Source organism: Primulina tabacum, chromosome 10 (genome assembly GCF_025594145.1).
Source record: "Primulina tabacum isolate GXHZ01 chromosome 10, ASM2559414v2, whole genome shotgun sequence".
In the NCBI taxonomy this organism is placed as follows: Eukaryota; Viridiplantae; Streptophyta; class Magnoliopsida; order Lamiales; family Gesneriaceae; genus Primulina; species Primulina tabacum.
Window position 1 is genome coordinate 12,871,018 of NC_134559.1, and position 72,089 is coordinate 12,943,106.

At 35.9% G+C, this 72,089-nt stretch overlaps 1 protein-coding gene, 1 non-coding gene and 1 pseudogene across 7 annotated transcripts; 2 read left to right on the forward strand and 1 right to left on the reverse strand.

Annotated features, from left to right (window-relative positions):
* Nucleotides 1–9,125: 9,125 nt before the first annotated feature.
* Nucleotides 9,126–30,017, forward strand: LOC142505860 (ubiquitin C-terminal hydrolase 12-like). 6 transcript variants are annotated; one of them, XM_075618984.1, is made up of 32 exons: nt 9,126–9,269; nt 9,666–9,753; nt 9,977–10,124; nt 10,303–10,460; nt 11,005–11,270; nt 11,380–11,598; nt 11,695–11,803; nt 11,878–11,993; nt 12,686–12,784; nt 13,625–13,734; nt 22,953–23,027; nt 23,217–23,295; nt 23,373–23,519; nt 23,611–23,691; nt 23,776–23,895; nt 25,241–25,363; nt 25,801–25,878; nt 25,991–26,079; nt 26,158–26,266; nt 26,400–26,468; nt 26,556–26,666; nt 26,776–26,831; nt 26,944–27,121; nt 27,249–27,350; nt 27,440–27,511; nt 27,811–27,876; nt 28,209–28,274; nt 28,594–28,680; nt 28,836–28,952; nt 29,085–29,159; nt 29,274–29,360; nt 29,616–30,017. In XM_075618984.1, exons 1-32 carry the CDS (start codon nt 9,240–9,242, stop codon nt 29,655–29,657), a joined length of 3,372 nt encoding a protein of 1,123 aa, XP_075475099.1. In that variant the 5' UTR covers nt 9,126–9,239; the 3' UTR covers nt 29,658–30,017. The 6 variants fall into 6 exon arrangements, with proteins under 6 accessions (XP_075475099.1, XP_075475101.1, XP_075475103.1 ...); XM_075618986.1 differs by having other exon boundaries at nt 9,989–10,124; XM_075618988.1 differs by having other exon boundaries at nt 9,998–10,124.
* On the reverse strand, nt 17,417–18,719 carry LOC142505933 (uncharacterized; annotated as a pseudogene).
* Nucleotides 30,018–31,823: 1,806 nt separating the features above from the next.
* On the forward strand, nt 31,824–31,896 carry TRNAR-CCU (transfer RNA arginine (anticodon CCU)). The gene has a single exon. It is a non-coding gene; the product is annotated as a tRNA-Arg (tRNA).
* Nucleotides 31,897–72,089: the final 40,193 nt, after the last annotated feature.

Below are 72,089 nucleotides of genomic sequence, written 5' to 3' on the forward strand. Positions count from 1 at the left end.
TACTAAACTTGATAAAGATGAAGGGAGAATTTCAGTAGAGGTAACTCAGTATCGTGGTTTGATTGGTTCATTGTTATACCTTACTGCCAGTAGACCAGATATCATGTTTGTTGTTTGCATTTGTGCTAGATTTCAATCAAACCCTAAACAATCACATTACATTGCTGGTAAAAGAATTTTAAAATATCTTAAGGGTACTCAAAATGTAGGCCTCTGGTATCCCAAGGACTCGTCGTTTAATCTTATTGGATACTCAGATGCTGATTATGCAGGATGTAAACTGGATAGAAAAAGCACAAGTGGTTTTTGTCAATTTCTTGGTGATAGGTTGATCTCCTGGTTTAGCAAAAAACAGACTTCCATAGTCACGTCTACTGCAGAAGCTGAATATCTTGCTGCTGGAAGCTGTTGTTCTCAAATACTTTGGATACAGCAACAACTCAAAGACTATGGAGTTCAAGCCTCTGAATCACCAATATTTTGTGACAATACTAGTGCAATTGCTATATCACATAATCCAGTACTCCATTCCAGAACTAAGCACATTGATATCAGACATCATTTTATCAGAGATCATGTGCAAAAGAAGAACATTCGTCTGGAATACATTCCTACTGATCAGCAAGCAGCAGACATTTTTACAAAACCTCTGCCTGAGAATAAGTTTTCTTACTTTCGAAATACACTTGGATTGATAGATTTAACTTAATTATTTATCATTATCTGATATTTTGGCTTAACTTTTCCTCTGTGATTATTCATTTTCTAATTTTGCAGAAGGTAAAAGCTGAACGATAGAAATAATCAGTAGACATAAAATTTCATTAAAAAAAATAATAGAAGCGGAGGCGTACATTTCTCACTTCTTTTTTAACGTACTCCCTCCAGAATGCCAACCAAGTGGTCAGTTCTCCGATGGAGGTACGTAGAAACTCCTCTGAAAAAGCAATCTTTTTCAGAGTCTTTTGCTCCTTTAAGAGCATGAGAAGGTAGACGACATCATCAGAGACGATGTCTGCACTATCAGCACTATGGAGACGTCGATAATATTTCTTCATCATTAACAACTCCTTGGTGGAAGATGCTCTCCCACTCTCGAAGGAGGACTTAAGCTCCTGGAATTTAGTCCAGGTAGCAAGTGTCTTCTTCATCACTTTGTCTTCTATTGCTTTCTTTCTTGCAGCGGTCACCTCCCTCATAAACTCATCAGCCAAATCATGACTATTATCTCTTGCCATTTCTCTTAAAGAATGATTATCTGGTTTACCCCATGTTCATATTTATAGATGAAAATCAGGCACCAAAGCTCGAGAAAGTCTTGACTACAGTAGATATATATATGAAACATCCCATATCAAGCTATTATCGGTTCAGTTACCAAGTATTTTAATTTAATAATTGTACTAATTTAGGTAGAACTTTATTCTGATCTTCTGTGATTTTGTGTCAGATGCAGAAAGTATTTTGTCTCATTAACAAAACAAGGCTTTCTTCAGTTTCCAGTAGAAGCTATCATAAGACGACTTACTTCCTTCTGAACTTAATCATTTATTCATTTTATTCTTCTAACATTGAGTTGTTTGCAGAAAGGAATAAAGGAACATCAAGTACTTCAACAGAAATTTCATTAGAAATTTTCCGGTACATTAAACAAAGTGAAAGTTACAGAAATCTCAAGACAATCGAAACGTCTTCTGAAATTCTAGACTAATCAAGCTCATATCTTCAGTAATATCAGCAGCTTGTAGTATTCTTGCAAAGTACTTCAGCAGAAGAAGGGCATTATAGATGATATTAGCATTATCGATCCACCATCACTCTCTTATTGCATTAGCATGCTTCTGGAAGGGATCGATGCTACATATCAATCTCAATGAAAGCAAACAATCTTTTTGATTGTTAATATTACAACTCCAGGAGTATGATCCAAGGATCATTATGTGCAGAACGACTTTTTCCAACATCTTCTTAGAAATCGCAGCAAGCTGTCTTCTGAACATTCTTGCTTTTGCTTCCGGATCAGTTGTTACATCTTCTTTCATTTGATTTTTATGTTTACTTAACCTTGTTTAACCCTTGCAGGTATTTATAGTGATATTCAAAGGAGATAAGGATCCTTGCGACTGTTCAAATTCAACGGTTTAAATTGAAAGATTGCCAAGAGTCGTTTAGTATTTAATATCCATTACTACTGCATTAATTGAGGGGGAACATCTTTATGGCATTTATATTAGAAACTGATTTGTCTTTTCGATAAAACATTATACCTACCAGAAGTTGTTAAAGTGCTGCATTTGTTTCAGCATCTTATCCACTTCCAGTAGATATTATCATAAAATGACAAATTAGCTTATGTTTATTTAGCAACCGCCTCGGACAGCCCGCCAATTTTTCAAAATATTTTAAAATGAGTAGAGTAACTGACACTTTTGTCTCTCTCTCTTCTAACATATCGACACGTGTCCCTATGTTCACTGACGGCTGTATATTTTGCTTTAACCGTTCAAATGGAATTCACAATTTATCTGGGAGAATGGATGAATTACTTGCTAGGGTCCTTCTTGATGATGCCAAAAAGGGGGAAGACGATAGAACTGGAGCAAGTAGCAGCAGACCAACTGGAAGGAATCAAAATCTAGATGAAGCCATCTTCAGGGATATTGGAACAAACTAATTTTTTTTTTATTTTATATTTATGCTTTGTGTGATTTTATCTGGATATAAATTGTTTTGATTATCTAATCCGTTCTTATCTCTATTTTACTAACACAGAACATCTAGGTTTTGGCATCACCACAAAGGGGGAAATTGTTAGAATTAAATTTATTGTGGAGATGCTAAGAAAAAACCAGTAGATATTGGATTAGTTCAAAACCAGTAGAACCAGTAGATGTTGTAAACCAGAAGTACTTATATCGTGCTAAAACCTGCTTAAATAATTTCTTAGCTAAAACCAGAACTAGAAGGATACAAAATTCGAAATATACACTAACAGAATCTTGCGTATCTCAAAGTCTCTAAATATTACCGTTGATCTATTAACGTGATACCAGCATTTATTGCTTCATTAAATGCCATTAAATGCTATACAAGAACATTTAAGACGGTATACCATTTTTGGTATGAACTGCGACTGATTACTTTTGATGTATTCTGCAGGGTCCATTTTAAGCAATAAAGCTGAACCACCAAAAAGAAAAGAACCGTTGAGTTTTTGAACGTTGAATAGAGCCTATATATGGAGATGAAGGATTTCGTGAAGTAGCACGTAGCATTGAACAAAAATCTGAATTGAAAAACATCATTCGAGCATTGTTAGAACTTTCAGTTATCTAAAGAGCTCAAACACTGAAAAAGCAGCACACGCTTTATTGCATACTCTTGATCATTGAGATCATATTGTGCTAGCTATTTTTCGTTATATCTTCTCAAGCTATTCACTTCACTATTTCATTGATAGAAGAATTTGTAACTGGAAAAGAGTCTTTTCCAGAACTTAAGATCATTCAAGAAGTTGAGTTGTAAAGCTAAGAGTTTCAATAGGCGAATGGTAAGTCCTGTTGAAGTGGGTGTGTACAATTGTTGTGCTGTATTCACCAAAGTCTTTTAGTGATACCTTCTGGAAACAGAAGAAGGGGAGACGTAGAAGATTCATCTTCGAACTTCCAGAAACAAACCTTGTGCTATCTACTGCTTTTCGGCTTTATTAATTTTCACCCACTAACCAACAGATCGTTTTCCGCACATTATCTTGTGATATGCTGGTCTTTATACTTGAACAAGAATCGTTAAAATCTCTTAGGATTTTAGCACATCATTCGAAAGAATTTAATAAGTTGGCCATTGAGTTTATTCAACCTCCCTTCTAAACTCAACCCGATCCTCAACAAGATAAATATTCACTGAGTTAAAAAATCTGGTAAAGCGATTATCTTCATTTTTTTTATAAATAATATCAAAATCAAAAGGAGTTAAATGAGTCTGCCATCTTGAAAACATTTGCTTAGAAATATCATGTTTAAAATCTTTGGTAAACATAAATTTTGCGAATTTGCAATCATTTTTTTATAATAAACTTTTGATTATATAAATCGTCTTGAAATTTTAAATTTATCTTACAATAGGCAAAATTTCTTTTGCTACTGTGGAGTAATTTTTCTGGGCATTATTCAATTTTCCAAAATAAAATCTAATAAGATATTCACGTCTTGTTTGAGGATCTTTCTGTTTTAAGATACCACCAAAACCTATATCAGAAGCATCTGTTTCAACAATTTTATCCCATTGGGGATTAACAAGCATAAGACAATGGAGATTTTTAACATTTTCTTTAATATTTTTAACTGCTTCAGTATGTTTTTCAGACTAAGGTAAAAGATTTTTATTTAATATATCATATAAGATTGCTGAATCCTTAGAAAGATTTTTAATATAAGGAGAAATATAATTTAAACTACCTAAAAATCTTTGTAACTGAGTTTTATCAGTTATAATGTCAGGAAATTTTGAATCAAATTCAATACTTCTTTGTATATGAATTATTTTCCCCTTTTCAATCATATGACCAAAAAATCTAATATTAGTTTGAAATAAAATCATTTTAGATTTTGATATGACAAGACCATTTTGAATAACAATATTTTTAAACATATTTAAATGTTTAAAATGTGTTTCAATATCATTTGAAAATATTAAAATGTCATCTATATAAACAATTATAAAATTGCTCTAAGAATAAAAAATATCATTCATAATTTGTTGAAATTTTGAATGGACATTTTTTAAGCCAAATGGCATTACAGTCCATTCATAATGTCATATTGGAACATTAAAAGTAGTTTTATATCTATCAGATTCTTTTATTTGAATCCGCCAAAATCCTGATTTTAAATAAAATTTTGAAAATATAATAGCATTTACAAGTCTATCTAATAAATCTTTTTTATTAGGAATATGATGCCTAATCCATTTTAAAACCTTATTAAGGGATTTGTAATTTATGACTAATCTAGGAATATCTCTTTCCTGATCAGAATGTTTATTAACATAAAAACCAGTACATGACCAAGGTGATTGAGAAGATGTTATCAAACCTTTTTCTAATAAAGAATGAATTTCATTCTTACATAATTCTAAATATTCGGAATTCATTTGACAAGGACGAGCCTTGGTATGAATATTTTTTTCTTCAAAATTTTCTTCATATGGAGGAGAAATAATATGCTTCTTTCTATTCCAAAAAGCATTAGGAAGATCAGTACATATTTCAAATGAAAATTTATTATAAATAAATTTGATTTTTTCCTGTAATTTAGGATTTTGTAATTTATCATCTATAGTTAAAGTTTTCACTTCTTCTTTTAAATAATTAATTTGAAAAGTTTTTCTTTCTATTTTTTCTTGTAATTCATTAAAAATTCTATGAACATGTTTAGTTATAAACTTAAAAGAAATATGATTACCTTGAAAAGTTCCTATAATACTTGTTTCAACATAAGTTAAAGGATAAATTTGATAAATAAAAGGAAGTCCAAGTATAAGTTGGCTAGAAATATCTTTTGCTAATAAAAAACTGGTTTGGATACAAATTTTATCTTTGCAAATATATGCTTTTGGTAATTTATAATTTATTTCTATGGGTTCTCCTCCTGCATGAGAAAGAGAATGAGTTGTTTTATGAAAATATTTTGTAGGGATTAATCCTTCTTGTATAACATTTAAATCTGCACCGCTATCAATCATAGCTATTAAATTTTTCTTTTAAGAATTTTCAATTAATAGAGCAATATTGGTATATCATTTTTGATATATAATCATGCTTAAAACAGATAAATATTTTTTAATGTAAGGCCCGAGAATTTTATCCTATTAATCTGAAATGATTTGGGGATAATTGATATGATTATAGACGGAAAGGATCGGACCGAGAAAGACGAGATAATGCATGAAAATGTGCGAGGAACAGTAGCCCTCGCGCATATGCGCGGCACAGATGCGCGCATATGCGTGACATGGGCAGAGGACCTCGCGCATATGCACGAAGTGAGTCGCGTATATGCGCGAGACTGTACAAGCAAAGTCCCGAGGGCCTCGCGCATATGCGCGGAGATGAGTCGCGCATATGCGCGAGCTGCCGAGAAGCTTATCCACGAGACCTGTAGGTCTCGCGCATATGCGCCGATATTAGTCGCGCATATGCGCGAGACGTGCAGTAGGCACATCGAGCCACTTGGCTTATTGCATGTGCGTGGATGTATATATATATATATATATATATATATATATTTATATATATATTATATACATCTTAATTCTTCAGACAAGAAGAAACGAAAAGGGAGAAACGAAGAAGCTCCGAAAATCCTTACGCCTTTTGGGAGAAATCCGCCCGTCCGATTTTGAATCCGACTTCGGTATTGAGTTCCTATCGACGTAGGCTACAACTGGACATTGAGTATTGACAGGCTTTGAGTTCGAGACTTCGACAGAGTCAGAGTATCAGAAAGAAAGGTACAAATTAATGTTCAGTTGGGATTGCACAACTCGAGTGAAGTTTGACTCGAGTTTTCCTAAATCACATACTTAGTTTATTGCATTGATATTTGTAATTGATGAAATTGATGTTTGTAGTCTATTGATTTATAGCCACTGCATGTATTGACTACTGATACGCTAGTCATCAGCTGATTCGCCTAGTTACTGTATGCATGTATTGACTGCTGATTCGCTAGTCATTGGCTGATTCGCCAAGTTACCAGCTGGTTCGTCTGGCTATCGGCTAATTCGCCTAGTCCCTGACTGATTTGTCTAATTATTGGCTGATTCGCTTAATCCTTGACTGATTCGTCAATTCTGTGGCTGTTTCGCCCAGACACTGGATATAGGAATTATATCGATGTCGTTTAGGGTTGAGTCATTCCTATCGACTGAGATTCGATATAATTCTCAATATTCAAAACCGGGATCCCTAGATTAGGAATGAGTCGAGTCTGAGACGACGCGTTGTTTGAGTCAAGTCTGATACGATTAGTTGATTTACAATGTGATATCATACATGTTTGTTGATTGCTGCATGTGAATGATATTTGTTATATGCTTTTGTATATGTTTTTATATGATTGCATGTTTACATTGTTTATACTGGGATTTATTCTCACCGGAGTTATCCGGCTGTTGTCTTGTTTTGTAAGTGTGCATGACAACAGGTGGGACATGTTCAGGGTCAAGGAGATGAGGAAAGATCGTGATTAGAGTGGAGGCTCGGACTTGGATTAGAGATAGGGTAGACACATGATATTAGCTGTTAAACCTTAGTTGAATAAAAGTACGTGGTACAGGACTTGTACTTTTATACTGAGATGTATATACGTTTTATTTCACTACGTTCCGCATTTTAAAAAAAAATTTTAGACCATGTTTTATAATTGATTAATTAGTCCCAATGATGATTAAGAACATGATTAGCGTCCGGGTCCCCACAATTTAGATCAGTAAAGAGATATCTGGAAGATTATCAAAACTTTCTGAATTATAAACTGAATTGTTATTGTTACTTTCAATAACTGAGAAACGATAATTTAAACTATTATTTTTTTGTTGTAAAATTTTTACTTGTTCTTTAAGATTTTTTTTCTTTAACTAAATCTTGTAAAGTAACTAGATTTTGTTTACTATATTTTTGTTGTAGAATATTTTTTAATTCTTTCATGAACAAGCTTGTTAATGTTTAACAAGAATGTTATTATTACTACTAGTCGAAGCATTGTTTTCCATTTGATCAATAATTGTGGCTTTCAATATTGGATCCTTAATCATTTTAAGGAATTCTAATATTATTATTTGTTAAAAATTTATATTCAAATCTTGAAATTGAGACATTAATTTATAAAATTAATCATTTTTATCATTATTATCATTTATATGATTTATACAAGATTTTTCTTGAGTACAGTTATCACATTCTTCTAAATTTGAAATATCTGATTCATTATCTAAAATTTCTTCTGAATTATAAGATTCTGAAGAATTATAAGATTCACTATTAGAATCTTGATTTGAATCCATAATTATTTTAAATAATGTTTCTTTTATATTTTCATCTATATCTAAATTATTAATTTTAGTTTTAGCCCAACATTGATTAGCATAATGTCCTGATTTTTTACATTTTCTACAAATAATTAATTTATTTTTGTCTTTATACTTTTATGCTTTCCGTGATTCACGACTTTCTTTTCTTTTTTCTATCTTTTTGTCTATCAGACAAATATATTTTATTTCTATAAAGTTTTTCTTCTTTATCTTTAATTTTTTTCTTATCTTTATTAGATAAATTAATTCCAAATTGATCACAAAATTTACCTAATTATTTTTTCTCAAGTAAAATTCTGTTTTTAAAATAAATTACATTATGGTAAATATCACCATCTTTGTATGAAACTATTTGAATTATTGATTATACAAATATATCTCAACAAATCAATAAATAAGTATATATATATATATATATATATATATATAATGGAAATATGATAAAATCAATATATGTCGTTCAAGCCCACTATCATTAAACCTATTCTAAAAAAATGGTATTGACTCGTTAAGAATTCGGTGAAATGATCAACATTAAAGTTGTAAATCATGAAAAAATCTCTCGATAATATAACGATTTGAAGGTGTGATGAAAGAATATTGAGCAATGACGTTACAACACATGAATCTCATTTATTATCTCGATTTATGTGACTACGATGATCGAAAGTTTCTGGACTTGATTTAGACATTTTTTGTAAATATAGTAGTTTTTAAATTTGTGCTTTAATTTAAATAAAAAATATATTTTTTAAAATTTTTTTACCATTATATTAAAATAATTTATATGTCAATATGATAAATCAAATTTATCAATAGGTAACATGACGAACGTTATTTCTCATTTGCAGATTGCATTTATGTGAAAATATATAAATATAATAATAATGATTTTGTACAGCTAAGGAAGGCTAATTACTAAGAAACACCAAGGCTATTTAATAATACGTGTCAGCACCCAGTTAGTTAATTAGTTCTTTCTATTTGTTGAATTCCTATTTTACCCCTAAACTCTTTTTAATTTCCCAATGAATCCTACTCAAAAGCTAGGATTCTTCTCCCTCTCCTATATTCTCCTTCCCCCTCTCTCTCAAATACCATAAATTCTTCTCTGATTCATCGATCGGACGGTAGCAATCTCTCCACCCATGACCATGATGACTCCTCAGCCGTTGGATGTAACTACGCTCTATTCCTCTTCACCACTTTCCCTTAGTTTGCATCAATTGAAACCTTTCACTATTGTGCTTTGTGTATCTGTGTATATACATTGCGAATTTCAGTCTGTGATATGCTGTAGGTTTTCTCTAGTGTTTGTATTTGATGCTGGGAATGATTTGTGTCTTGGTGGGGCGTGCATCTGTGTGTTTGTGCTGATCGGTCTGTGATCGACTAGGGTTTTTGAGTGAGTGCGGGGGAGGTTTAAGTTACTGAATTCGGTTTTATTAAGTGCAGTTTTGAAAGTTTAACGCGCTTGTTGAATTTTGGGGTTTAAGATTGGGTGGGGTTATTGGATCAAGATCAGTTTTTTATTTGAATTTGAATTTTATTTTTTTTGGCTCATGAAATCGTAGCAGCAGGATGATGAAGAGATGCTGGTGCCGCACTCGGATGTAGTAGAAGGTCCTCAGCCTTTGGTTGAAGGACCTCAACCAATGGAAGGTGATCCGGTTTACATTACTGCTTGAGTTTTTGTTTTTTTATTTGTTTTCCTCGGAAGATGGTGTTTTGTAACTACTATAGTTATTCACGTCAATTCATTACATTTGGCATTCAATATTTAGGTTTTTCTGATTTGGCGCAATATAGTTTTGACGGAAATACCCGATTTTATGAAGTTTTTCCGTATCTGTATTGAGTTTCTTCAGTGGTTTCAATTTCCTAGTGGTAACAGCAGACAATGCAGGAACTTTGGAAAACCAGGTGAGTGATGAGCCTCAGGCATCACGCTTCACGTGGGCAATAGAGAACTTTTCCCGATTGAATATAAAGAAGATTTATTCTGACATCTTCGTTGTTGGGGGATATAAATGGTAATTGAGTGTTCTAACAATGTCTTTATTACTTTCATTTAGATCAGTGTTTTGTCTGGAGGAAGTTATCCTGTCAAATGATCTTAATCGGACAACAGTTAGAAAACTAGATTCATTTTTATTATGCCACGTGTTTAATTTGACCTGACTACCTATTGACCTTTATTGATCTTTGCAGGCGGGTACTTATTTTCCCTAAGGGAAATAATGTGGATTATTTGTCGATGTATTTAGATGTCGCTGATTCAGCAAACTTGTCATATGGGTGGAATAGATATGCACAGTTTAGCCTGGCTATAGTTAATCATGTGCATAACAAGTATACAGTGAAAAAAGGTATCTCTTAGAGCTGACCTGTATGATTTCTCTCATGTATGCCCATGTTTATGATTACACGCTCATACAGGTGCCTTTAAATGTGTCTTTGCCTTTTTGTGGGAAGGGTTTGAATGGTTTGTGATTATTAATGATTCGATGAGGCTTATCCTTTAGTGATGTACTCAGATGTTCTGATTGACAATACGTGAGATCCCCTCCTAAGAGGAAAAATAGAAATGGAAAACAAACTGGCTTCCCAAAGATTTCTTTCTGCTGAGTGTCTATTGTTTCATTAGATCATCCCTTTGTTTTTGGCAAAAAATCCAGTTGGATTCACCTATTTGGTTGGACTTCCTCTCATTGTGAAGAATGTAGAGTAATTTTCTCAAGTTGAAAATTGGACTGACAAGTTGGTTGGATTTTCACTTTGTACTATAAACTTGGTAGTTAATTACTGGGAAACAAAATGATTTGTTTCTCCATTTGAATGAACCATCAGTTGCATGACTTGCGATGTATAGCATGATTGTCATTTTGTTAATCCTGTTTGCGAGTTTCACAGATACACAGCACCAGTTCAATCAAAGGGAGAGTGATTGGGGTTTCACATCGTTCATGCCTCTTAGTGAGCTTTATGACCCCAACAAGGGGTACCTTGTGAACGATACTTGTATTGTGGAAGCTGATGTTGCTGTACGTAAGGTTGTCGATTATTGGGCTTATGACTCAAAGAAGGAGACAGGCTATGTTGGACTAAAGAACCAGGGAGCAACTTGTTACATGAACTCTCTTCTCCAAACTTTGTATCATATTCCTTACTTCAGAAAGGTAGCAGTAGGTTTTCATGATATAAGTTGCACCAATTATAAAGTTGATTTAACATGTGCTATGGTAGAAGGGGGAACTAAGAAGCTTCACTTGAAAAATGTTGAATCAGGCTGTATATCATATGCCAACAACTGAGAACGATAACCCAACAGGGAGCATACCATTAGCTTTACAAAGTTTATATTATAAGCTCCAATATAATGACACCAGCGTAGCTACAAAAGGATTGACGAAATCATTTGGTTGGGACACATATGATTCCTTTTTGCAACATGATGTGCAAGAACTTAACAGAGTTTTATGTGAAAAGCTGGAAGACAAGATGAAGGTAAGGTGTCTGACCTGCCTTCTTTTGATGTTCTTGTTTTCTAATGTAGTTCTGCAAAATAATTTGCAACATAGTGACAGCTGTGTTATTGGACAGGGAACTGTTGTCGAAGGGACTATACAACAGCTATTCGAGGGGCACCATATGAATTACATTGAATGCATCAATGTAGATTTTAAATCAACACGAAAAGAATCATTTTACGGTATTTGCTGTTTTACGGACTAGTTAAATTCTCAGTATTGGAAGAATTTATCTTTACAAGTGTTCATGTGGCAGATCTTCAGCTTGATGTGAAAGGCTGTAAGGATGTTTATGCTTCCTTTGACAAGTATGTGGAAGTTGAACGCCTTGAAGGAGACAACAAATACCATGCTGAAGACCATGGCTTGCAGGTAAATTACTCCTTTTTATTGGTAACTGTGTAATTCATGAGTGTTTCAAATGCTTGTATTTTCTGTACTCTGTAGATTAATGTCTAATGATGATTAAAAATGTGCGAAGCTGAAGGATATTATGACATACAGGGTCCGTAGTTGGTATTTAAAGAACTGAAACACTAAACCCTAACTGCAACAGAAAAAGTCAAGCAATAGCTTGTGAGTTACTTTTACACTCTAATAAAATATATCAGACTTTGTTGATTTAATATTTTAGGAGTGGATTCCCAGTGATGCGATGCATACATAGTTTTTGAACTGCTTTTAGGAGTGGATTCCCGGTGATTCAATGCATACTTAGTTTTTGAACTACTTGTAGATGACTGTCGCCTTTTGAAAAACAGTATTGATTATTTGATTAACATGAGTGACACCATAATATTTTTGTTAGATTAAAAGGTTTTTGTTATGCTGTTGAAGCTTTGATTCCTGTTTGGTGGTTTTGCATGTGACTTGGTTAACTATTTTGAGTAGTGGGGAAGGTGATAATTGTTATTTATGAAATTAATGATCTTTTTTCTTATTTTTTTGGTTTTAATACTTATTCTTGTCTTGATTAATAATTTGATTTACATTTTTTTTGTCTCAATGCTGAATGACCTTTTCTTTTGTTGGACATCTTCTGAAAATAATTGCGTGAATCTTAGGATGCCAAGAAGGGTGTCTTGTTCATTGACTTTCCTCCAGTTCTCCAGCTGCAGTTAAAGCGGTTTGAGTATGATTTTATGAGAGATACGATGGTCAAGGTTAGATGAATAGCATGCATTTTATTCTCCTCTCCCGTCGATCTTTTCGCTAGTCAGTAGCTGTCGATTTTTGTTGATGTTAAATTTCCTTTTCTGTTGTTTTTAGTAGTAATATGTACTGGTATCTTTTTTCTGCTCAAATTACTATTCTCTTCTCCTCTTCTTGATATTTGCAGCAATCACTTGATGAATTCAATAGGGTGACAGACAATCTTGAGTCAATTTCTGTTTTGTAGTATTTTTTTACTTGTTAATTTGCTAGCCACTATCATTGAACTTAGAACATCATCAGATTTAACTATTCTTTCAAGTTTAACTTATTCAATTTTTTTTGTTACGGATTTCTTTCTAGGTATGTTTTAGGTTTTCTTTATGTGCTTCTGTTGGAGAGACTTCTGATCTTTTAGTATTTCATTAAATCCACCTGTTCTCCTTCAGCAATAAGTGTAGTGCTTATATCAGGAGGATTAGTCCTGAATCTGTTCTCACTGTATTTTTTTAATAGAAATATAGAATCATTGATTTCCATTCTACCTTCAGTTTTTTTTATTGTGCTGGTCGCTCATGTTAAGTGGAGCTCCTCAAAAGTAATTTATAGTAAGAATATGTTTTTCCAACAATTGTGACATCTGCTGTTGATGATGCTGTCTAAATTCTTATTCTGTCCAATTTCATGTTTCTCCAATTCCAGATCGAAAGTTGATTTAGCCTATTATTTTTATTTTTATACTTTGTTTCGAATTGGATTTCTTCGAGGAAAGGCTGCTTAGAATTCCATACATGAAATCACATTGGTGTCTAACTTTGGTGCATCATTTGAAAAATGCTTCATGGTTGCAGATAAATGACCGATATGAATTTCCGTTGGAACTAGATCTTGATAGAGACAATGGCAAGTATTTATCACCAGAAGCAGATAAGAGTGTACGAAACCTTTACATACTTCACAGGTTATTATAGCTCCTGGACCATGTCTTTCTCTCTCTGTGTGTGTGTGTGTGTGTATATATATTGTAGTTTGGTGGAATAAATTTTTATTATCATTGAATGTTCATGAATCAATATATATAAAAAAAACCTAGATCCTTGTCTCTACCATATCTAAAATATCTATTCTAAATTTAAAGTTTTACTTAAATAAATATTATAATTATCTTATCTAAGATATACAAAATCTTCAACACTCCCACTCAAGCTTGACGGTATATGTTTGTCATGCCAAGCTTGGTCTTTAATTCTTCAAAGTGGGGTCGATGGAGTGCCTTTGTCAAAATGTCTGCCAGCTTCATGTGTGAGGTAACATAGTGGATATCAACTATTTTCTTCTCAATCTTTTTATTTATGAAGTGTCTGTCGATTTCCACGTGCTTTGTTCGATCAGGATGAACTAGATTCTTGGCAATATTTAAGGCCGCTTGGTTGTCGCACATCATCTCTATTGGATGACTATTTCTTATCTTCAATTCAATGAGTAGCGTTTTAAGCATATGCCTTCACAAATCCCATTGGACAAATCTCTGAATTCTGCTTTTGCACTTGCTTCTGGCCACAACTGGTTGTTTCTTATTTCTCCAAGTCACGAGGTTACCCCATACAAATGAACTGTAACCTGAAGTAGAGCGTCTACCAACAGGACAACCTACCCAATCAACATCACTGTAGACACTAACATTTCTGATTGGAGTATTGCTAAAGAGCAACCCTTTTCCAGGTGTTCCCTTCAAGTATCGCAACACTCGGTATACCGCCTCCATGTGTTCTTCAGGTGGTTTAGTCATGTACTAACTGACAAAACTTACGATGTATCCTATGTCAGGTCGAGTATATGATAGGTAGATCAATTTTCCAACCAATCGCTAGTATCTTCCTTTGTCAACAAGTACTCGATCTTGATTCATACCCATTTTCACATTTGGATCCATTGGAGTGTCAATTGTCTTGCACCCCAACATTCCAGTCTCTCTCGGTAGATCTAGAACATACTTTGGTTGCGAGATTGAAGTTTCATGAGATGATCTTGCCACTTTCATCCCCAAAAAATATTTAAGTTTCCTAGATCTTTCATTTCAAATTCCTTGAAAGGATTCCTTTTATTCACTCTTCCCTGTGAGAATGATGTCATCGACGTAGACAATGAGAGCAGTAGTCCTTTCTTCGGTGTGCTTGACGAATAACGTGTGATCTGCTTGACACTGTAAATACCATTCTTTAGTCAAACACATTGGTAAACCGATGAAACCAGGCTTGAGGTGACTGTTTAAGACCATATAGGGACTTTTTTAACTTGCACATTTTGTGTTTCACTGTTTCTGTCACAAAGAGGGAATATCCACGTATACTTTTTCCTCCAGTTCCCCATTGAGGAATGCGTTTTTAACATCCAGTTGGAATAGTGGCCAGTCAAGATTGGCGGCAATTGATAGGAGTACCCTGACAGTGTTGAGTCTTGCTACCGGAGTAAAGGTCTCTTGATAATTTATTCTGTAAGACTGAGTGTATCCCTTAGCAACAAGTCGTGCTTTGTATCGTTTAATGCTTCCATCAGCCTTATACTTAACTGTGAAAATCCATTTGCACCCAACAGTTCGTTTCTCGGGGGGGAGTTGAGTAATCTGCCATATATTGTTCTTTTCTAGTGCTGTAATCTTATCGACGGTGTCAGACTTCCACTTAAGATCCTTGAGTACATTCTCGATTAAACATGGGACCTTAACTTGATCTAAACTGGAGACAAACACACGATATGCAGGAGATGATGATTTAAATGAAAGTATGAAACAAAGTTACATATCGGATGTTGGGTACATGTTCTAGTTCCTTTTCTCAATGCAACATGTCTGTAATCAATGTCACATTCATCAATTATGGGAGAATTACTGTCGGGTTCAGCATTACCTTGGTCTTTTCATTGGGAATTGGTCTCGTAGAGGAGTCTTGGACTGGCTAACTGGGTGTTCTGTCTTGTTGTCTGTCCATTTGGATGATCTTCCTTCTTGATTAAATCTTGAGGGGTGTGTCTGAGGAAGTTGACAGGTTGTGAGGTTCTGGATTGACAGAAATTGGGTCTGCAAATGAATTAGGATCCCAATTAGGATCCCAATTTAGAGATTCATTTCCATTTCCACCATTGATGTTGCTCTCTCCCTGAATGGATAAATCGAGATAGAAAGGTTTGTTTTCGAAGAAAGTGACATCACGAGAATGATAAAACTTTTTGGTGATCGAGCAATAGCATTTGTAGCCTTTCTGGTTGGGGGAATACCAAGGTTATAAAATTCGCTAGGCGTTAGTCGGGCGCCAGCCCAGCGCCTAGCGCCTAGGCCGCCTAGGCGGAGACTAGGCGCCGCTAATCGGATTCTACGATATCAAAGATTCAAAACAATATAAATCATATACTAGAACATTAACACAATAACATCAAATTTAAAATATGTTCAAAATATTCCCAACATAGTCTAATGTGTCATCTCAATATAATAAGAAAGAATTCAGATTTCTTCCAAAATTCACAATAAAATAGTCTAATGTGTCATCACAAATTTACTCCACTTCTTCTTCTCCGAAATTTTCAACAACTTGTTCTTAATCAGACACAAAATCGATATCATCATTTTGATCATCATCTTCTTCTTCAGATTCAAAATCATCCTCGTGAAGTTCTCTAACTCTAGAGCTTCTTCGGGGTTGTAAATTTTCATCTGCCCCAGTTGCTTCATCAACTAATTGCCAAGTGATCCCGAACCTGTTTCAACTTCATTTTCTTCCCCACCATCCACAATCCAACCTTCTGCATTTGAAGCATCTTTTTCAAGAAGGACGTCGACATTCCTTTCTTTCTCTCTTTTTTGCTTGTTAAACAATCTAGCATTAAATTGAACAAATACTAGATTGTTCAACCTATGGACATCCAACCTATTTCTTTTCTTTGTATGAATCTAAAATAAAACAGAGAAAGTAATTAGTACAGTTAGGAATATGCTCATACACTTTAAAATTAATAATTTATTTTAATTAAAGTTTAAACTTACTCCTTCAAATGCACTCCAATTTCTTTCACACCCATATGAACTTGTAGTTAATGAAAGAATTCTCAATGCCACTCTTAGCAAGTTGGGTGTGTGAGCACCGTAGGTACTCCACCATGCACATGGATCAAATGTATCGTCATTTTTTTCACATGCTTTTGCAGCCAATGCTTTCCCAAATAACCTAGTTTTCTCTCTATATTTTGCAAATTCCTTGTTAATAATTGTATCTTGCAGTTCAAACTCATCGGCATGCAAAACTTCCATGCATTCAAAAATCCCTGCCGCGACCTCTCCATAAAGAGCAATAGAACTATCTTTGTAATAGAAGTAGGGATTCAACAAAAAGGCTGTGGTATGCAATGATGTATCAAGTCTATCCTTCATTTTTGACTCAATAATCACTATGATAGGTTAATAATTTGATTCGACATTGTTAAGGACCATCTTGATATCTTCTTTAGCTCGAAGAAGCTCCCCATATATAAATCCCATGGATGGCTTCCTATCTCCATCAACCAATCGGAGAACTCTTACCAAAGGAGCAAATATTTTCAAACACAATGTCACACCATTCCAAAAACTAATGCTCATCACAGTAGAGTAAGCCAATTTCCCTTTGTTTGTCTTTGATCATTTATAGTTCTCCCACATATCACTTGTAAACATGGCCCTTAAACTAGATTTTTTCTCAATCAAACTTTGCAATGTGAGGAAGTTTGATGCAAACCTAGTAATTCCTGGCCGGACTATGTCTCTTTGTTTCGTAAAACTTCTCATCAATGACAAAGTCTTATGGTGAGCATAAATGAAAATTGTAAAAGACTTTGCTTGGTCGATAATCTTTTTAAATCTTGGAAGCTTGCCAATACTTTCAAGCATGAGATTAACAGTATGAGTTGCACATGAACTCCAAAATATCCCTGGCCGCTTTTCTTTCATCAATTTAGCCGCAGCCATATTGTTGGTGGCATTGTCTGTTACAATCTGAACAACATTATGAGCTCCAACTTGTTCAACACACTTGTCAACATACTCAAAAATAAGTCCAGCTGTATGTGCCTCATCTGAAGACTCTTTAGACTCTAAAAATACAGTACCCTCTTTGCAATTAACACAAAATTTAATATGCTTCTTCTTTTTCTATCACTCCATGCATCTGTCATAATCGAGCACCCATTCTTTGCCCATTCTTCTTCGTGATTCTTCAACAGTTGCTTTGTTCTTTCAACTTCAGCGTTCAAAAGTGGCTCTCTAAGTTGATATTGAGTTGGAGGCTTGAACCCTAGTCCAAATTGACCCACTGCCTCCATTAGTTGCTTGAAGCTATCATTATCAAGAGCATGCGATTCCATTTTCATAAGCCCATCTCCCAACATATTGTTGAACTTGTTGAGTTCTCTCTTTGAAAAGAGCCTCATTTATATTTTTTTGGTTTTTTGGCGAAGCACTTTACTCTCACTTGAACTTACATTTTCTGGAGCAATCATCGATGCATATCTATCCATGGGGCCAAGTAGATGAGGCTTTTTAATTCCATCTATCCCTTCAATTTCACCGTCTTCTTCTTCGTCTATAGAAATATTCACCTCCGCTCTACAACTTTTTTCTTCCAATATTTTGTTTTTCTTTTTGTTCCTCCCTTCTAAAATAGCCTGTTTGCACTTATTACGATCTTCTTGAGATGCGATTCGACACCCAGATACATTTCCAGGTATATTTCCTATGTGCACCTTGATTCTATATAATCCACCAGACATCATTTTCCCACACAACTTACATTTAACTTTGTCGAGGTTCTTAGGATCAATCAATATACCAAACTCCCATCCGATGTCATTCGACTTTCTCTTAAAAATCTCAGATTCAGGTTGAGTGATGGATGCAGTCGACGATGGATTGCTTGCCATTTTCAGCAATAGACCTGAAAATCTGATGTGATAACACCACACAAACAAATGATAGTACTAAAAAGCTCAAAGTCACTCCATATATTTTGAAGCATGAAGAAAAATGACACTAAGCAAGCAATGGTATAGTCACTGTAGATTTTTAAGTACATTTAGATACAAACATGAAACAACCATCATAAGATTACTCCCATCCGATGTCACAACCTACTGTTTCTACCATAAACCTCTTGCAAGTTGTACCAATAGCCATCCCAAACACCCACGTTCACAAAATCAAGGGTCAATACAAAAATACACAAACTGAATATCAAGCCTCACTAATTCCAAATTATTCCAATACTTGTTCCAAATGCACGGCCAATACTTATTCCAAATAATTAAATGCACGGCCATTACCTTGAAGGCTTGAACGAGGAGTGCTTCGATGTGTTTCGATTCTTCCGAACAAGAGAGGTTTCTGGAACGAACACCTTGAACGAGGACTGCTTCTGCCTTCTGGAACGAGGCTTGCTTCTGGAACGATGCTGTCTTCTGGAACGAGGAGTGTTTCTGGATCGAGGCTGCCTTCTGGAATGAATAGTGCTTTGGGAAATAACGATAAGAAAGAAACGCAGCAGCCCAGACAGAAAAGCATCATACCTAGTGGGCCAATTTTTTTTTTTTAAATGGACTTCTTACCGGATCATTGAATTTTGAAGCCCAAATTTTTTTTAAAAAAAAAAACAAGCCCACCTAGGCGCCCAGCCTCCGCCTAGGCGCGCCCAGGCCCGCCTAGCACCTAAGCTGGCCGCCTAGCACCTTATCGGTGCGGCCAGCCTCCGCCTAGCGCCTAGGCGGGCGCCTAGGGCGCATTTTAGAACACTGGGGAATACCCTAAAAAAATGCACTTGATAGCTCGCGGGTTGAATTTCCCACGATGTTGGGAATGGATATGGACGAAGACAGAACACCCAAAGTCTTTGAGGGGAATAGAGTTTAGGAGATGTGTTCGAGGAAAGTGCTCCAGAAAGACCTCAATAGGGGTTTTGTAGTTGAGGACACGGGAAGAAATACGATTAATTAGGTAAGTGGCAGTGAATACCTCGTCATCCAAAAATGGGGAGGGACTGTGTGTGTGAACAGAAGAGAACGGGTAACTTTGAGAAGGTGACGATTTTTCCGTTCAGAAACCCCATTTTGTTGAGGTGTGTTGACACATAAACTTTGATGGACAATCCCATGACATGCGAGATAACTTCTCAACACAGAATTAAAGTAGTCACGAGCACGATCAGTGCGGAGGACTTGTATTTGAGCAGAGATCTGAGTTTGAATCATTGAATGAAAATGTTTAAACAGGGAAGTTGTTTCAAACTTGTCTTTCATGAGGAATACCCATGAGACGCGAGTATGATCATCCACAAATAACAGGAATCAAAGAGTACCTGTCACATTTTTTATTTTTGATGGACCTCATATGTTGCTGTGGATGAGTGAGAAGGGTTTGATGGTTTGTATAATTGTGGTTTGAAGGTGCTACGGGTGTGTTTGGCTACTTGACAAACATCACATTGAAGTAAATAAAATTTATTATCGCGAAATAGGAATGAAAACAATTTTGCTAAGTGCCGAGAGTTTGGATAACCTAGTCTATAGTGCCATAAAAGAATATCATTCTCTTTTTTTTTGGAATTAAACTATAACAAGAAATTAGAAAAGGCGGTCTTGGGATATGCAATGGAGCAGTCTTGAAGGTAAGCTCCATTTGGAAGAGAAGCAATCCAACACATAGTTCAGCACTGCAAATCGTCTTCCCCGATGCCATTTCGTGAAAGAGAAAAGAATTAATAGAAAATTTAGTAGTGTAGTGGAGAGCGGCATTAATCTTGCTCATAGATAGTAAATTAACAGTAAGACCAGGGACGAAGAGCACATAGTGTGAGTGAATGTCATGGGAAAGTTGTACAGAACCAACACCCATGATCTTTGAACTGGAACCATTAGTAATCGTACAGAACGAGAGTCCGCACATGCCTTGTAGGAGCTAAAGATTGAAAGACTACCCGATATATGATCAGAGGCGCACGAGTCTACAATCCATGTAGAAGACGAATCCTGGTTCGAGGCAAATGCGATGGGAAAATCACCATGGTTTGCTGCGTTGCCCGTACTCAAAGGGGTTGTGGATTGAGCAGAAATCTTGCTGAACATGCGTTGTAGAGCATCAAATTGCTGTTGGGTGAAAGGCTTTTGCGAGCCTGGAGAAGCAATGTCGACAGTAGCTGAATAAGCACAGCGTTCCCTATTTGGTTTCCAATCCCCCGGTTTGCCATGGATGCGCCAACAAGTGTCCATGAGTTTTCTTATACTTGTCACACCATAGACAACCATTCTGTACATGAGGATTGGTTGTGGATATCGCATGTGGCGAATGGCGCACACCACTGTTGGATACGGAAGGAAACGATGGTCGAGCAGTCGCAAGGGCAGAAGCATTGTTGGGAGGCGGGCGGGAAAAGCCTAACATCAACTTTCGACGACTTTCCTTATGGCGAACCTCGGAGGAGGCAACACGGAGTCCTGGCAGTGGTTTAGTGGCTAAGATACGGCCACGTACTTCATCGAGAGATGCATCAAGGCCGAGAAAAACTTGAATACATATTTGGTCTCCACAATTTCCCTGAATTGTTCTTCGTCCGATGCACGTTTCCAGTCCCGTGATTCGAATAGATCTAGCTGATGCCAGAGTTTGTGAGCGCGGTGAAATAAGTTGTGACCGTGCCCTCACCTTGGCGGATGTCATGGAGGCCGCTTTCCATTATCTGAGTCCATATATGCAACTCTCATGGATTTTATCTCACGGATGTGGGACAACTAACACAATCCGCCCACACCCAAGAATGAACATTTGGAGCGTGAAGCTTACAAATAACCGAACTACGGGCAGAACGGGTGGTCCAACAATGTGCAATCTAATACATAATGGTGGAATCTGAACTCTGATACCATAGAATTGACACGCCAAGACATGAGCATTCCAGGATTTAAATTTTCCATCCGTCGTGGCATGTCGTTTGGAGGAGCAAGAGATGAGATCTTCCTTTCCCTTGCCGCATATAAACATCATTACAAACTGAGACCATTGTAAGTAATTCTGGCCATTGAGTTTGTTACAACTGGCACATGATGTATTGAAGTGGAGAGAGATCGGGCATGGTTGAAAGCGACTGATCCGATGGTGGCTTCTTGGACTCCGACGTCGAGGCCATATGGCCATATTTTGTCATGGGGGCTAGGGTTTGTTCCTAATCTATGATACCATGTAGTTTGGTGGAATAAAATTTTTATTATCATTGAATGTACATGAATCAATATATATAAGGAAAACCTAGATCCTTATCTATGCCATATCTAATATATCTATTTTAAATTTAAAGTAACTTAAATAAATATCCTAATTATCTTTTCTAATATATACAAAATCTTCAACATATATAGATGTGTATATATATATTCCATCTCTATGCTTTATTGTGGATTTTGTTGCTTTTAGCATTAGGGTAAAAATTATCAACTTCAAAAGTTGTCAGAAAGAGCTGCATGAATGAGAAAGCACGTTAACACGACTCATATGTCATCTATCAGAATGAACTACCTGTCAGTTTGGTCTTTGAGGAATCCATTTTTGTTTCTCAATCAAAATCTGCTGTCTCTTTGTATGCTATTGCACAATGCTCAGTCTCCTACTGCCCATGCAAACATAGTGATTTATATTATCCTGAGTCTATTCCTTCTTTATGTTGCCAGACATGTTTTTTTTTTCCAAGAGAAATCAAGAACTTCTTGATTATATCATCATCAACTATGTAAGCCATTTTGGTTTGTGAAAATATTTATGTATGCTTAAAACCATTTTTTTTCCCGCTTCTGATTAATTTATCATTAATCAATGAGTTCTTGGTCAGTTATTTGCTTTATGTTGATGATTAACGTTACTGTCCGAGTTGCAATGATATTCGAGTTATGATCCCGGTGTATATCACGATAGATTGTTTGGAGTGAAAATATCGCTATCCTAGTACAAGGTAGATATGCCATAAGGTTTTCTGCTTGTTGATCTTTGAAGACTAGAAATTTGTATATCCTTTCTTGGTATTGTCTGCAGAAGTTGTAGTTTGTGAATTATTCTCTTTCATGAATCTTTTACTTAACCTTTGTGCCTTTCATTCTTACATATTACCTTCCCAACAGTGTTTTGGTTCATAGTGGTGGTGTTCATGGTGGACATTATTACGCTTTCATCAGGCCGACGCTCTCTGATCAGTGGTATGTGTCAGTACTTCTGGAGAATCTCTCTCCCCCCAATCCCCTTCCTCAGCGACCAATCACCTTTTCAAGTTTCTATACATATGCATACCTTTTTATACTGTATCATGGATTGTGCTTTTGTGGTTTCTTAGAACCTTGACAAACCTTATCTAGGGTTATTTTGTCTTTTTATGATTCCCTTTACAGGTATAAATTTGATGATGAGAGGGTCACTAAAGAAGATGCGAAAAGGGCATTAGAGGAGCAGTATGGTGGCGAAGAAGAGGTGATTTTCTTACCTTTAGATTTTCATCCATGTACTCCTCATTTTGTATGCTTTCTTACTTTCACTTTATCTTGTAGTTGCCACAGACAAATCCTGGCTTCAATAACACTCCATTTAAATTTACCAAGTATTCAAATGCATACATGCTTGTCTATATACGTGTGAGTGACAAGGACAAGATAATTTGCAATGTGGATGAAAAGGACATTGCAGTACATCTTCGGGTAATGTTTGCAGCTGTACTTACAGATCTCTCTAAACATTTTGTTTTACACATAATTTTGACATTAAATATCATGCACATGCTCATTTCAGGTAAGACTGAAAAAGGAACAAGAAGAAAAAGAAGACAAGAGAAGATATAAAGCTCAGGCTCACCTTTATACTATCATCAAGGTTATTGTTTCTCATCCTCATGTAAAACTGATTACCACATTTCTTGAAATTGGTGACTGAAGGAGTATAGGCTAATGTTTGCAGGTTGCTCGAGATGAGGACTTGAGGGAACAGATTGGAAAGGATATATATTTTGATCTTGTTGATCACGATAAAGTTCGTAACTTTCGAATTCAGAAACAGATGCCTTTTAATCTTTTCAAGGTACTCTCTTTTTCCATTTATTTCTTTTGATTAAAGAATTAGTGTGAAATCGGTTCTTCAATAACTAAAATATTATTGTTTGGGGGAGATAAGCCTGTTCAATATGCTGCTAGATTGACTGGCTAGACAAAATCACTTAAATTTTACTTTTGGTGAACCTAGAGGGAAAGGAAAAGTCAGTATAACATCACATGATTGAGGTCATTTATTAGGATTTGTACCTTGACGGTTTCAACTTGGATATGGACCTTGACAGGCTGGGATCGAAAAGGAAGCAAAGGATTTGTAGAGTTCAGTGACTGTATGAAGGTTGGTTTCTGTATAGGGGCCACAAGTGCTGAAATTGTAGTAACACCTCAAAGAGAGTGCTTTGGGATGCAGATATTCTGCTCATGGACCAACGATAAAGCATCATTTTAGGCAAATGTGATGGAGTAAAAATATGATTGAAAATCACATGCCAATATCTTTATGCTGGGGCTCTTCAGCAAACCTTATCTAGAATCACAACTAGTTAAGGCAATTTTAGCCTATCTGGAATCCCAACTAGTCAAGAAGATTAAGTCTGTAATTTCTTGAAGGAAGGATCTAAGCATGAGTGGTAATAAATATGTGGACGACAATATTTATCTTCCCTTTCCAGAAAAAGCTATTAGAATAAAAGCAACTAAATTTCTTGGTTAACATGGATTAACTATATAGTCGTAGCAATTGACATGCTGGGTAAAAGAAAGATCTAGCTGAAAAAATGTGATTTCACATGCATCTACTCTACAGTCCTTACCAAATAGTAATATTGATTATCTTATATGTTTTCAGTGTCCTAGATGTGATAATGGAGCTCTGCCAGATTGTGTTTTTTTTAATGTAATCTGCTATTTCATTGGATCTTTATTTTTTCTTTTGTTATTTTTGATTTCTAGTGATGTTTTCACGAGCATGTCTCACTGAATCGTGACCTGAATTAGAAAATTGTCTTACAAATATAATGTTGCAAATCGCATCTTCTAACACTTAAAACACCAAATTTTGATTGATATACCATTTAGGCAAGTACATTGGGTAGTAGAGACCATTATAGCTCCCGAACGCCTTCACGCATTTTTGTTCTAACTTCTACTGTTGCATCTTCACATAAATAGTTAGTATATGCATCGTATAATGCTTCAAAATTTTGTGACACTGCACAGTGGGTTGTATTTTTAGTTTTTTTCTTCTTTCATCGCATGTATTTTTGATTTACTACTATTGTCCTTGTTTGCTTTATTTATCATAAAAAAAATAAGGCATTCCCTTTTTTCATATTCTTGTTTAATGTTACTTAATTTGTGATTTATGATTGCAGGAGGAAGTTGCCAAAGAACTTGGTGTACCGGTTCAATTTCAGCGCTTTTGGATCTGGGCAAAGAGGCAGAACCATACTTATCGCCCGAACAGGCCTTTGACTCCACAAGAGGAAGCACAAACTGTAAATATTTTTAACTTTTGCCTTTCATTTTCTAGTTATAGACAGCCATAAATATGTAAAATTTATGCAGAAGTAGGCAAATATGTAATTTTCGGTTTCTTGTTCTAATTTATTGAGAGAAACCATTTTTTTGGTAGAATTATGAATATATGTTATAGCATTAAGGTCATGTGTCAGCTTGGAAAGTCCTTTTCAGCTTCTTATATTCTGTTTGTTTTGCTCATTGTTCAACCATCCCTCGTATGCCTCTGGATGTCACCAGTCTTGTTTCACATTTTGATGATTGACTAAGTTGATTTTGTCTTTCCTAATTTTCTTTTGCTTTGATTACCATGACTTCTGTTTCTGGGAGCCATACACGATATCATCTACTTGATTTAACATTTCTTTGTTAATTATTTGAAATTTTAATTAGCTTCTAAAATAATGTTATGCAGGTTGGAGCATTGAGGGAAGTTTCCAACAAAGCCCACAATGCAGAATTGAAGTTGTTTTTGGAAGTAGAATATGGACCAGTATGTTTGAACCACATTTGAGATAATTTTGACTATGGAAAATTTAAAGGTAACACATTGAGGGATTTTTGTTGCTCCTATTCTAACTGTTTCTGTTGCAATGAATGTATAGGATTTACATCCTATTATTCCACCAGAGAAAATAAAGGAAGATATACTGCTGTTTTTTAAACTTTATGATCCCGAGAAAGAAGAGCTTCGGTAATTTTCTTCTAAAGCATACTTTTTCCACTTTTTTAAAGTGCGCTCTATTTTACTTGTGATAATTGTTAATTCCAGATATGTGGGGAGGCTTTTTGTGAAAAGCTCTAGAAAGCCTATTGAGATCCAAACAAAGCTAAATGAACTGGCTGGATTTGCTCCTGATGAAGAGATTGAATTCTTTGAGGTCTGTTTGATCTTCAAGCTACAGTTTGCAGTTTGATGCAAAAAGATCTTGTAGCAAGACTATATGCATAATATCTGCTATCTCGAGCATAGCTAATATTCTTTTTCAATCCTCTTGTTTACCATTTCTTTAGGAAATTAAATATGAGCCATCTGTTATGTGTGAACGCCTTGATAAAAGAGCTTCATTTCGTTTTAGTCAGGTGTGTATTGCATTGTAATGTAAATCTATTGGTAGAATGTCTTTTCATTCGTAGTTTTTTTTATCTTATCTCTGCTCTTTCTGCTAGATTGAAGACGGTGACATTATTTGCTTTCAGAAACGGCCTCAGCCTGAAAGTGAACAGATATTTAGATTTCCTGATGTCCCTTTGTTTTTGGAATATGTGAAGAATCGCCAGGTCAATCTTGTTATTTCAAATAATATCGAAGGCCTTTTTGAGTGACAAGCAAATATTTTAAATATTTTTCCTACCGTTTCAGACTTCGGTATATATTTACTCCTTGCAGGTCGTGCATTTTCGAGCACTGGAAAGACCTAAGGAAGATGAATTTTTCCTTGAGTTGTGAGTGTTTATTGTATTCTGTCGACTGTTAAGGACTGCAACTAGTTAATATGTCCCCGTTGCAAGTTTTTGAGCAAACTTGTTTGTAATAAAGTTGATAATAAATCTATAGGTCAAAGAATCACACTTATGATGATGTTATGGAAAGGGTTGCCCAGCGCCTTGGCTTGGATGATCCATCAAAAATTCGGCTTACGCCTCACAATTGCTATTCCCAGCAACCGAAACCCAATCCTATCAAATATAGAGCTGTTGACCATTTATTAGACATGCTAGTCCACTACAATCAGGTAGCTTTGACAGAGAGGTTTATACCTTTTTTTTTTCTTTTTATTGATGGGTTGTAGAGACCGGTGTAAGAGGTATGGAATGCTGATATTACCGGAGGAATAATTTTATTTTGGTATCTTGTGGTAGATATCTGATATATTGTACTATGAAGTGCTGGACATTCCTCTTCCAGAACTGCAGTGTCTGAAAACGCTGAAAGTTGCCTTCCATCATGCCACAAAGGATGAGGTGACGCTATTCTTGTGCTCCTCTATAAACTACTTTTGTTTACTTGAGTTGTATAAAATTATAATTCCATTTGTACAATTCCATTGCAGGCTCTAATTCTCAATATTAGGTTGCCAAAACAAAGCACTGTAGGAGTTGTTCTTAATGAGATTAAAACGAAGGTTAGCTCAGTCCTATTCTGTGAGCTAGTTGTGTTTTAACTGTCAAGTTTAAAAATATCAACAGCTTATTTCAGTGGTAGTTGTCTGGTCGAAAATTGTTGGTAAAAACGTAACTTAACCTGTGTTTTTAACTGATTCCTTCCCCATAATCCCGTAACTCCAGTCCTGCGAAGGGTTATCTTTGTTCTATTAACCTTTTAGGCAAGTTTTACACATTGGCAGTTTCTTCTATGATAAATAATTGAGATATTAGCATCATAAAATTTTCAATGTCTAATATCTTTGGCATAAATTGATAGGTAGAATTGTCTCATCCAAGTGCTGAACTTAGGCTTCTTGAAGTTTTCTATCACAAGATTTACAAGGTAACATTCTAGACATTGTTTTGTTCTTGAGAATTTGATAAAAGTTTTGGCGGTCATATAATCTTCTCTCTTCCTAGAAATCATCAAGTGCAGAGACTCCTCTGATTCGCATATTTTCCTTTATATCACGTGTCTATTTTTTTCAGATGTCAACAATAATATTTCTAACCAATCGGATCTTTGTTTGGCTTCGGAAATAGTACCAGCCCTCGACTTCGAGAGCATATAATTTATTATCCTTTCATTACTTTTAAGTATTTATTTTTAATATTTTATTTCCTACGGATTTATCTCTTGTATAGAAGCCAAATTCCGCTTTCTTGATTTTTCAGATCTTTCCAATTAACGAGAAGATTGAGAATATAAATGATCAGTACTGGACATTGCGTGCGGAGGAGGTGAATTCTTTTGTTAAAGTCTTTTCTTATGCTCTTGGGTGTTAATTTTTATGTTTTTAGTTGTCCATACCATTGAACCTTGTTGTATGACTCCCAAAAATCGAATAATATGATTTACTGCATGAATTCTGAACAGTGACTGACACAGTTCACAAAAAACAACCTTAGCTGTTGCAGGAAAACCTTTCATGGTGTTTGATTATAATTTTTTTTTTTATTTTCATTTCCCATGTATTATTTTTCATACATTGAAAGAAAGCACGAGCTATCATATCACTTTATTCCTGCAAGTTACATTCCAAGATTTTTCCTCTTATAGATTCCAGAAGAAGAAAAAAACATTGGGCCCAACGATCGGTTGATCCATGTTTACCATTTCACAAAGGAGAGCGCCCAGAATCAAGTGGTACATATGGCGTGCTTGATAAAATGATAAATTCCTTGATACTGTTTGGTTGTTGGCAAAGTTACTGTTTTGTGACAATGAGGAGCTTGAAAGATGCGCATGCAGTGTTCTTTGCTGTAATCAGGTATTTAATTGTTCATTTATTTCTTAAACAGCAAGTTCAAAATTTTGGGGATCCCTTCTTTCTGGTCATCCACGAAGGTGAAAGATTGGAAGATGTTAAATTGCGCATTCAAAGAAGATTGCAAGTTCCGGATGAGGAATTTTCTAAGGTATGTTCCATTCTCCGGTTAGAGCTGCAGATATACTTGTTAAACTATTATATCTGCCAAGGGCATTTCCGTTGATTTGTTTGACTTCTAAAATAATATTCTTATCATTGGGCTACCTGCTTAAAAATTCAGTGGAAGTTTGCGTTTCTATCATTGGGACGGCCGGAGTATCTTGAGGATTCTGACATTATCTCTAGTCGTTTTCAGGTCACAGTTTTTCTTTCTGTGTCGTTTATCATTTATATTTATCACAATAGTTAAATTATTACTTTTCCATGGAAAATCAACTGACTGAGGGAAACGTGTATTTCTCTTTTCCAGAGGAGAGAGGTTTATGGTGCTTGGGAGCAATACCTTGGGCTAGAGCATTCAGACACAAGTCCCAAAAGAGCTTATGCTGCCAACCAGGTAATATCTCCAGATTGCCATGTTTCATGAATCAATTATTGCCAGATCAAATGTTCGACAATGATCCAATGCTATATACACATTGAGAATCCTTTAATCGATTATTAATCCGAGGTATCTATGAAATATTTGTCTCAATGTCAAGTATCTCCTATTTTTTTTCCCGTTACGCATAGTCTTATTAGGGAAAGACTGCTAAGTCCTTGATCATGATCCCCAGACTTAAAATTTGGCTCCGTTCTGATCATGTTACAGAACCGCCACACGTTTGAGAAACCAGTGAAAATATACAATTAACTTGGGATTTCACTAGTCTGAAATGTCCATATTGGTGCCAAAGCTAGAAGAGGCAAATATCTTAGTGGATATTCGAAGGAGAAAACATGGAAGAAAGGTGAAAGCGCTTGATGTTTTGGTGGTGTTTTTTGGCTATTGCTTACGTTTTTTTGGCTCGAATGGCTGGGATGGGAGAGCCTACACTCTTAGATGTATTTTACTTTTTGTGGTGGGTAGATATATTACTTCTCATCCTTCCATAGTTTCCTGCTTTAAGTAGCTTGAATTTTTTTTACATTTTTTCTCATGTAATTTTATTTGAGATGCATGATATGTGGTTTTCGATTTACGGGGTTGTAGAGTGGTTATAGTTAGGCCTTCCATATTGTCTTCTGGCCTTTCTTTTTGCGTTTGTGTTCGCCATCTTTTTGTCTGAAAATTGTTTTATGTAAATTTGGAGACAAAGGAAACAGTTATGTCACCATTTGAATATTGAGACATTTGTTTTCGGAAAAAACCTTCTATAACACAACATATTGCACGCGCTACACTGAACCTATGAAAATTGACCAAAGCCACAAAAGAAAGAAATGGAGGAATCGAGGATAGTAATAAAATTTCCATTTATCTAAATCTATTTAATGTGGTATAAGATACAGAAAAATTGTGTAATAAAAGATTTCATATAATTTGTTTCGGGTTTCAGGCAAAATCATTATCTAAAAGTTTGAAATCATCATTTTTTTCCTTAATTATTATTATTTTTTTTTTTGCAAAACAACTGGAGATGAATTATAAGCAGATAGGGAGAGAAGAGGGGGAGAGATCAAGTTAGGGATTTTTAACCAAAAGCTAACTTGGGGATGTATAGCTGCTGTTTTAATTTTTATGATTTTTAACCAAAAGTTAGAAGTAAGTGGATATATATTTTTTTATTTCTGTTTTTTCATTAATAACTTAATTATAATTCGACATTTATATCTTTAAAAAATTTATCATATTCTAAAATTGTTCTAAATTTTTATAAATATTTTTGAAGATTTTTTAAAATATTAAATTTTATTTATGTATGAGTTTCTAAAAGTTTCGAATGTAATTTATTAAATTATAATCATATTTTATTACTAACATTATTTTTTAAATATATAATGCATTTTATATAATTTTTATTTCTATAATTTTTTTACGTATTTTGTGCATTTATATAAGTTTTTTCCTTTATATTTTTTACTTTCATTAATCTTATATAAATTTTCATAAATAATTACTTTTAATACAAAATATTTAAAATGTAATAATTACATAAATAAATTGTCGATATGCGAATTACCAAAATTTATATAATAAAAAAATAATGTTAAAGATATTGTTGTTGTCATTTTACTAAAAATTAAGTTGGAAACAACTTTTTCCCAAACAATCAAACTTTAGTTTGTATTAGCTTTATACTTTTATTCCCAAACACTTCAAAATAATATATAGAAAAATCACTTTAAAATAAGCAAAAAATTTCCCAAACGCTCTTAATCCACTTAGCTTTCTTTTGAGTGTCACTTCCATTTGATTGCAAAATAGATCAAAATGTCAATTTTTGTTTTGTATGTAGTGAAGGTTATATTTTTAGTTTTATATTTTTTATTGAATCAATTATAGTTATGTAATTATGTTTTAATAATCAATTTTAATCATTTTTTATAAAATGACAATCAAATGACTTATGTTATTGTTAAATTTCTATAATTGCATTGTTAAAAAAGTTCCTTATGATATTCACGTACGTGTAACAATATAATTATTAAATTTAACAATGATATTAACACTTTAATTATATGAATTTAAGGAAAAAAAAAGCCTAACAGTAATTATTATAACATAATTATAAGACTATAATCGATTCAATAAAAGATACATAACTAAAAATGTCACATTTCAATATATACACGACTAAAATTGATATTTTGTCCAAAAAAAAGCACAAACCAAAAAGGCAAGTCATTTCGATAATATTAATTATTAATTTAGAAATATTTATAAATTGACTTCGATTGTTTGTTTGCACATCAAACTTTTTTTTTCCATAATATATTTTACCCAGTGTTCTTGTTGATTTGAAAACAGACAAAATAGAAAAAATTAAGTTAATAGTAAATGAATAAGTATTTTAACGCGAAGAACATTGCACGTAAGGCGCCTGTAGCTCAGTGGATAGAGCGTCTGTTTCCTAAGCAGAAAGTCGTAGGTTCGACCCCTACCTGGCGCGGTTAGAATTTTTTAATATATTTTCATATTTTTGGTACGATACTGTATATATCATTTTACAACCCTACCAAATAAAATTTTGTTGAGGGCAGTTTTTAAGGTTAAAGGTTTAACCTCTTAACTGAATTTAATTATGACCACTTGTATTAAAATCATAATTATCTTTTTTTTACTTTATAAATTACATATTTTCATTAATAAATAATAGTTTTTTTTTTTTAAATTTTGTTTTAAATTTTGATAGTTTGATGATCTCACTTACTCTATTGTTATTTTATTCATAATTGTAGAAATTTAAGAGGAACAAATTCAGTTTTTAACCGAATAGAAATCAAAATTGATTCATATACAAACGGTTCGATTTCGATTCCATTAAAAGATAATTGATTCGAGGTAAACTCTCATAGGTTGAAATGCCACGAAATTTTAGACTAAATTGGAAGGTGGTGTTTGTTTGTTTGTTTTTTTTTTTCCTTCTTCTTGTTGTTGAAACAGGTCACTTCTCATCTCAGGAACTCTAGCTAGGGGTGACCAATATTTCGGTTAAACAGAATTAATCGACCAACTCGAAAATTCGGTTATTTCGGAAATTTGGTTTTAAAATTAAAAAAATTCGGTTATATCGGTTAATTCGGTTAGGTTACGGTTTTCAAAATTTCGAAATTGGTTAACCGAATTAACCGATATAATAAATACTATTATTTATCAATTTTTATATATATTTAAATTTTTAATTTTAAAATCAACCCTAATTCTAATATAATTCTAAACGTCTTGACTTTCTCGTTCTCACTTCTCTATTCTCCACTCTTGACTTCATCTGCCGCCCACCTATCTCTCGTCACCGGTCGAGACATCGCCCGTTCATGTTATGTTATTTTATAAAAAAACATATATTAATTGTATTCAAACAAAACTTATACATTTGTGATTTGTGTGATTTTAGTTTTTATGCATTTGTGTAGACTGTAGTGTTAAAAAAAAATACATATATAATTAAAGTTAAATCACAATTTTTTTTTAAAGCTAATCGGTTAATTCAGTTAATTCGGTTCGATTTTCATAACTTATGAAAAAAATTAATTTGATCGGTTCGGTTATGGATAAATATTTTGGTTCGGTTCGATTTGGCTAATTCGGTTCGGTCGGTAACCGAACCGACCGAATGCTCGCCCCTAACTCTGGCCGCCTTTCCCCCATCTCTCTTTTATGTGAAAAAGAGGAATTCCCTCCATTTGTTTGGTCACCTTCTTTTCTTTTTAAAATTTTTCTTCTCAGTTTTTTATGTCGTATCCATCTCTCCTGAGAAATCTAAAAATACTTTAACACATTAGAACATTTAAAATTAAATAAATACTTAAAACAATTAAAATAATAAAATTTGACTAATTAAATAAATTCTTTCGAGGCTTTGTGGGGATTTGGGCATTAAAATTAAGGACCATTGATGAAGTCCTTGAGAAAATCCTACTAAATATCCAACCCATAAAAAAGATGTTAGACATTTAAGTTATTTATTGTAGTCAATCTCTAGTAAAGAGTCTTAAAACCACGAGATTTATGGGCCAAAAATACAACATATTGGTGGGTTGAGTCGTGACATTTGATATCATAGCTAGGGGGCGGCCTTCATGGAGGGCAGGCTGGACAGGGTCCGATTATTTTTATGAAAACTATAGTTTCTATATAATTTTAGTCAACATCTCATGATATAATAACAAAATCTCACGATTTAATTGTTGTAAAATATTTGTACGATATTTTGGTTGTACATTTAGCATTATTCTATAAAAAAACATTTGCAAGTTAACATTTTTGAAATCTTATTTAATGAGTCAAAGAGATTGAACGATTTAGTGAACATTTGCATTGAATTTTTTTTAATGATATTTTATATGATGATATAATTGATGACTTTGCTTAAAAAATTACAAGAAGTTGTAATAATATTGATTGTTGAATAAGTTATTTTGACAAATAATACAAAACGCTATTTCTAATATGTAGTTTTTCAATTATATATTATGGTTTACTTTTATTATGATTTTAAATTATTTTATTTATTTTATACATATATTCCACTTTTCAAGTTAATCCGAGAGAGCCCATATTTCTTGCTTCGCCCGATGCCTCATTTTTCTTAGGACCGCCTTTGATCATAGAGACTCCATATGGCAGACTGATGGTGGGAAAAACCTCATGAAAGATGCTAAGTCCGAAATGGTGGGTGAAGGACCATTGGTGAAGTCCTTGGACAAATCTTACATCGCAAACACATGAGAGATATATTGCGTATTTAAGTTGGAATGTATCAATCCCTGGTAATGCATTTTAAAATCGTACTGCTGTAACGCTCGAAAACCCGAATACATTAACCACATGCATATATGAAAATTATTTGAAATTTATTAAATGAGTGGTCTGGAAGCATGTTCAAGTATTTGCATTGTATAATGATTATTTAATCGCATGTTATGAATGTGAACTTTCTATAGTCGAATACGTGAGGTATGACAAAGGACGAGAGAACCAGTGACGATTTTGATAAAGTTTCTAATTTTATAAAGCTATAAATAAAAACTCTGTATTTAGTAAGTCTAAAACAGGAAAGAGAAAAATCTATTTATAGTAAGAGACGAATTTAATCGGTAACATATTTTTACTAAGAAAATAAGAAATTTCGGGTGTACGACACTAGAAACGAATGACACCAAATATTTTTTAATATTGATGGGACTTCTAGTGGACTAATTATGTATTAGATAACATCTTAATGGGCCTAGATTATTGGTGATTAATAAGTTAATTATAGAGCCCTTGATGTAACCTTAAACTCATTTAACAACTTAATGGTTTAATTAAATAAAACCCCACCCTATCACTCCAAGAAGCTTACGTCTCCCACACTCTTCAGCAGCACACACACTCACACACATACACACACACTAGAACTCTAGGGGCAAACCATAGAGGGAGGTAGGAAGGAGAAGAATTGAGTCCAGTTCGTCTCTCATCGCGATGTCTCTTAATCTCGTAAGATTAAAGGAACAAGGCACGATTTCAAACCCTCTTTCATGCACCATTCAATCCACAATGATATTGTATGCATGCTGAATTGTAAGGTCTAAAATGCGATAACGTAAACTAACTGCATGCGAATCCAGGGAAAATAGAAAATGTCTAATTAAAGGGTTTTAATTGCATGAATTAAATATGGGGTGCATGCTTACATGTTTAAAATGCGCATTTTGACATGAATGCACGAAACTATGTTTTAAAACCTATTCGAAACGCGATCGATGAACGAAGATCGAGGGTTGAAAAAGAGAAAATATTTTTATTAAATAATTATTTTTAATTATTTAAAATATGGTATATGCTATATGATATTTTTGAAAGTGTGGTGTTTTTATACGCCGAGTCGTATTTTTAAATGGTAATCGATTTTTAACAAAAATACGAACTTTTTGAGAACTCGGCTAATATTTTCACGAACTTTCCTAAACAAAATATTTAAATTACTTAATGGGCTTAATGAGCTTATTATAACATGTTAATGGGCCTAAAATTACACCACTTGTTTTATATCAAAATAAAAGCCAAAAACCCTACCCATAACCCTCTTAATCCCACGCCACACCCATCATAATCATACAAGGACTCTCCCTCCCCCTCACCACATGCACACACAAGATTTTAAAGAAGGGAATCCATGGTTTTGAGGAAGAATTCAGCCTAGGGTTTCTATGTCACCGTTTTTCGCATCGCCAACTCGTTTTCGTGCGTAATAAATGCAAATGCATGACTAAACTTTCTTTCAACATCCTTCACACCATATTATATATATTTGATTATATTTTCATGAAAAATATGTTGTCTTGCATTTATTTTCGTTTTATGCCATAAATTCATGTTTTGTGATTCAAAAACTCATGCTAAGGATAACTAAAGGGGCTGCCATGGCAGGGACACCAAAAAATATGAATTTCAAAGGGTTTAGGAGCCACATAGGAGTCAACATAAGGGCTGGACGTGAGGGCTTCAAGGGTGAACGAAAATTAGATACATTGAGGACTAGGGTTTGGCTTTTCTTTCCTAGGGAAACACGGCAGTTAACCGTGGTTAGGGTCACATCCAGGAGACTTAAGGGGATGGTATGAGGGTCCTAGGGTGGCCTGTGCAGGGGCTGGAAGCAAGCTAGGAGAGGGACCGCACGGTGGTAGGACTCCTAGGCCTAGCTGCGGCTTTTGAAGAATAAAGGGAAGGCGGCTGCGTGGGACTCTTTTAAGGTGAAGGGCTGGGCTCATGAGGATCATAAACATGAACCAAGAAGGCCCACGCATGGATGGAAGGGCAGGAAGGGGAGGCGCGCACGGCTAGGACTCTTCCTAGCCGCGACCGAGAGCTTATAAGAAAACCTGCACGTTTACGTGAATGGGCTAGGGGCTGGTATAATAGGGTCCTAGAGGGTTCGGTTAGAGTCCTAGGAGGGTTAACTAGGGTCTGGGCCGAGTGGTTAAGTGCCAGAGTCGAAATAGCATAGGTATGAATCACAATAGAACTAGGACTCTTGTGCAGGAAAATTCAGTAGCTTCCTAGGCGTGTTCAAGGGACTAGATTGGATTTCTTTGGGTTGAATATGGTTTATTTAGGTGTTATTAAGCTTTGGTTCAAGTTTGGTAAGTTTTGGTTAAGTTTAGAGTCAATACGAGCCAAAACCGAGATGTACGTTTAAGTTAAAACCGAGTCGAGGAAATTATCGCAAACCTAAGTTTTAAGCCTAAAGAATATATAAGGAAGGGTTTTAAGGTAATTGGTTAAGTTTGGAATGATTTGGGGGGATGTTCCGAGATCTAGGGATAAATATAGAAAGTTATGCTTAAAACGGTCATTTTACACCTAAAATTGTTAGACGTCCTGGAAGTGACCTGAATGCTGTAAATAATATTAATATGTTTATTTTAAATGTTTATGAAAATTTATGATGAAATATTAAAGCTAAAAGACGTGTTGCATGTTTGATTTAAAAGAAAAATGATTTATATATACATGCATGAATTTTTGTAAGTGATGAAAATATGAAACGTTGGAGGATGTAAAGTGATTGTGACTAATACGATGATACGATGATATGATTGGAGATATCGTGGGGAGAAAGGCCTTAGATGGAGCCCGTTTACAGGAGAAGGCCCAGGAGAGAGCCCGACGATCGTATTTCCATCGACATGATATGATGATATGTAAGGCCAAGACTCAATTGATGGGTGAGAGTGTCGCTGATGTCCCCGCCGCCCAGTTTTGTGGTTACACGTAGATGGATCCATCGACCTTCAGCTGAAACGAAAGTCACAATTAACGATCCGAATTCAATAAAAGGAAAACGTATATGTATATGATGAAAGTAAAAATGTTTAAGTTTATGCATGTTCATGAAAAGTTATTTTAAGTAAGTATTTTCACTGTTGCATGTAGATGTATATGTATTACTTTTTATCATGATTAAGGTTTGCTGAGTCAATAGACTCACTAGGTGTGATCGATACATGTGAGTATGATGTTGATGTTAATGAGGGACTTGATGGTTGATCTTGATAGACTGAAGATGCACACAACTCGAGGACCAACGCTAGTTTTCCGCAAATAAATTACGTTTATGACTTACGTTATGACTTATGCTAAATGATTTAAGTTGTTTTTTTTTAGATTTTATGGCTTACGATGATTTTGAGAGGTTTTGGAGAGAATGTTCGAGTTAAGTTATTGTGAAATTTTTAAAGTTAGGATGATTAACGTTTTACGACTTTATGGTTAAATCACTTTCTTTTGGATCTTTGGTTAATTTATTTTTAAATGGTGCAAAATGATTTAAAAAATGTATTTATATATAGGTATAGTTCGGCCGAAGCTTTTAAATAAAAAAAATTCTAGTGTATTTTTAAGAAAAACGAGTAGTAGACGTTTCAGATGTTGCTTAAAAAATTGTAAGGATGATGGTTTTCAAATTCCATAGTTGTGTATCTCATATTTTTACAAAAGATCCTTAACGTTTTGTGAATTGTTGAAAGGAGGGATGCAAAACGAGGAATTTAAGAGTCGAACTAAATGTCTAAGAGTAAATTTTGAAGGGGATATAACCATAGAGAACGCCTCAATGGCAGAACACCTACACACGTAAATCTAAGGAAGGCCGAGAGGGGAAAGGGTGGTTAGAGCTTGGGTTCCTTGGGCCATCGGGGCTGAATTGGACCCTAAGCATGGTGTGGAGGGTTAGTTTAGGGTCCTAGGAAGGTCTTGGCTGGGATATGATAGGGCCTGGACGTGCAGGTGAAGCACAACGGCCATGACTCCTTATGGCATGCATGATCGCTTGTTTGGAGCGTAGGGTCCTAGGGCTAAGGGTTTGGCTTAAGGGCTGGTTCAGGGGCTAGCGACGTGCCTTAGGGTCCTGGTGAGAGTCTAGTGTGAGCCATAAGTTGAGTCAAGAGTAGCCACAGCCGCTGGAGCCTTGGTTCCTCGGTTGCACGAGAAGAGCCATTCGGCGAGCTGCTGTTGTGAGGAGTTTGGAGCCTTGAGCGTCTGGTCTGTGCCCAAAAGGGACTGACCATGGTCTTGTTTAGGGTCTAAGGAAGGGGTCTAGGGACTGGTTTATGGTCGTTTCGAGGCGTGGTCTGTTCGGGGTCGTAAAATTCCCGAACGTGTCAAAAAGGGGTGAATTGAGCCTATGTTAAATTATAAATCCATGTTTTCGGTTTTGGCTTGGGCTTGAGGACATTCAACTGCTTAAATGGTGTCTTAGGATTTTAATAAAGGTCTGGTCTTGGGTTTGTTCGAGTCGGAAGGGTAGTTTGGTCATTTGTTTAACCAAAAACGCGAAAACGGTGGTAAACGAGCCATCCGGTAAGCGAATTGAGTTGTTTTTGAAACATAGGTCCTAAGATTGAATTTATAGCAATCTATTGGATATTTTTGGGTGTTTTTAAAGTTTTAAAATTGAGTCGTATCCTTGAGTCAGAGTTTAAGGTCGTCCGGGTACGTATAGCGTTGAATCGTGAGCGTTCAGTTCGAGGAAAGTCGAGGGTGGTTTGCAACTTCCTAAAACAATTCCAAATCATGTTAAATGTTATTTTTTAGAAGTTTTAAAGTATATGCATGACATATGCTATTTTTAGAAGTTTTAAAGTATTTGCATATATTTGCTATTTTTAGCAATCTCGACATATATGAATGATATAAAGCATATTTTTGGGAATTTTTAAATACTATGGAAAATTATGAATGTTTTATGAAATGATAAAGTAAAGAAAATATTTTTGAGGAATGTGAATTGATTGTGACGAAAAGTAGTAAGGAATCCGTTGAAAACAGGAACATTGAACTTGCAATGAAAAGGGAGTTAACCATAGAAAATGGGGCGGGAATCTCAGTGATAATGGATCCGTTGAAGAAGTGAACAGTGAAATTATTTTTATGATAGTCGGTGGGATCATCGAAGAAGTGGACGTTGAACCCGACGACCTAGTACTATGGTTTATAGATTGATCAATCGAATGAATGTTGTCACTTTCGAGGATTAGACTTCACCTAAAAACGATAATTTTAAATGGAAAATTTCATATCTATGCATGGTTTAAAAATTTGCATATTTTGAAGGTTTCATGATTGCATGGAAAAATCTATTTTTAGTAAAAATAATTTTTATGCATGTGAGTGTATATCTACGTAGTTGCTATATTAGGTTTGAGAATGCTGGGTCATTAGACTCACTATGTTTGAATGGTTGCAGGTGATGATGATGTTGAATTGTGAGGTGCAGACTATCGAGTAATCCGGGAGGCTCAGTGCATACCCGGGGACGTAGAAATTCTGCATATGTTAAAGATTTTTGATGATTTTATGGATTATCGCTTTTATTTATAGACTGTTAAGATGCTAGAATTTATTGAGTTGAATTTAGATTTTTATTGCTTTATTTAATTACTCCGCATGAATGGTTTTGGAGATTATGGAATGCATTTATTGATTATTTATGCTAGTTTATTTATGATAGATTAATTATGCATGATGTAGAAAAAAACTAGTGTAAATTAAATGAATTTAGAAGTATGGACGTTTCAGTTGGTATCAGAGGGGTGGTTCTTGAAAAAGGTTATGCCTGCTGCTGCTTCCGAGGAGCTCAAGAAGTCACGCCTCAAACTTATGACTTTTAATGCTTTAATATATTTTTTATATATGCAGTTATTTATTGTCTAGATTTACTTTCTTATACGACTATCAAAGATAAATATTAGATGTGTTTTATTTAAAAACTGCATGGTGGTTATGTATTGGGTTGGATGACTTGTACAAACATGCCTCCTAGACGAGTTCTTCGCAAAGATACTGAGGATAGGGGGGAGGAGGAGATTCCACAGCCTCCTCATAATCAGGATGCTAGTGCCCGTGTGCTAGCCGGTATGGCTCGATTACTAGAGCAAGCATGTTGGTAATACTGCGAGAGTTCGACCAGAGGCAGTTTATGAGAGGTTTAAGGGACAAGGTCAGCAGAAGCAAGGAGAACCAAGGCAACCACAACAACTAGGAGCGCCAAAGAGTGATGTCAAGCCTTTTTGCAAAGAATTCAACCGCCACCATTATGGCAAGTGTCTATGGTTATCTGGAAAGTGCTTCAAATGTGGAGAGCAAGGACATATCTCCCTCATTGCCCTAAACTTCAGGCGCCTGCAACTGGTAGGGCGTACGTCATGCATGAAGAGGAGGCTGAGCAATACACTACACTCATCATAGGAATTTTATTCAGGATTTCACTTTGCCGATTTATTTTGGATAGTTAGGTGGCATGATATAATTTCTTATGGTATAAGGCATGATTTTGATTAATCTAGCAACCATTAGAAATCCTAGATTGTGAACTCTAGGAACTTGTAATTTTGGGCATTTATTGGTTAAGAAATGTGTGTCGGTTGGGCTATTACTGTAATTTCAAGAAGGATTTGTCTTGAAGGTGTAGCCACGAATGCACTGTTGGATTCTGGAGCTACACATTCCTTTATTTCTGAATCTTTTGTGAGCTGTTTGAAGGTCTCCCCCGAGAAATTGCGGTTGGGATTTAGATTTATGGTGCCATCGAGAGAGGAGATGCTATCATCCAGTGTGGTTCTTAATGTAGAGCTTGAGATGCAAGGACACCTTGTTCGAGCTGATCATATTGTACTTCTTATGCTCGAGTTCGACATTATTTTTGGTATGGATTAGTTGGCAGTGAATGGAGCTTCGATCGACTTCTGTCGGAGGACCGTATCTATTAATCAAGTCAGTGGGGAGTCATTCTTATTTGAGGCAACCTGGAGCAGTCTTGTGCCGCGCATTATCTCCTGCTTACGTGCGAGGAAGTTTATGATTAAGGGATGTCAAGCTTTCCTGGCTAGTGTTGTCTTGATCCTGACACTGCTAGTCGGACTACTGAGGAGGTGGAGGTCGTGAAGGAGTTTCTAGATATTTTTCCCAACGACGTGACCGACATGCCACTGGAGAGAGAGGTGGAGTTTTCAATTGAGCTGATGCCGGGCACTGTGCCAATCTCTAAGGCACCCTATCGACTTGCACCTACGGAGATGAAAGAGCTGAAAGATCAAATTCAAGAGTTGTTAGACAAGGGTTTTATTCGCCCTAGCTCATCCCGTTGTTAAAAACTATACGACAACGGTTTTTCAAAAAAACCGTTGTCGTAGCTGCGTTGTCGTTGGGCGTTTTTCTTGTTGTGCTATTTGATCAGTTGCAAGGAACTTCGATGTTCTCTAAGATAGATCTTCGTTCTGGTTATCATCAATTGAAGGTCAAGGAATCAGACGTACATGAAACGGCTTTCAGAACTCGTTATGGACACTACAAATTTCTTGTGATGCCTTTTGAGTTGACAAATGTCCCAGTGATCTTCATGGAACTCATGAATCACGTATTTCAGTCGTATCTGGAGCAATTTATTATCGTGTTCATAGATGACATTCTGATATACTTGAGAAGTCACGAGGTGCACATTCATCATCTGAGGACGACACTACAAGTGCTTAAAGATCGAAAGTTGTTTTCTAAATTCAGCAAATGTGAGTTCTGGTTGGATACGGTGTCGTTCTTAGGCCACATTATTTATAGGGATGGAGTAGAGGTTGACCCATCTAAGGTCGAAGCTACCTAGGAATGTATCCGAGATTCGCAGTTTCTTAGGCCTAGTCGGTTATTATCGTAAGTTTATCAAGGGATTTTCCTCTATTGCAGTGCCTTTGACAGCTCTAACTGAAGAAAAATGTCAAGTTTGTGTGGATTGCCGAGTGTCAGAGCAGTTTTGAGAAGTTGAAGCAAACACTTACTATAGCACAAGTTCTAGCTATGCCATCTAGGCAAGGGGATTATGTGCTTTACACTGATGTTTCAAATCTCGGTTTGGGCACCGTGCTGATGCAGAATGATAAGGTGATCGCCTATGCGTCGAGACAACTAAAGAATCATGAGAAGAACTATCCGATGCACGACCTTGAATTAGCTGCAGTTGTTTTTGCACTGAATATCTAGAGACATTACATATACGGTAAGAAATGCAAGATTTACACTGATCAAAAGAGCCTCAAGTATTTCTTTACCTAGAAGGAGCTGAACATGAGACATAGGCGATGGTTGGAGCTGGTTAAGGACTATGATTGTGACATTAGCTACCACCCGGGAAAAGCTAATATCGTGGCCGATGCACTGAGTAGAAAGACCGCAATAGTAGGACATCTAGCAGTACAGAAACCTATTCACACAGAGATTCAGAGCTTCAACCTTGAGATTTATGCTAGTGGCCATGCACTGAGATTGTCTACTTTGACGGTGCAGTCCACTCTGAGAGACCACATTCGTACAGAGCAGTTTAATGATGAGCAGTTGCAGAAGTGGAAGACAAGAGATGAATCGAAGGGCAGTACATTGTATTCTGTGGAGGACGACGTTGTCAAATATAGAGGCCGTTCGTGGGTGCCTAGTGGTGACTCGTTGAGAGGCGAGATTATGACGGAAGCACATGCTTCACCATACTCTATCCACCCTGGAAGTACGAAGATGTACAAGGACCTACAATTACTCTATTGGTGGCCGGGCATGAAGGGAGATATTCGGAAGCTTGTATCGGAATGCCTCACTGACCAGAGACTAGCAGGGTTCCTGAATCCATTCCCTATTCCTGAGTGAAAGTGGGGAATATTACGATGGACTTCAGGGTTAGTTTTCCGAAAACAGTGAACGACTACAATGCTATTTGGGTAATTGTGGATCGTCTGACTAAATCAGCACATTTCCTGCCAGTGAAGACGACATACTCCATGTCGCAGTATGCCGGGCTGTATGTTCGAGAGATAGTCAGACTGCATGTAATTACAATGTCTATAGTATCCGACAGAGATTCGTGTTTTAGTTCATCATTTTGGAAGAGTCTTCATTCCGCCATGGGAACCAAGCTATTTTTTAGTACGGCCTTCCATCCGCAAACTAACGGCCAATCCGAGAGGGTGATCCAAATTCTGGAGGACTTATTACGAGCTTGCGTGATCGAATTTCAGGTAGTTGGAAGCCGAAGGTGCCGCTACTGGAGTTTACCTATAATAATAGCTATCAATCGTCTATAGGTATGGCTCCCTATGAGGCTCTATATGGAAGAAAGAGTAGGTCACCGATTCATTTGGATGAGGTCAAAGAGAGAACTGAAATTGGACGCGATATTGTTAAGAAGACTGTGGATATGGTAGTTAAGAATCGAGATAGGATGAAGATGACATAGAGTAGACAGAAGAGCTATGCGGACAATACTTTATGAATGTGAAATTTCTGTAGCCAAATACGCGAGGTACGACAAAGGCGAGAATAATTTAGGAAAGCGGCAAATCTATTTATAGTAAGGGACAAATTTAATCGGTAACATACTTTTACTAAGAAAATAAGAAGTTTCGGGTGTACGACACGAGAAACGAGTGGCACCAAATATTTTTTTTATATTGATGGGACTTTTAGTGGACTAATTATGTATTTATATAACACCTTAATGGGCCTATATTATTGTGATTAATTAAGTTAATTATAGGGCCCTTTATGTAACCTTAAGTCCACTTAACAACTTAATGGTTTAATCAAATAAAACCCCACCATATGACCCCAAGAATCTTACGTCTCCCACACTCTTCAGCAACACACGCACTCATACACACTAGGACTCTAGGGGCCGAACAATAGAGGGAGTAAGGAAGGAGAAGATTTGAGTCTCGTTCGTCTCTCTTCGTGGCGTCTCTCGTATCTCATAAGAATAAATGAACAAGAAACATTTTCAGACTCTCTTTCATGCACCATTCAAGCCATAATAATATTGTATGCATGTTGATGTTGTATGAAAAATTGTAAGGATGATGGTTTTCAAATTCTATAGTTATGTATCTCATATTTTCATAAAATATCCTTAACGTTTTGTGAATTTTTGAGGGAGGGATGCAAAGCAAGGAATTTAAGAGTCGAAATAAACGTCTAAGAGTAAATTTTGAAGGGGATATAACCATAGGTAACGCCTCAAGGGCAACACACCTGCACACGTAAATCTAAAGAAGGTCAAGAGGGTGGGAGGGTTCGAGCATGGGTTCCTTGGGCCATGGGGGCTGCATGGGACCCTAGACATGGTCTGGAGGGTTTGTTTAGGGTCCTAGGAAGGTCTTGGTTGGGATATGATAGGGCCTGAATGTGCTGGTGAAGCACTGCGGCCGTGACTCCTTAGGGCGTGCATGATGGCTTGTTTGGAGCGTAGGCTCATAAGGCTAAGGAAGCTGTTTAAGGGCTGGTAGATGGGCTAGGGACGTGCCTTAGGGTTCTGGTCAGAGAGCCATAAGTAGATTCAAGAGAATCCACAGCCGCTGGAGCGTTGGTTCCTCGGCTGCACACGAAGAGCCATTCGACGAGCTGTTGTTGTGAGGGGTTTGGAGCCTTGAGCGTCTGGTCTGTGTCCAAAAAGGCCTGACCATGGTCTTGTTTAGGGTCTAATTAAGGGGTCTAGGGCATGGTTTGAGGTTGTTTCGAGCTGTAGTCCGTTCGAGGTCGTAAAATGTCCGAACATGTCAAAAAGGGGGCGAATTGAGTCTAAGTTAAATTGTAAATCCATGTTTTTGGTTTTGGCTTGGGCTTGGGGACTTCCAGTAGCTTAAATGGTGTCTTAGGATGTTAAAAAAGGTCTGGTCTTGGGTTAGTTCGAGTCGGAAGGGTAGTTTGGTCATTTGTTTAACCAAAAACGTGAAAACGGTGGTAAACAAGCCATTCGATAAGCGAATTGAGTCGTTTTTTAAACGTAGGTCCTAAGATTGAATTTACAAAAAGCTAATGGATATTTTTGGGTGTTCGTAAAGTTTTAAAATTGTGTCGTCTCCTTGAGTCAATGTTTTAGGTCGTTTGGGTACGTATAGTGTTGAATCGTGAGCGGTCGGTTCAAGAAAAGTCGAGGGTGATTTGCAACTTACTAAAACAATTCCAAATCATGTTAAATGTTATTTTTAGAAGTTTTAAATTATATGCATGATATATGCTAATTTTAAAAGTTTTAACGTATTTGCTATTTTTAGCAATCTCGACGTATATGAATGATATAAATCATATTTTGGGAATTTTTAAAGAATATGGAAAGTTATGAATGTTTTATGAAATGATTTTTTTTTAGGAATGTGAATTGATTTTTATGAAAAAGTAGTAAGGGGCGGGAACGGTGAACTTGCAATGAAAAGGGATTGAACCATCGAAAATGGGGGCGGGAATCTCAATGATAATGGATCCGTTGAAGAAGTGAACGTTGAAGTTATTTTTATGATAGTCAGTGGAATCGTCGAAAAAGTGAACGTTGAACCCGACGACCTAGTATTATAGTTTATAGATTGATCAATCGAATGAATGTTATCACTTTCTAGGATCAAACTTCACCTAAAAATAATAATTTTACATGAAAATGTTCATATCTATGCATGGTTTAAAAAGTTTAATATTTTGAAGGTTTCATGATTGCATGGAAAAATCTATTTTTAGTAAAAATAATTTTTATGCATGTGAGTGTATATCTACATAGTTGCTATATTAGGTTTGAGCATGCCGAGTCATTAGACTCAGTATGTTTGAATGGTTGCAGGTGATGATGATGTTGAGTCGTGATATGCGGACTATCGAGTAATCCGAGAGGCGCAATGCATACCCAAGGACCTAAAAATTCCGCATATGTTAAAGACTTTTGATGATTTTATGGATTATCACTTTTATTTATAGACTGTTAAGATACTAGAATTTATTGAGTTGAATTTACACGTTTATTGCTTTATTTACTTATTCCGCATGAATGATTTTAAATATTATGGAATTCATTTATTTATTTTTTATGCTAGTTTATTTACGATGGTGTAGGAAAAAAACTAGTGTAATTAAATGAATTTAGAAGTATGGACGTTTCAAATACTCTTGGGGCAAAACATCCAATATTATTTGTGGGTTGGGTCCTGACACACACATATATATAGAAGATCAAATGCTTGTCGTTTTAACAAAAGATATAGTTAGTGGTAACGGTGTAACTCAAATATTTTAAAACTAAAACAAAACAAGTAAAATCCTGAAAATCAACAACTTATCATAAAGAAAAACGTGTAAAACTGATAATGTATGCTCAAAACTCATAAAGACGTGATGTGCGGAAAGTGTGGTCCTCGGGTCGTGCTCGCACATCCAGCCCTGCCTACTTAGAATTCGGCACCTCCAGTCTTCTCATCTAAATGCTCACCTGCATCAAACATGCCTAGTAAGTCTAAAGACTCAACACACTTGCACCGTTACTAGAAAGTACATATACGTATCACACAACAGTGAAAATACCGTAATCGACATACATTTCATGAACTTAAAAGCATGAACATATACATAGCCCTTAAAGTTTCGGAAATTTGCAAAATGACCCCTTTAAAATTTTGAATTCTAACCCCAAAAAAAATCGTATAATTCCTGAAAAATTTAGAATTAAATCTCCTAAAATCAAGAAGTTTCGAAAATAGTCCCCTGAAATCTCGATTTTAGCAATTAGGTCATCAAATTATCGGTTATTCCTAAAATTCTTAAATTAACCAATTAAATTCTTAATCCCAACTAGGTAGAGCATGCATCATAATTCCTTCTATGTTATCAATCTCATAAATTAATTCATACGTATAACCCATGCAATCGAGCGATAATTTAAAATCTTAAACATAAGGGTTACCAGTAATCAGCGTCGAGTCTGGCTCTGCCTCGGCCTCCTCAGCATGCATAACATATGCTCGGCCAGTAGGGGGCCCTTGTTCCTAGGACAGTCAGCTGCTTTATGACCCTCCTGTTCACAAATGAAGGCATTTAAATGTACCCCACATGCACTTGCTGAAATGGAACCTGTTGCACTATCTGCAAGGCTGTCCGTCCTCTGGTTTGGGTGCCCCTAGCGCCTGAGGAGGTCTCTACTGTTGGGGCCTCCTAAACTGTCCCTGGGGCTTCTGCTGCCCCTGCTGTCTCGGTGGCTCAGTAAGCTGCTTCTTTTGCGGCTGGTAACTGGACTGAGTCTGCTGTCTCTTCCACTGCATCTCAAAATCGATGTCTCGTAGCGCCTGCTCCGCCTGAAAAGCACAGGCGGTGGCCTCGTCATAGCTCGCCGGTCTCATAAACATGACATCCTGATGCAGGGTGGGTCTCAGTCCATCCATAAAGTGCCTCAACTTCTGAGCGGCATCTCTAGCGATCATGGGCACCAAATGGCATCCCTTGTCAAACTTGTGGATAAACTCCGCCACAGATAAGTCCACCTGTCGGAGACTCATGAACTCCCTCTTCAGGCGGCCTTGACATCAGCTGGAAAATACTTGTCGTAAAATATCTCCTTGAACCTGTCCAAGAAGAGAGTAGCCAAGTCAACGGCATGTGCGGCTCCCTCCCACCATAGGGATGCATCATCCCTCGGCATATAGGTGACGCACCTGACCCAATCGTCATCTCTCATCTGCAATTACTCAAAATGCAGCTTCACCGATCTAATCCATCCCTTTGCCAAGAATGGATCTGTAACGTCCGAAAAACCAACCTACGTAAACCACATGCATGCAAAATTATTTTAATTGGTTAATTGTTTTATTTAATTGTTTTAAAATGCTTCCATAATATTTATTATATGATTAAATGATTACGTGATATGTTTTCATGAAATTAAGGATTTTATCCGAATATTCGATAATAGGCAGAGGAAAGAGACCGGGGACGACCAAAAAATATATATTTTTTAATTAAATAATGGCATGGCTTCATAATATGATTAAAAATGATTTAATTTTTCCTAAAAATGTTGGAGTTCGAATTATTTTACGAGTCGAGCTCGATTTTTCCCGGGAATCCGGTTTTGGGAAAACAAGGAGTTTTAAAAGATCAAAAATATTATTTTATGGAAACTTATTTTATAAAATTTTATTATTTAATTAATTAAGCGTTATTGGGTCCAATTTAATGATTTAATTAGGCCCAATTACCCTTAAGCTTGCAAGTCCAAAACCAAAGCCCATTTAACTTGCAAATTTATTTATAAATAGGCTACCTATGTTTGCAAACCCCACAAGTCAGCTTCCAAACCCGCCAAAAAAACCTTGCACACACCTTCTTAATTTTGAAAATTTGGAGGAAAAGAAAAGCTTGTGTTCTTCGTCGTCCGGTTCTCCAACATCGCACCTTCGCCGAAGATCGTATATTCGAGCGTTATAAACGCAAAGGCACGTTTCCTAAACCTTTTTAAAACATCATACAAATCATAATATGCTTGATTTAATTGTTTTTGCATGAAAAAAATATGTATTCGATAATTTTTACGGTAGAACATTTATACGACATTTGTGTGCTTTTATGAAAAACGTTTTGAATCCAACGAGTACGCTGCCAATACATGATAACATATGATTAATTTATGGAAAAAATGATAAAATAATAGAGGAAACAAGCTGGAACCAGTTGGCTAAGAATCACCAAAAGGGGCGTGAGTTTGTGTGGTTTGGTGCTCTTCAAGTGACTCAATTACTATGCATGTGGCTTAGGGGTTCGACCAGGTCTCGAGGAGGGCTCGTGCTGGACGTGGGCCAGGGTCAGAAAGGGTCCTAGCATGGATAGAACCCCTCACGAGCAGCCTGGGAGGAGTCCCGTGGAGCAGGGACTCCTCGCACGATCGCTTGAAGGTGACGGCAGCCAAGGGGGGTCGCTGCTGGGGATAGGTGGCTCAGGGTAGGTTCATCAAGTTCCTAGGGTCATGGGCAGGGATCAGGCTAGGGGCTGGAGCGGCTGGGTGTGCTGTGGCTCGAGCCAAACGAGATAAACGCAAGGGAACCTCCATGGTGCGCAGGTTGTTGTGCTTGGTTCAGGGGGTTCGTGCGTGGGTTCCAGGGGCTGGGATGCTCTGGGCAGGGTTTGGGCGTGGTCCAGAGAAGGTTAGGGTCAGGTGGGCTCGGTGGTGGCTCAGCTGGAAGTGTCCTGGTTTGGTTAGGATTTCTAAAGGTGCTAGGAGACACTCACACACAAAACATGCAGAATTTGGTCCACTGTCTAGAATGGTTTGAACGAGCTAGGGCTAGGTTCTCTGGGTCGAGGCTAGTCAGGAGGGTGCCTAGGTGGGTTTGCTTGGGTTTGGCTCAGGGTGGCTTGACCATGGCTCGAGTAAATTGGGAGATGGCTCGGGTGGTTTGATAAGGGGTCAAATTTTGAATTAAAAGACAAAAATTGGAACCATGGGTCCACGGGTGCGATTAATGGCTCACAAGGGTAGAATAAATACGAAAAATGTTATGTTTAAAATTTGGGATTAAAATAATGAATTTGGAATCATCGGGGATTTAATCGCCTCACAAAACACTAATTAAATAATTAATTGAAAATCATAGTTTTAAGCTTTATAAAATTATGAAAAAATTTAATTAAACTTAAATAATTATTTAGAATAATCCCATGTCATTAAAAGTGTGAAAAATATATATTCGAGAATTTTTACGTCCAGGGACAAAACGGTAATTTTACATTTGGGAAAATACGTAAACGCTTGGCAGCATCCGAAGGATCATAACACATATTAAATGATATTATATGATTTAAAATGATTATATTGATGATAATATGTATTTTTATGATTTATGATAAAGATGTGCAATTTATACTGTTTAAAATGCTATTTTTGGAAAGCTGTATTATTTATGATTTTTAAAGAAAAAGAAAAATAATTCGAAGGATGTGAATTGACTATGACAATAGATATGATATATGATTTTGTGGGGATGACGTGAGGGCCAAGGCCCCAGAGGGAGCCCATATACGGGCCAAGGCGCCAGAGGGACCCCGTTTATGGGCCAAGGCCCAGAGGGACCTTGTGTCTGAGAAAATGTCCCAGAGGGACCCCGATGATCGTATTTCCACGGTAGAGCTTAATGCATACTCCCATGGATCATGTGGAGCTAAGACTGCAGTCGACCAAAGGATAAGAGCTAGTCACTTTAATGGATCAAACTTCATCCAAAATGATATAACATTGAAGCTTATGATAAAAATGATTCTTATGACATGTGATTGATTTATGATGAGGGTTATAGCTATTTTTAAAATGAATTATTTATGTTTAAAGCTTATTTTAAATGATTTTTAAAGGATTTATTTATGCTTAAAGTTATTTTAAAATGATTTTACGATTTATGATTTAATTATACTTAAATGATTTTAAATGGTTTATTTATGTTCAAAAGATATTTTAAATAAAAATATGATTTTAATGCATGTGAATGTATATGTATTATTTGTTATCCATGTTTAGAACGTGTTGAGTCTTTAGAGTCACTAGGTTTGTATGATGCAGGTTTGGATGATTTATGGGAGGTGCTGACGATTGAGTGGATCGAGTGCAGCAGTACACACCCGAGGGTCCTTTATGTTTCCGCACTAGCTTGTTAGATAAATGATTTAAGACTAGTTTAATGATTTTATTAGAGATATTTTTAAGACTAGTTTAATGATTTTATTATAGATATTTATTATGCTTTATTCATTGTTTTGTTAGTTGATCTTTTTAAAGGTCAATTTAGGAAGTTTTGGTTAGGTGATGATTTAGGATTTTATTTTATGAAATTGAGATTTAAATTGTTAAATTATTATGATTGTTAGAAATGGTAAGTTATTTTATTTAGTTTAGTATTTTAGAATTAATGATTTATGATTAGAAAAAAAATCGAGGTCGTTTCAGTTGATATCAGAGCCAAGGTTTTCCCCAAAAGGGTGTGTACTGTCACTTCGAGAAGCTCAAGAAGTCATGCCTCAAATATGTGAGTTTTTACTGTTTTATATTTTATATGCTTAAAATTCTTTAAATGCTTATATGATACATGATATACATGTTAGTTGCATGCTGCATGAAAATTTTTAAATACATGTTGGTTTCGTGGTTTGGACGACGTATACAGAGATGCCTGCTAGAAGGATTTTGCGTAAGAATGATGAGGATAGACATGAGGAGGAGATTCCATAGCCTCCACCTGTTCAGGATGCTAGTGCCCGTGTACTAGTCGGTATCATCCGTTTCTTTGAGCAACACGTATGGAATGGAGCAATGGTTAGACCGAAAGCTGCTTATGAGCGTTTTAGGAAGATGGACCCCGAGGATTTTCATGGCACTACTGATCCATTCGTTGCTGAGGGATGGATTATATCTTTAGAGGTGATCTTTTGCTATATGGACATGGCGGACGCCGATCGAGTTCATTGTACTATCTATCTGTTGAAGTGCCGACGCTTTCTTATGGTGGGAGGGAGCGGAAGCGAGGAGTGAATATGGCGACGTTGACTTGGGAGGAGTTCAAGAGGGTATTCTATGAAAAGTACTTCACATCTGATGTTCGTTCAAGGCTTAAGAGGGAGTTTATGAGTCTCCGTCAGGAGAATTGGTCTATTGATGAATTTGTGCAGAAGTTTGATAGGGGCTGTCACTTTGTGCCCTTGATTGCCAACGATGCTGCTGAAAAATTACGATACTTCTTAGATGGTTTGAAGCCGACTATCCTTCGTGATGTGATGCTCAGCGATCCTACTGACTACACTATTGCCGTTGTCAAAGCTTTTAGAGTCGAGCAGTCACACAAGGACATTGATTGGGAGTTGCAGCGAAAGAGGAATTGTGCTCAGCAAGCTAGTCAGAGTAACAAGAAGCCTTATGCGGGACCACAAAAACAACCAGAAGCCACCAAAACCACAAGAGCAACCACCTAGAGGGAACATTCCGAAGGCTGATGAGAAACCACTGTGCAAGGAGTTCAATCGTCCACACTATGACAAGTGCATGTTGGGGCACTTACAAGTGTTTCAAATGCGGATATTTTGGATACAAGGCTAAGGATTGCCCAACGTTCAAGCAACCCACTACTAGAATGGTCTATGTGATGCAAGCTGCGGAGGATGAGACAGAGCCGTCACTACACTGATTTCGAGGTAACCTAGCTGTTTAACATTTTTTCGATGCTTTTCTTGCATGAAATGTTAAATTGGGTTATGGGAATTGTTTGGGATATTGAAGAACTTAGAAGAATAGGATGCATGCATTACTTGAGCCAGATTTAGGAGTTAGCTTTGGGAAATTTTTGGGTTAGAATTGCAATTTTCAAGATTTTGAGGGCCGAATCGAAGAATAAGATTTAAGATATATGTTAAGTTTGAGGTGGATAAGAGAACCTAAGCTTTGCAATCATCAAGTCAAGGAAAATTTCTAGAACGTCCGAAAAACCAACTTACGTAAACCACACGCATGCAAAATTATTTTAATTGCTTAATTGTTTTATTTAATTGTTTTTAAATTCCTGCATGATATTTATTATATGATTAAATGTATGATTGCATGATTAAATGATTATGTGACATTTTTCATGATATTAAGGATTTTACCCGAATATTCGATAATAGGCAGGGAAAGGAGACCGGGGACGACCAAGACAAGAATATGTATTTTTATTCAAATAATGGCAAGGCTTCCTAATATGATTAAAAACGATTTAATTTTTCCTAAAAATGTTGGAGTTCGAATTATTTTACGAGTCGAGCTCGATTTATCCCGGGAATACGGTTTTGGGCAAACAAGGAGTTTTAAAAGATAAAAAATATTACTTTATGGAAACTTATTTTATAAACTTTTATTATTTAATTAATTAAGCGTTATTGAGCCCAATTTAATGATTTAAGTAGGCCCAATTACCCTCAAGCTTGCAAGCCCCAAACCAAAGTCCATTTAACTTGCAAATTTATTTATAAATAGGCTACCTAGGTTTGCAAACCCCACAATTCAGCTTCCAAACCAGCCGAAAAACACCTTGCACACACCTTCTTAATTTTGAAAAATTGGAGGAAAAGAAAAGCTTGTGTTCTTCGTCGTCCGGTAGTCCAACATCGCACCCTCGCCGAAGATCGTATATTCGAGCGTTATAAACACAAAGGCACGTTTCCTAAACCTTTTTAAAACATCATACAAATCATAATATGCTTGATTTAATTGTTTATGCATGAAAAAATAGGTATTCGATAAATTTTTCAGTAGAACGTTTATACGATGTTTTTGCGCTTTTATGAAAAACGTTTTGAATCCAACGAGTACGCTGCCAATACATGATAAAATATGATTAATTTATGGACAAAACATGATAAAATAATAGAGGAAACAAGCTGGAACCGTGGGCTAAGAATCACCAAAAGGGGCGTGAGTTTGTGTGGTTTGGTGCTCCCTCGCGCGCAGTCTGCGAGTAATCCCATGGAGCAGGGACTCCTTGCGCGATCGGTTGAAGGTGACAGCAGCCAAGGGGGCTCACTGTTGGGGCTAGGTGGCTCAGGATAGGTTCATCAGGGTCATGGTCAGGGGTCGGGCCAGGGGCTGGAGCGGCTGGGTGCGATGTGGCTCGAGCCAAACGAGAGAAACGCAAGGGAAGCTCCACTGGTGCGCATGTTTTTGTGCTTGGTTCAGGGGGTTCATGCGTGGGTTCCAGGGGCTGGGCTGCTCTAGGATGGGTCTAGGAGTGGTCCAGGGAAGGTTAGGGTCAGGTGGGCTCGGTGGTGGCTCAGCTGGAAGTGTCCTAGTTGGGTTAGGAGTTCTAGAGGTGCTAGGAGACTCAGGCAGAAAACATGAAGAATTTGGTCCACTGTACAAAAGGGTTTAAGCGAGCTAGGGATAGGTTCTCTGGGTCGGGCTGGTCTGGAGGGTGCCTAGGTGGGTTGGCTCAGGTTTGGCTCGACCGTGGCTCGAATAAATTGGGAGATGGCTCGAGTGGTTCGATAAGGGGTCATATTTCGAATTAAAAGACAAAAATTGGAACCATGGGTCCAGGGATGCGGTTCATGGCTCACAATGGTAGAATAAATACTAAAAATGTTATGTTTAAAATTTGGGATCAAAATAATGAGTTTTGGAATCATCCGGGATTTAATCGCCTAACAAAACACTAATTAATAAATTAATTGAAAAGCCTAGTTTTAAAATTTATAAAATTAAGAAAAATTATATTTAAGATTAAATAATTATTTAGAATAATTCCCATGTCATTAAAAGTGAAGAAAGATAAATTCGAGAATTTTTACGTCCAGGGACAAAACGGTAATTTTACATTTGGAAAAATACGTAAACGCTTGGCAGCATCCCGAAGGATCATAACGTATGTTAAATGATATTATATGATTTACAATTATGATTTTGATGATAATATGTATTTTTATGATTTATGGTAAAGATGTGCAATTTATACTGTTTAAAATGCTATTTTTGGAAAGCTGTCTTATTTTATGATTTTTAAAGAAAAGAAAAAATATTTCGAGGGATGTGAATTGACTGTGACAAAAGATATTATATATGATATATGATTTTGTGGGGATGACGTGAGGGCCAAGGCCCCAGAGGGAACCCATATACGGGCTAAGGCGCCAGAGGGACCCCGTTTATGGGCCAAGGCCCAGAGGGACCCCGTGTATGGGAAAAGGTCCCAGAGGACCCCGATGATCATATTTCCACGGTAGAGCCTAGTGCATACCCCCATGGACCATGTGGAACTAAGACTGAAGTCGACCAAAGGATAAAATCTAGTCACTTTAATGGATCAAACTTCACCTAAAATGATATAAGATTGAAAGCTTATGATAAAAATGATTCTTATGATATGTGATTGATTTATGATGGGGATTATAGCTATTTTTAAAATGAATTATTTATGTTTAAAGCTTATTTTAAATGATTTTTTAAGGATTTATTTATGCTTAAAGTTATTTTAAAATGAATTTACGATTTATGATTTAATTATGCTAAAATGATTTTAAAATAGTTTATATATGTTCAAAAGATATTTTAAATAAAAATATGATTTTAATGTATGTGAATGTATATGTATTATTTGTTATCCATGTTTAGAACGTGTTAAGTCTTTAGACTCACTAGGTTTGTGTGATGCAGATTTGGATGATTTATGGGAGTTGCTGACGATTGAGTGGATCGAGTACAGCAGTACACACCCGAGGGCCTTTATGTTTCCGCACTAGCTTGTTAGATAAATGATTTAAGACTAGTTTAATGATTTTATTAGAGATATTTATTATGCTTTATTCATTTTTAGTTGATCTTTTTAAAGGTCAATTTAGGAAGTTTTGGTTAGGTGATGATTTAGGATTTTATTTTATGAACTTGAGATTTAAATTGTTAAATTATTATGATTGTTAGAAATGGTAAGTTATTTTATTTAGTTTAGTATTTTAGAATTTATGATTTATGATTCGAAAAAAAATCGAGGTCGTTTCCCTCCCACCATAGGGATGAATCATCCCTCAGCATATAGGTGGGGCACCCGAACTAGTCGCCATCTCTATCTGCAAGTACTCAAAATGCAGCTTCCGCGATCTAATCCATCCCTCTGCCAAGAATGGATCAGTGGTACCCTCGAACTTCTTCGGGTTGAGCCATCTAAACTGCTCAAGAATATCACTATGCGGTCTGGGAGCCTACTGTACCTGCTCTAGTAGCCTAGCCATACCATCCGGAACACGGGTGGCTGCATCCATAGGCGGTGGTGGTGGTCGAGGGTCTCTGCCGCCTCCAGAAATCTACATCCTGACGATCTGCACTTTGAGCGCGTATGAGAGGCATGATATCTGAATAGAGTCCAATTTATAAACGTAACCCAACATGCAATTTAATCTAGTTTTTAAAATAAAAATCCTTAAATCGTGAAAGTATTTAAACATGTAATGTAAATCATAACTCATGTAATTATGCAGGTGATAGCAGTAAATCATTTAAAATATTTAAATCATAAAAGCTTACAGACTTGAGGCTTGAAGACTGAGCGGCAGAAGCTGACAATTGCACAACCCTATATAGGACCCTTGCTCTGATACCGACTGAAACATCTACTAATTTAAAATGCGGATTTTGTTTTTAAAACTCACATTTTCGAAAATAAAAATCTAAATATTTTGCATGCATGCAACTTTGCTGAAAAATTTTGCTGAAAAATATGTCATTTAAAAATTAATCGTAAACGATCGACAAATAAAAGTAATGTAATTTAAAAATTGCCAACTCGGCCCTCAATCAAGCATGAATAAAACAAAACAAGTAAAATCCTGAAAATCAACAGCGTATCATAAAGAAAAATGTGTAAAACTGATCATGTCTGCTCAAAACTCATAAAAACGTGATGTGCAAAAAAGTGTGGTCCTCGGGTCATCCTCGCACATCCAGCCCTGCCTACTCAGAGTTCGGCACCTCCAGTCTCCTCATCTAAATGCTCACCTGCATCAAACATGTCTAGTGAGTCTAAAGACTTAACACACCTGCACCATTAATAGCAAGTACATATACGTAGCACACAGCAGTGAAAATACCGTAATCAACATTTATTTCATGAACTTAAAAGCATGAACATAAACGTGTCGTATAATATCATAACATGTCTTAATATATCATAATATACGTATACATTTTCTTTTAATTGACTTCAGTTCATTAGTTGTGACATTCGTATAAGCTCTATCGTATCAGCTCTATTCGATAGATCCATCTATAAAACTGCGGTATTCGACGGCGGGGACATCAGCGACAGCATTACCCGTCCTCTAAGCCTTGGCCTCAGCTCATAATATCTCATATAATCGTGTTAGTCACAACCAAATCTCATACTTCAAAACGTGTCATCATGTTCACCACTTAATGAAAACATGCATATACATAAATTTTTCTTGAAACCAAGCATGCACCGTAATTTTCGTAATTGCATAAAAATCATAAACATAATGCACAAACATTTAAAAACATGATAAATATATGCTCAGGGCGCTTCCAGGACTAAAATCTCACCCGGGTGTAAAATGACCATTTTGTCCATGGAAACCCAAAATGATCATTTTACCCCTGGACATCTAAATTCCGGCCCGAAGCTTACCAAACTCCTTAAAACATCCCAAAACATATTTGAACTTATTTCTTAGATGTAAACTCGAGCTCGTTTCAGAACTTAACTGTTGGAACATTTCATGTTCGCAAACTTGATTTTGATGTTAACAAAACTTGTTATTGTGTTTCTAACAAACTCAAATGTGAAGTTATTAACACAAGAAGCAAACCGAAACTGAATTCTGCACAAACTAGAATTTCTGGCAAGCTTCGGTATTTGGATGATATCTTTCAACTGGATGATTCAAATGACAATCCGCCAACTTACGTGATCAGAAAACAAAATTTAGAACAAGTCTTATTTCATGTTAGTTGGGTAAATTTGAATGTTATCAAGGTCTAACTGATCGCTGAATTACCGAACTGATTGCACAAAAACAGCAATCAGTTGTATATTTTATTCATATCTCTCAACTCGGTTATTAGAATGAAGCGATTTAGTATGCGTTGAAAGATAAGACGATGATCTACAAATCATCTTCAGAGCTCAAAGTCTGAATCGAAGCTTAAGATGCTGATAAATGAAGATGAAGTTACTGGTTATTCACAAACTGAAATCATCTAGGCTGATTTCAGCTAACCAACTGAACTGAACTGAACTGGCTGTTGCTGCTGACCAACTGAAAAGAAGTGAACCAGCAGCTAACCAGATGAAACTGAACCGAACCAGTTTAACTGAACCAGACCAATTGAACTGAAACCAGACCAGTTGAACTGAACTAGCTGAAACTGAACCAGACCAACTGAATCAGCTGAACTGAACTGAACCAGCAGCTGACCAACTGAAATGAACTGAGTTGAACCAGCTGCTGACCTGTTGAACTGAACGACCAGTTTAGTTGACCTGAGTTGACCAGTCGAGAAAATGTCTAGCAAGGCGAATTTGACCAGTTGCAATTTCAGAAACAGTACATAAACTTTCCAAACCGTCATATTCTTGTGTCTAACGTATATATGATTGTTGGGGCTTATAAATACAACACATTGAAGATCAAACAAGAGTTTTTGAAGGGGATTCAAAGCATGGGCAGTTAGCATGAAGAAATCTGCTAGTTGAGAGCACAAGCCCTTGTGTGAGGATACATTTGAGATGTATACTGTAAAAGAAAATTCCTCACACATATACAAGAGAGTTGAACTTCAAAGATTAGTTGAGTAAGTCTTGCACAAAGACAATAAACTTGTGTATGTAGTCTTTGCATATTAGACATTAAATAATATGCTGATTGTGAGGTGCTGCCTGCAATCTTGAGTGCTAGGAGTTCAGTTAGACAAGAGTGTAAGTCCTAAGCTGAGTGTGTTTGTACAAAGAGTTGTATAAATCAAAGTTTTCTAGTGAATCCTTCCCAAGGGGAAGAAGGGGTGACGTAGAAGCATTTGAAGTCTCCGAACATCCATAAAAAAATTCATTTATATTTGTTTATTGTATTTACTTATCATTTTCATAGTTTTAAAGATGCATTGTTGAAGCATTTTATGTGTTCTTCAAATAACAAAATATTACATACAAAGTGTTTGATAAAATGCTTCAACTAAAATATTTTTACTCATTCAACTTGCATATATTTTAAATGCTTTACAAAATATTTAATCGGTTCTACAAAGGATTATTTCGAGTGTCTTCCACTTGGTTTGAACATCAAACTCGATTTAATTCATCGGTGTTCAATATTTCAAGAATCGAGCTATTGTCGCTCAACAATTACCCCCTAATCGATCCCATCATTGGCCGATTCGTTTTAAAATTTGGACCGGGGTCCCGATTTTAACCTGAATCGAACCGAAACTGAACCAAATTATTCCAAACTTAAACCATGCCTAAAATATATCACACAAGCCCCTAAACCTCACATTCTAGCATACTATGATCCATGAAACGAGGTCACACGCTGCTGGAATTTCCAGCAAGTGCCATGACCGAACCCTAATGTAACGCCCCGAAAATTTGAAGGTCCACGCGAACCACATGCATGCAATTATTAAATTATCTTGTATTTTAATTAAATGTTTTAATTGCATGAATTAATTATGTGATGCATATTGACATGTTTAAAATATATTTTCTACATGGTTGCATTAAAATGTATTTTTAAAGGTTATTCGAGTTGCGATTGAGGAACGGAGACCGATGGCTGAAAAATAGAAAATGTTTTTATTAAATAATTGTTTTTAATTATTTTAATTAAGGGTAATGCTTTTTCTTATTTTTGAAAATATGGGGTTTTGAGGTGATTTTATACGCCGGGACGTAAATTTTATCGGTGTTAGTTTTTCAACAAAAATACGAACTTTTTAGTAACCCGGCTATTAAATTCACAAACTTATTTTATCAAATTAGTTTTTATGTTATGTTTTGAGGAAATGGAAAATGTTAAGGTTTATGTTATGCATGTCATGAAAATGTTTATGCTTAAAGTTGATGCATCATTATGAAAATATTTCTATTTAAAGTTCATGCATCATAAAAAGGTTACAAAAATGTTCATGTTTAAAGTTTATGCATCTTCATGAAAACAATATTTTAAGTACCAGTATTTTTCACTGTTATATGTTGACTGTATTATGTATTACTTGTTATCAAGGATATGACGTGTTGAGTCTTTAGACTCACTAGGAGTAATTGATGCAGGTGATTATGATAATTATGATAATGGAGGTCTTGATGGTTGACTTTGCTGGACTGAAGGTGCACATAACCCGTGGATCGACGCTAGTTTTTCGCACTAGTTATGATTTATGATTTCAAGTTATGTTAAAAATATTTTACGACTTTTTATTTATGTTTTGAGAGGTTTTTGAGAGATTATAGTATGAGCTGTATTTCTCAATTATAAAGTTGGTTGTTTTATTTTAAAATGATGTCCAAAATATTTTATGAAATTTTTGGTGGTTCGGCCGATGCTAGGGATGTTTAAAAAAAAAGCAAAAAAAAAAATTCTAGTACTTTTAAAGCAATAAAAAGAGCAGACGTTTCACCTAATGCAACCAAGCTCCATAATTTCACACCTAGCTCACGACCAAGCGGATCAGCCACAAACCAACCTCACTTAGACCACCATAGGGCCCTCCTGGACCGAACCACCTCACTCACTCAGCCCCATGCACGCAGCACGGGTCGCATGCTCAGTAAATCCCCCAAACACAACCGAACCAACCCTAACCCGACCCCCTCTTCCACTCGAGAGCAGCTGAGATGAGGCATTCCCTAGACCTCGGTTGGACCCTCATGGATAGCACCTTGGTCTTGTTCAGCCCCTTTTCAGCCGAGTCTACCCCACCTTGCACCAAAACTCCTCAAAACCCTAGCCGCCTAGGACACAACCTCTCGGCCTTCACCATATACCTGCACTCCATCGATTCCAGCCTAGTGACAGCATTACTCTCGACCATAAAACCTTCAGCGACACCACTCGACAGTCCCCTTGAAACAAAATTCAAGAAAACGTGAGCAACCAATAATAAGATGCAATATTTTTCACGTAAACCTTCAACGAGATGCACATATGCATAGATAGAAAATTTTACATGTTTTCACCCAAAAGTTTCGCATAATGACAGCGTGTATGATGCACAAAGGAAGAAACATGCGTGCCTTGATGAATTATGCTCGAAAACTTGAAGGAGTGCGTGTCGGGGAAGCACCAGAGAAGCATGGAGGTAGCTTGATTGAAAGAAAATGGAGGAAAGAACCGAGGGACTGGTGGCTGCTGCTCTTTCACGAGAGAAGCTGCTGGTGTAGAGGGGAGGAGGTGGTCACATTAATAAAAATAGGTTTTGGATTGATTAGGGTGTAATTTAAAATACTTAATTATGCACTAATGGGACCTTGAAAATTTTAAAATGGTTTCGAGCTCGATTAGCATAAAAACAAACCCATTAAGCCCAAAAACAATCCCAAAAAATATTTCGTTTTGGCATGTTTTTGAAAATATTGTTCCGAGCCCTCAAAAAGTCCTCTGAATCATTAAAATTTACGAACCGATTAAAAATATGCTTTGACGAGTAAAAATACCCAACAAAGCTCATTTCTTGAAAAATACACTTAAAACACCTTATATTAATTAATAAAAATTAAACATGTAATAAAAATAATTTTCCTGATAATTCTCCGGTCTATGTTCCACGATTGAGCGCGAAATGCATCTAGAAACCCTAATGCGTGAAATTTTAAAATAATCGTGAAATAAATCCTATTCATGCAATAATTATGCATTAAATGCATAAAAATAAATAAACACATAATTTAAATAAAACCCTAGATTGCATGCATTCAGGTTACGAAAATTAAATTTCCTGGACCTTACAGAAATACGGTTTCTAAATATGTCTCATGACTTTTCAAATTTCTTATACGTGGCAATACGTTAGTAGTTTTACCATAATAATAGGTCATGCAAATGTTGCCATTTATTTTTAGAAACTGAAATGGGGAAGTTACACAAAAACAAGATTTTAGCGTTTGAAATTTAAAATTTGAATAAATTTAAATTAACAGCAATATTAAGTCACGTTTTTTTATTAAGGAACTTAACCAAATTAAAGTTAGTCAACGTATGTGATAAGATCAGTTGATTTAAATGCTGACTGATTAGTTTGTAACTAACTCAGTTCAGTCTATAAACATCTGAATTTGTCTTATCAGTTGACTTGCTGAAAATATATGTTCCTCCTAAATTAATCTTCAAGATAAGTCAATAAGCCCTAAAATATTTCTGAAGTAAGAAAACTTAGTCTCGTGTAGTGGCTTAGTAAAGATATCCGCTGCTTTTTGTTTAGTTGAGACGTATCCCAGCCTGATGTCTTTCTTGAGAGCATGATCTCTGATGAAAATGATGTCTGACATCAAAATGCCTGGTTCTGGAATGAAGAACTAGATAATAAGTAATAGCAATAGAGTCGGTGTTCTACATAAGATTGGTGCTTCTTCAACAATAACTCCATAATCCTTCAGTTTTTGTTGAATCCAGAGCAGTTGAGCACAGCAACTTCCAGCAACTAAATATTCAGCTTCAGTTGTGGAAATAGCAATAGATGTTTGCTTTTGCTGAACCATGAGATCAGTATGTCTCCTAGAAACTGACATGATTTACTTGTACTTTTGCGATCAAGCTTACATCCTGTGTAATATGTAGATAAATATCCAACTAAATTGAAAGATGAATCCTTAACATACCATTAGCTCACATTTTATGTGCCTTTCAGATATTTCAATATGCGTTTAGCAGCTAATAAATGCGATTATTTAGGATTATTTTGAAATCTAGCACATAAACATACAACAAACATAATATCAGGAAGGCTAACATTTAGGTATAACAAAGAACCTATTAAACTTCTATAGAGTGTCATCTCAACTGATATCCCCCTTCATCTTTATCTAATTTAATTGATGAACTCGTGGACTGGATGCGGCTGAACATGTTTCCATGCCAAATTTCTTTAGTAGTTCCTTTGTATATTTGTTCTGACTGATATAAATACCAGTTTCTAGTTCATTCACTTGCAAACCGAGAAAGAATATCAGTTCACTCATCATACTCATCTGGAATTTATCCTGCATCAATTTAGCAAACTTGTCGCATAGTTTGGTGTTAGTTGACCCAAATATGATATCATCAACATAAATCTGAACAAGTAATAAATTATCTTTCGTTGTAAATTTGAACAAAGTTTTATCAAATGTTCCTACTGTAAAATAATGATCAATTAGAAACTTAGATAAGGTCTCATACCAAGCTCTAGGTGCTTGTTTTAGACCATATAAAGCTTTATTAAGATGATAAACATGATCAGGAAGTAAGTGATTTGCAAAACCTGGTTGTTATTCTACATAAACCTCTTCTTGTAACCAACCGTTCAGAAATACGCTTTTCACATCTATTTGATATACTTTGAAGTTCTTGAAAGATGAGTAGGCAAAGAATATCCTGATTGCTTCCAGTCGAGCAACTAAAGCATATGTTTCATCGTAATCTATTCGTTCCTCCTGCCTATGGTCTTTTGCGACTAGCCTTGCTTTCTTGTGCACAACTGAACCATCTTCGTTTCAGTTTGTTCATGTATACCCATTTGGTACTTATAATAGACTTTGAAAGCGGTCTTGGAACTAAAGTTCAGATGTTGCTATGGGTAAACTGATTTAGCTCTTCTTGGATAGAAATTACCCAACTGGATTCGGTTAGAGCTTCTTCAGTTTTCTTTGGTTGTAGTTTCAATATAAAGAAGAATTTATGATAAGTTTAACATCTGATTTCTAGTTTTTACCATATTAGATGGGTTACCTATTACTAAATTCTGAGGATGATTTATGATCCATCTGTACTTTGAATCTATTTCAGTTTGTAGCTTACCAATTTCTTCTGCTTCAGTTGGAACATTGTCAGTTTGTGTTTGAATGTTATATCTTTTTGTTCAACAAACTGTTCATCAGGAACTGTATCATGTCCAACTGGTTGTTCTACCACATCGGGATTTGGTGCTTGAAGGGAGTTTTTTACAGCATGATCTTCATCTTCACTGTCATCTGACCGACGATTTCGGTTGGGAATAAATCTAGCATGCAGACTAGTTCAAGTAATAGTATTTGGAGATGAGTCTGGTATCGTACCCACAGAGATTGATGTTTAATTACTAGAATGTGAATTATTTTTCCTAATTTAGGCTAATAAAATTCAAATGATGAGAGATAAATTAATTAAAACTAAATAAAACAATTTAAAGAAATTAACTAAAGCAAAAATAATCCAAACTATTAATTTAGACGAAAATTCAAATTTTTTAGAAACGACTAAGGCGCACAACGGTACCGAGACAACTTATAATCCACGTGTCAAATTCATATTCATTAAATTAATTATTTAATTCACGACAGAATTCCCAAAATTATTTATTAAACGATTCCTCGAATTAATAAACCTAATTAAATCTAACAGTCCAATTATTCATAACTGAATTTAATTAGATTCAACCGCATTAGATCGCTGTGAAATTCCAGTTTTTCAACCTAAAGTCGCACACTGAAATCGAATACTATTTCTAGTCAATTTAACCATGTGTTGATTGATGTGTGAAGCAAATATTAATCTATCGTCTTCCGATTTTAGATTAACCAACAAGTATTCAATTTAATTGGCCAGATTAAAAGAACATGTGATAAATGACATCAATCAATGAATAAAATAAATAATCGACTTGAATCAAACTTAAAACATCAAAAATAATCTGTCTCGGCCCTATCGTGGCCTTAGTCTATAAAAATATACTCCATAAACTTAAAATAAAATTCAAAATCAGTGTTTAAATTCAATGAAAAAAACATAGTTAAGAAAGAAGGAAAAGAATTCTCAATGATTTGTAGCGTGTGTGCGGAATTCCTCTTGCTTCTGCCTTCACTCTTCCTCCCTTCTTTTCCTTCTTCCGCGCTGGTGCTACTTCACAGTAGCTTCTGTTCCTGTCTTCCGCGGTCTTCTGCGCTTCTTTCCTCCTGTGTCGGCTGCTTCTCTGTACGCTTTTCTTCCTTTTATTCTTGTAAATGGGCCTCTCCTTGTATTTTTTTTAAGCTCATCTCCACTTAAACCTTGTAGATAATAAGATTGTAGATTTTATTTTCAAAGATTAGACTCCATCTTTATCAAAAACTTCAATAATATTAAGATAATAAAATAAAAATATTTTATTTCCTTTGAAGTCTTGTAAATTTATTTTATTTCCAAATTTAATCATTTTTCATCTTTTATTTAAATCTACAATTATTAATTCAATTAAGCACATAAATAGGAATAAAAAATATTAGATAAGGGCAAATATTATTAAATCAAATCCCTAAAATCTTTTCAAGATTTGACCTTATCATCATCCTCCAAACTTATATTTGTTAAGAGATTAGTTAGCTCAATTGGACCAGTTAGCACAGTTTCATCAAATACAACATGTATTGATTCTTCAACATTGAGAGTACATATATTAATTATTCTATAAGCCTTGCTAACTGATGAATAAACAAGAAATAATCCTTCATCTGATTTAACATCGAAGGTAGTTAAGTGATTTTTACCATTGTTATGAATGAAGCACTTGCACCTAAATATTCTAAAGTATGAAACCACAATTTCTTACCGTGCTAGATCTCATAGGGTGTTTTCGAATGATTATTATTAATCATCGATCTGTTCTGAGTATAAAACACATTGTTAACTTCTTCTGCCCAAAACCTTTGAGAGATACCAGAATCAGCTAGCATTGTTCTTGCTGCCTCCTTAAGAGTTCGATTTCTTCGTTCAGCTACATCATTCTATTGTGGTGTTCTTGCAGCTGAGAACGCATGCCTGATTTCTAAATTTTCAAGAAATTGAGATAAAGTCTGATTGAAAAATTCAGTTATGCAATCGGATCTTATTCTGTCAATCCAAACTGATTTCTCATTTAAAGGTCTTTTGAAAGTTTTAGCAGTTGTGAAGTAGTTTGACCTTATGATTTGAGAAAAATTACATAATTAAATCTTAAGAAATCATCAACAATCACTAAAGTGTATTACATTCCTCCTAAACTCATGACTGGTATTGGACAAAACATGTAAAGTCTAGGAAATTCGAACTCCGTAACCTGACTGTTTGTAATTTAGGGTTTTTAAAAAAATTAGTGTTTAATTATTTTAAAGCTTTAAATCCATGATTATTGCATGATTATATATGTCATTTCATTGTTTATTAAGATTTCATGCACTGGGGTTTTTAAGTTGTATTTCACGCTCGAACGATCACGCTCGAACGAGGAACAGAGGCCGGAGATTGTCAGGAAAATATTTTTATTAAATAATTATTTTAAATATTTAATATATGGTGTAATTAAGTATGATGGGCCTTGGTCGTGTATTATTACTCGCTGGGTCATATTTTTAACCGATACATTTTATCGATTCGGGGGACTTTTTGAGGATGCAGACAATATTTTAAAAAACATACCTAAACGAAATATATTTCGGGAGTGTTTTTGGGCTTGACAGGTGTACTTCATTGCATAATGGGCCTAAAATCCTTTGTAACTTATTTAAATTAATTAGTGCCCATTATACACTAATCTTTTTAATTAAAACCTATCAACTAAACCCTAACCCTACACTCCTCACTCACGGCTCCCCTATCCTCAGCTGCAGCAGCATTTTCGAGAGTTTCATCTTCAGCTACCTTGGTTTTCTCTCAAGTTTTTAAGAAAACTCCTTCCCCATATCTCCGGTGATCGTCCCACGCGTATTTATCCATGTTTTCGAGCGTTTAAACGCAAAGGCACGTCATGTATTCCTTTTTCTCATCATTCAAGTCATTTATATGTTGATGTATATGTATTTTTAGAGAAATTATTTGTTCAAGTATGATGTTACATTTTTGCAAAGGTTTTAACATGAACATGCATATATCTTTTATGAAACTCATGTTCTTCATTTTCTTGTGCAAGGGGCTGCCGAAATGGGTTGTTAAGGGACTGCTTAGGATGAGAGTGAATGGGACACGAGGCTGGAGTCGAGTCTGGGTTGGGTTGGATGGAGGCCTAGTGGTTTTGGTGAGGCGGCTAGGGTTTCCTCGGACATGTCCAAGCCTTGTGCGTGCGTGGGGTATCGGCGTGGTTAGGGTTAGTTCAGTGGGGGTCTTATGTTGTCGGTCATGGTCCTAGGGTGACTAGCTAGGGTCCTGTCTTGGTGGTTTGGGGCTTGGACCGAGGGGCTAGCACTAATAGCCGAGTAGGGTGTGAAAGGGAGCACATGCAGTGTAACGTCCCGAAAATTTGAAGGTCCGCGTGAACCACATGCATGCAAGTTATCAAATCTTTTTGTATTTTATTTAAATTTTTTTAATGCATTAAATCCATGATTATTGCATGATTATGTGTTTTAATTCATGGTTTATTAAAGTTTCATGCATAAGGGCTTTTAGTAGTATTCGTCACTACAGGAAAATACACATTCAACAATACACCAAAGACAACGGTTTTTATTAAAACCGTTGTGTTTTTACTTTAAACAACGGATTTAACAAAATCCATTGTCGTGACCTAAAAAAACCCGCTTAAAGACAACGGTTTTTTAAAAAACCGTTGTCTTTGATGTGTCTACGACAACGGTTCTAAGAGCGTATGAGCGTTTTTTTAGGCTACAACAACGGTTTCTAAAAACCGTTGTCTATGTATGTGTTTTTTCGGACTACAACAACCATCTGTCAAAAGTCAAAGACAACGGTTTGTGTAAACCGTTGTCTTTCAGCTGGTTTTTTAGAACTACGACAACGATTTTTTAAAAACGTTGTCGTTTTTTAGTGATTTATTTGGTTAACGACAGCGGTTTTTGAAAAACCGCTGTCGTTGTTCTAATTTTTTTAAAAAAATCGGTTAAATTAAAATTGTAGCAATATTAAGCGACATAGCGACGGTTTTATGAAATCATCGCTAATTTTAAATTAGCGACGATTTTAACAAAAACCATCGCTATAATTAGCGACGGCTTTTGTAAAACTTTCGCGAATTTAAATTAGCGACGGTATAAACCGTCATTAAATATAGCGAAGGTTTTATACAACTATCGCATTTTTAAATTAGTGGTTTTGAACAACCGTCATTATATTTAGCGACGGTTTCAATAAAACTGTCGTACTTTTAAATTACCATCGCTAATTTAAAACTTGCAACGTTTCGCTAATAGCGACGGATTAAACTTAACCGTAATAGCGACGGTTTAAACAAAAACTGTCGCCAAATTGTCTATAAATACCCGTATCCTCAGTCATTTTCTTCACACAATAAGTTTTTCTCTTCTATGATTTTACTTTCGCTTTTTAAGTGTTAAGATTATAAATATTATTAGTTTAGTAAAATTGTAAGTTATTAAATTATAAAAGATAATGTTAATTTTTCTCTCTTTCATGATTTATTAAATTATAAAAACAATTTTTTTTATTTTACGTAAAACATTAGCGACGGAAATCATGTGAACAACCGTCGCTAATTAGCGACGAAAATCATGTGAATAACCGTCGCTAAATAGCGACGGAAATTGATGTATACAACCGTCACTAATTAGCGACAGAAAAAATATAAATTAATTAGCGACGGAAAATAATATAAATTAGCGACAGGTTTTTATAAAACCGATGCAAATTAGCGACGGTTTTTTTAGAAAAACCATCGCAATATTTAGTTTAACAACAATTTTTCAATGCTACGACAACAGTTTTTCACCGTCGTCTTTAGACGTCTACGACAACGTTTTTCACCTTTGTCTTTGAGCGCACCCTTTAACCACAGGGTCTTAAACAACGGTTTTACAAAACCTACGACAACGGTTTTTCACCGTTGTCTTTGAGCACACTCTCTAACCACAAGGGCTTTAACAACGGTTTTATTTGACCTACGACAATGGTGATAAACCGTTGTCTTTTGCCTTTTTTTTTGTAGTGCGTGCTCGAACGAAGAACGAAGATCAGAGATAATTAAGGAAAAATGTTTTTATTAAATTGTTAGTTCTAATTATTTAATATATAGTGTATTTAAGTATGATTTTTGAAAATGAGCCTTGGTGGAATATTTTTACTCGTCGGGTCATATTTCAAATTGGTACGCAAATTTTATCGAGTCAGAGAACTTTTTGAAGGCTCGGGCAATATTTTCAAAAACATACCTAAACAAAATATTTTTTAGGAGTGTTATTGGGTTTTACGGGTTTATTTTATTGCTTAATAGGTCTAAAATCCTTTTAATCCCTTTAAATTTTTATTTATGGCCCATTAGTGCATAATTATACAACTTAACCCTAAATTTTAAAAACCCTAAACCTACCTCAAGGGTTAGGCCGCCCCTCTCATAACCTCCAGCAACAGTATTTTGAAATTTCAGGAGCTTCTCTCCCAAATTTTATCTAGCTTTTTCAAAATATTTCTTCCCCATCTCTCTGGTGTGCGGTCTACGCAATTATCTCAAAGGTTTCGAGCGTAAATACGCAAAGGCACGCCCTATACCTCATTTTTCTCATCATTCACATCAATATATGTTTATTTGTGTGTTTATGCATGAGAAATATCACATCTATTATGTTGCATTGGTTTTACACGAATTTGAGACGAGACATGCATGTTTATTTTTATGAAGCTCACGTTTTTGGGGTGATTGAAGGGGGCTGAGAGGGCTGGGATGTTCAAGGGTCGAAATACAGTAGGTTTAGAGGGGGACTAAATGTCGAGTTCAGGTCTGGTGTGTAAGGCTTAGGTGGTGATCTCATCTTATGTTCCTCGGGTTGTAACGGCCGATCGGGTGAAGGGAAAAAAGGGGTACGGCTGCTTAGGTTGAATCAGGCAATGGTGCAGACGTTGGTGGGTCCAAATCGTGGTCTAGGGAGGCCCAAGCATGGCTGGTCATGACCCGAGGACAGATCGGGAGAGCTTGATCGAAGGGGTGCTCGCGTAAGGCTTGTGTGTAAGAAACCATGCACGTCCGCGTGCATGGTGCTGTGGGCGTGGGTTTGGCCGGTCCAGGAGTGTGTCCACAGCTTGATCTTGGTCCCAGGTAACAATGGTTCAAGGCTGGTTCCCGTTGGTTTGGTCTAAGGTCGATTATTTGAGGGTTAGGTGCACTAGTGTTTGTTGGTGGCTAAGGGAAGAATATTCCAGCAGCTATATGGCCTTTTCCGAGGGGCTTAGGTGGTGGGGTTTAAGGGCTGGTTATGTAGGTTCAGGTCATGGTTTAAGTTGGGAAAATTTTGGCTGAGTTTCGGGTTGATTCATGTTAAAACCGGGACCCCGGTCCAAGTTTTAAACGAATCGTATAAGTTATGAAACGGGATCGAGTTTACATCTAAGGAACAATTATAAATGTGTTTTGAGGTGTTTTAAAGTGTTTGTTTGTCTTCGGGTCAAATTTTTTAGGTCCGAGGGTGATTTGGTGTACTAGGGTTTTCAGGGGCAAATGATCATTTCCCACCCTGGTCGAGTTAGCAGTCCTGGCAGCGCCCTGATCAAAAATTGACACATTTTTAATTTATATGTTATCATGAACATGAATTTTTATGTAAATATGAAAAATACGTTGTATGCTTGATTTTTAAGGATATTTATGTATAGCATGATTTTTATAAGTAGTGAATATGATGACATGTTTTGAAGGATGGGAATTGGTTGTGACTAATACGAATATTATACGATGAAATGTAAGGACCAAGGCTCAGTGGATGGATAATATTCTCAGTGGATGGATAATATTGTCGCTGATGTCCCTGCCGCCGGGTACCACGGTTATACATAGATGGATCCATCAAATAGAGCTGATACGAAAGTCGCAACTAATGAAATAAATTCCAATCAAAAAAATGAACACGTATATGATGATATGTTGAGACATGTTTTGACACATTTATGCTTTGGCACGTTATGTTTAAGTTCATACTTTTAAGATCATGAAAGATATTTTAATTACAGTACGTTTCACTATTGAATGTTATGTATATGTACTTGTATAACTGTTCAGGTGTGTTGAGTATTTAGACTCACTAGGTGCATTTGATTTTCGGTTGAGGAGACTTGAAGCGTTGAAGACTGTGTAGGTAGAGATGGGGGGGCACGTGAAAACCCGATGACCTTGCATTTCTTCCGCACTATATTTTTATGAGTCATGGATGCAAATTTTTTGTTTTCTACCTTTTCACCTTTTTCTACGTTGATGTTTTAGCAGGATTTTAAAGGTTACGCTTGAATTCTTTTAAACAACAGTCTAGGGTTTTGAGGATGTTAAATTGTTTTGAACAGCGGTATTTTTACCCGGTAATCATTTACATTTTTATAATGCACGATTGACAGTTGTTATTGGATGCATGTATTTAAATATATTTTCAAAAATGATTTCAAAAACAAAATTTGTCTAGTAGTATTTTAGTAGCACAAGACGTCTAATGCAGAAATTCCAGAAAGTTGCAGTCGTGCTTAGGGGGAACTAAACGGCTGGAATTGGGCTAGTTAGGGGCTGGTATGGTGTGTATGTTTGGTGGTTTAAGTTTGGGAAAATTTAGTTGCGTTTAGGGTTGATTCAGGTTAAAACCGAGACCCGGTCCAATTTTTAAAACAAATCATATAAGTTACGGAACGGGGTCGAGGTTACCTTTAGGAAATGGTTATAATTATGTTTTTAGGTGTTTTAAGGAGTTTGGTTGACTTGGGGTCGTATTAGAAGTCCAGGTGTAAATTGGTCAATTAGGGTTTCTAGGGGGACCATTTTGCACCCGAGTGGAGTTTTTAGTCATGACAGCGCCTAAACATTATTTGACATATTTTAAATGTTTATTTTATCATGTATATAATTTTTTATGTAATTATGAAATTTACGTTGCATGCTTGATTTTTAAGGAAAATTACGTATATGCATGATTTTGATAAATGATGAATATGATGAGATGTTTTGAAGGGTGGGAGTTGGTTGTGACTAATACGAATATGTATACAATGATATGTAAGGTCAAAGCTCAGTGGATGGGTAATGCTGTCGCTGATGTCCCCGCCGCCAGGTACTACGATTATACGTAGATGGATCCATCGAATAGAGCTGATACGAAAGTCGCAACTAATGAACTGAATTCAATTAAAAAAAATGAACACGTATATGATGATATGTTGAGACATGTTTTGACATGTTATGTC

Coding starts and splice junctions, on each gene's coding strand:
- LOC142505860 (XM_075618984.1), top strand. CDS start 9,240: ATGACCATGATGACTCCTCAGCCGTTGGAT. Junction 23,296..23,372: donor AGTATGGTGGCGAAGAAGAG/GTGATTTTCTTA, acceptor TTTATCTTGTAG/TTGCCACAGACAAATCCTGG. Junction 23,520..23,610: donor ACATTGCAGTACATCTTCGG/GTAATGTTTGCA, acceptor TGCTCATTTCAG/GTAAGACTGAAAAAGGAACA.